The 72,089-nt window shown below is 38.5% G+C and overlaps 1 protein-coding gene and 1 non-coding gene across 2 annotated transcripts; both read right to left on the bottom strand.

Annotated features, from left to right (window-relative positions):
• Nucleotides 1-22,616: 22,616 nt before the first annotated feature.
• On the bottom strand, nt 22,617-57,105 carry LOC140854369 (uncharacterized). Its single transcript, XM_073250258.1, has 4 exons — nt 57,001-57,105; nt 55,736-55,797; nt 52,035-52,200; nt 22,617-22,628 (listed from the first exon to the last, which is right to left on the bottom strand). Exons 1-4 carry the CDS (start codon nt 57,103-57,105, stop codon nt 22,617-22,619), a joined length of 345 nt encoding a protein of 114 aa, XP_073106359.1.
• Nucleotides 29,073-29,179, bottom strand: LOC140854401 (small nucleolar RNA R71). The gene has a single exon (XR_012137616.1). It is a non-coding gene; the product is annotated as a small nucleolar RNA R71 (small nucleolar RNA).
• Nucleotides 57,106-72,089: the final 14,984 nt, after the last annotated feature.

The raw sequence follows: 72,089 nt of genomic DNA, 5'->3' as shown, positions 1-72,089 counted from the left end.
TTGACGGTTGAGCAACTAAGTATTGTAATTGATTTGTTAATAAATAAAATATATTTGGCATCTTCATCATAAGCTTTCATCTTCTAATGAACTCCGTTGTTATGATGAAGTCCTTAGGACTATTTAAGTTCGATAAAGAGAGGATTTATCGATTAGTCCTTAAAACTGTTCACGATCAAATGATAAGCTGTTAATAAGGACGACAGCTTCTATCGAGCATAGGTCGCTGTAGGCCATATGGGTTGGTTGTCCTCTTAACCAAGGAGTGTGGAGATACTGGTATGGCATACAGGTGAGATGTAAGGGTACATCGTCATTGAACGCGACCAACTCCAGAGTATTCTGCTGTCGAGAATGTCTCTGATGGGATATAGGTATAAGTGTCCCTTAGACTTGAGATCGCCTCAGTGACTTGCAAGCAACTCACTGTGCTTTGGTACTGGACTAACTGAATTTCTAATTCAGGGACGGAAGGCTTCTGGGCACAGTCAAGTACTTGCGAAGTCAGAGTGTGATCGAGATGGGATTGACCACTCCAAGAGTTGGAGAAGAATGAGTCACTGTATTTCAATTTAGCAAAACCTTGACCAGGGTAATCCATCAGATGGATTTGATATTTTGAAATACCATGTGGACAACCTGATCAGAGTTGACAGTTGAACTCTGGAGTGTCCTATGATCATTTTGGTCAAGGGGATGAATTATATGAAAACTATATCCGCATGGGTTCTAAGGATGTTGTTCTACACATTCGACCTATCCGGTCGTCGGGTACCATTGCTAGACGGTCACATCGATTGGTACAAAAATTTATTTCTGTGCTACCAGCTTAGGTTTGGACCTATGAGGTCACACACATTAGAGTTCATGATCCGATCGGATGGTTGATCAACGATTAAGAATCGTTCTAGGGTTAAATGATCAATACGATTGACATTTAACCCAGTGCAAGTATTGCAGGAGGATCGATTAGTAATTCGATTGCTAATTGGCTTAATTTGATTAAGCCAATGGGCTAAGATTAAGTCTAATTAAATATTATTTAATTAGATTTGGTTTGGGCTTGATTGGATCAAGTCCAATTGGTTTGTTGGATAAGCCAAGTGCAAGGAAAAACTAGTCCTAGTTCAACTAGGACTTGGGTCAATCTAATTTCTAATTTGATTAGAAAATTAAATCAGATTTAAATATAATTTAATTTAATTAAATTAAGTTCTTAATTGGGTTAAGACCTATTTTAATTAGGTTGATCTAATTTTGGTTTGATTTAGTTTGGGAAACCAAATTAAAACAAGTCATAAGATAGAATCCTAGTAAGACTTGGATTCCTCCTTGCACCACATAAGCCTTCTCCACGCCCTCTCTCTTATTCAATGCCAATCTCCACTTATTTTGTGTGAAAAAAGCCCTCTCCCAGGTCTCTCCCACGTTCACAAAAGGTTTCCTCTCTTCTTTCTTACATGGAAGGTGGTTTGGATCAAATCAAAAAGGAATAAGTTTGGATTTCGAATTCTATGAGATAGAGTTTTAGAAATCCAAAACTCTTTCAATTTTGCACCGAATTTATCCAAATTTTTTTTAAAATTTTTATGGCTTTTAGGGTACACATTGTGTACCATTTTTTGATAATCCATGCACGAAAATATGGAGGAGGTGCTCAAGAGTTGGGCGCCCCTTGACTTGCCATGTTTGGATAAGCCTTGACTAGGTATTTGACCTAGATAAGGACTCTATCATATCTCTCAATATAAAATGAGTTTTTTCATAAAATTTTAGGAGAAGATAAATATTTGAGATACCTTTGTGCCATCCAAAACTTAGTAAGAAATACCTTTGGGTCATGGAGATATAAAAGATTCAAGTTAGGGTGTCTAGAGAGAAAAACGTGAAGAAGAAGAGGGTCTTCTTCTAGGGTTTTTTGTTTTCATATCTTTCCTCCCACCATCTTGAGTTTCCTGAGAGTGTCTCAAATCTAAAACTCCTCCTTTTACTTTCCATCTTTGGAAGAGTCCAAATCAAGAAGAAGGAGGCACCTGATCAACCATCAAAGATGGATCAGCGCAGTATTAGCATACTGTGCTGATTTTCTGAAGCAGGACTTCTGATCGAGATTCGTGGGCTCGTGTGGATGACTCTTAGAGGCCGGATGCATGTGCGGCTTGCAACATCATCCTTAAGCCCGGATCAGCGAGGTTAGAGCATCTAACTTGCAAGGTAATAGATCTGATCTATTGTTTAATACATACATTAGATGTGGTATAGAAACATGTTGATATGATCAACATGTAGTTCATGCTATATTTATATATTTTAATTTTTGATTTAATGCTATGTAATAATCATGTAATAAGATCTTAGATCTAGAGATTCTCTGATTTTAAAAAAATAAATTTTGATTTATTTTAGTCTTCCGCTGTATGATCTTGAAAAAGTTTCAAGATCTAACCCTGAAACCCTTGATCTGGTTCCTACACATGAAGCCCAGGAACTTTCCCGAGGTTACCCCGAAAGCACATTTAGCTGGGTTCAGCTTCATTCTATATTTTCAGAGAGCGTCGAAGGTCTCCTCGAGGTCGGTGACGTGATCTCTGGAAGATTTGCTTTTTACGAGCATATCGTCCATGTAGACCTCCATGTTACAGCCGATCTGCTCCTTGAAGATTTTGTTCACCAACCGTTGGTAGGTTGCGCCTGTATTTTTGAGGCCGAAAGGCATGACCCTGTAACAGTAAAGGCCACGATTAGTGATGAAAGCGGTCTTTTCTTCATCTTTCGATGCCATTCTGATTTGATTGTAGCTGGAGAATGCATCCATGAAGGTGAGGAGCTCATGGCCCGAGGTCGTGTCCACCAGTTGATCGATTCTGGAAAGGAGGTAGCTATCCTTTGGACAGACCTTATTCAGCTTTTTGAAGTCTATGCACATCCTCCACTTGCCATTTGCTTTTTTGACTAGGACAATGTTGGAAATCCAATCAGGATAATTGACTTCCTTAATGAATCCGGCTTTAAGGAGCTTGTGCACTTCTTCGGCTATCGCCTTCTGCCTCTCCGGTGCATGACCTCAGATTTTTTCTTTCGTCGGTCGATGCTTTGGATCGACGGCCAGGCGATGCTCCACGACTTCCATGTCAATCCCTGGCATGTCTGCTGGAATCCAAGTGAAAACGTCCGCATTCCTTCGTAGAAAATCAATGAGACGCGTCCGCACCTCCTCCTCCAGGTTGGAGCCGATCATCGTTACATGCTCTGCGTTCCCATCGTTCAAAGGGATTGGTACCAGATCTTTAATTGGGGTGCCCCTCTCTTCGGTGAGGTCATCACGTGCATCCAATCCATCAATGGGACAGGGGTCAGATTGGTCGCTTCCTTGCAAGGCTATGCTGTAGCAGTGCCTGGCCAGGGCTTGGTCTCCCCGGACCTCTCCGATCCCCTGGCTGGTGGGGAATTTTAACTTCAAATGGTAGGTTGACACGACGGCTTAGAGAGCATTGAGGCCAGGTCGGCCGAGGATTGCATTGTAGGCTGACGGCGCCTTCACCACCAAGAAATTCACCAGATCCCTGGATTGCCTTGGATATCGACCTGCGACCATAGTCAAAGTTATCATTCCTTCCGTCAGGATAGCGTCGTCGGTAAACCCTACCAGAGGGGAGCTAATCGGTCACAAATAGCCGTCAAGGATGGACATTCTTGAAAAGGCGTCGTAGAACAAGATGTCGGCCGAGCTTCCATTATCGACGAGAATGCGACGAACATCGTAATTTGCTATATTCATGAAAACTACGACCGTGTCGTTATGAGGGAATTGGACTCCCTAGGCATCTTCTTCAGTGAAGGTCATGGGCTCTTCAGTCTTTTGCCGCTTGGGGGGTACGGGCGGTACGTTGGTTGCTTCCTGCCAGGATCCTCCCGAGACGGTGTTGGCAAAATCCATCGAAGGCCGATTGTCTGGCCACTCTATGCCGGCGACCATCGCCGGAGGATGCAGGGCCCGGGAAACCAGAGGCGGGATCGGGGCCTGAGATATGGCTGCGAAGATCGTGGGTAGCTGTGCGGATGCTTCGCGAGAAGACATCAGGTGAGGACCCAGTGGGGGAAAGGAGGAGCGGGTGTCGGAGAAGATGATCGGAGGTGGTCCCGTTGAGCGCTTCTTTAAGAACAAGGGTACCGTGAAGGTTCAGCTGCCCCCCTCCCTCTAGCGCCAATCCTGTTGGTGCAAAAATCTGCTTGCACCGGAGAAGCTGGAGTCGAGGGAGTCGCAGTCGCCGTCGAGACCTACAAAAGAAGTCTCAACCGGAGGTGGGGTTGCTCCGGCAAGACCCTCCGACGCTCAAGTCAGTTCTCTGCCTCAACAAGAATGGAGTGCTCGAACGAAAATTTTAGCAGAGTTTCTAGGTAAAAATGAGAGCTTATAGAATAACGTATCTGGGGTTCCCCTTTTATAGACGGAGGGGGCAATAAATTGATAGTGAAGCCTGTAACCGTATGGTCATGGGCCGCCCAGAGTCAGGAGGAATTTATTGCGGAGGGTAGTGGAGCGGGATCGTGGCTATCACCGTGGCTCGCCATGTGGAATCAGTTATGGGGAGTGGAGCGGCGTCCACTGTCGTGACTCGTCAGGGAGTGGTGGAGCCGCACAGAATCTGCCGCAGGGAGTGGAGCAGAATCGTGGCCGTTAATACGGCCTGTCAGGGAATAATAGAGCTACGCAGGGTCCGCCGCAAGGAGTGGAGTAGTGTTGTCCGTTACTATGGCGTGCCAGGGGGTCCAGACTTGTCGGCCGAAGTTTGGTTGGAGTCGGTAGCGAGGTCCGCTACCCATAGGAGTTTGGGCGAGGTCTTCCCGCAGTCAGAATAGAAGACGGAGTCTAACTCTCGTAGAGGTCCGGATGCAGTCTACTTGCAGTTGGGGTCGTAGGTGGAGTCCGGCTCCCGTGGGAGTCCGGACGGAGTCTTCCTGCAATTGAAATCAGATGCGAAGTCTGGCTCCCGTAGGAGTCCGGATGGAGCTTACCAGCAGTTGAAGTTAGTGACAGAGCCCGGCCCCCGTAGGAGTCCGGGCGGAGTCTTCCTTTCAGTAGAAGTTAGGTGCGAAGTCTGGCTCCCGTAGGAGTCCGGACGGAGCTTACCAGCAGTTGAAGTTGGTGACGGAGCCCGGCCCCCGTAGGAGTCCGGGCGGAGTCTTCCTTGCAGTAGAAGTTGTGGACGGAGCCCAATTCCCGTAGGAGTCCGGGCGGAGCCTTCCTGTAATTGAAATCAAAGGTGAAGTTCGACTCCCGTAAGAGTCCGAATAAGGCTTACCAGCAGTTGGAGTTGGTGACGGAGCCCGGCTCCCATAGGAGTCCGGGTGGAGTCTTCCTTGCAGCAGAAGTCAGGTGCGAAGTCCGGCTCCCGTAGGAGTCCAGATGGAGCTTACCAGCAGTTGAAGTTGGTGATGGAGCCCAGCTCCCGTAGAAGTCCGGGCGGAGTCTTCCTTGCAGTAGAAGTCATGGACGGAGCTCGGCTCCCATAGGAGTCCGGGCGGAGCCTTCCTGCAATTGAAATCAAAGGCGAAGTTCGGCTCCCGTAGGAGTCCGAACAAGGCTTACCAGCAGTTGGAGTTGGTGATGGAGCCCAGCTCCCATAGGAGTCCGGGCGGAGTCTTCCTTGCAGCAGAAGTCAGGTGCAAAGTCCGGCTCCCGTAGGAGTCCGGACGGAGCTTACCAGCAGTTGAAGTTGGTGATGGAGCCCGGCTCCCGTAGGAGTCCGGGCGGAGTCTTCCTTGCAGCAGAAGTCAGGTGCGAAGTCCGGCTCCCATAGGAGTCTGGATGGAGCTTACCAGCAGTTGAAGTTGGTGACGGAGCCCGGCTCCCATAGGAGTTCGGGCGGAGTCTTCCTTGCAGCAAAAGTCAGGTGCGAAGTTCGGCTCCCGTGGGAGTCCGGACGGAGCTTACTAGCAGTTGAAGTTGGTGACGGAGCCCGGCTCCCATAGGAGTCCGGGCGGAGTCTTTCTTGCAGCAGAAGTCAGGTGCGAAGTCTGGCTCTCGTGGGAGTCCGGACGGAGCTTACCAGTAGTTGAAGTTGGTGACGGAGCCTGGCTCCCATAGGAGTTCGGGCGGAGTCTTCCTTGCAGTAGAAGTTGTGGACGGAGCCCGGCTCCCGTAGGAGTCCGGGCGGAGCCTTTCAGCAGTTGAAGTTGGTGACGGAGCTCGGTCCCTGTAGGAGTCCGGGCGGAGCGATGGGAGTTCACCAACAGTAGTCGAAAATCGGAAGAGACTTGCGAGGGTCGATCCCGCCAAGAACTTCGATCGAGGGTATTTTATACCCAACAGTTTCGTTAGCTTACCTAGCCAATTCAATTGGTGTCTAAGGCAAGCAACCGGGGGACCCCCACGACCCCACCTCTTACCTGGCTAGTGGAAGGAAGTGAAAATAAACCTAATTTATATCTAAGCTAAGCCACTCTACATTAAACTATTAGGTCTAAGAAATCCGTAGGTATCTAGGTTTAATTATTTGCTAACTTGATTACAATTAACACTCAACCATAACTAATTCTTCTCATCTTTCTTTTTTAGGTCTAGGTTTTTCTTAAGGATCTCACCTTTAGAACTTTTATCCTTCTTTCTCTTCTCTTTTCTTTCTCCTTCTTCTTTAAAAAAAAAAAAACTCAATCACATATTAGGGTTTGCACTGATACATGCATGGTATAATTTTTTTATTCTGATCTAGTTAAATCCAATTCTGGAATTGAACGGCTGATCCATGTTACACCTAATAATCAATTGGCTAGAAATCCTGAGAACCACCTAGGCAGATAAGGAAATATTTTATTCCTTCCATCTATAAACCATCGATGTTTTCATCATTCTATGGGATCAAACATTCAAATTCTAGTCCAAAGGCTGATTTGAACCTGTTAGCCCAAAAATTAGATAAAGTCGACCTTCTTATAGATAAATGCCTAGTCCTAGGTCTACAATCTCCTGCGCAATACACACCACCTTCCAATTATCAGAAGATTTGTTCTATCTGTGCTAGCCCAGCCCATCATGTTAGTGAATGTCCTATAGCTACACAGTTTTTATCTTTCATCCAAGAATAAGTTCAAGCTGCTTAAGGTTACTCCAATCCTGTCAATGATCCATTCTTAAATGCATATAACCAAGATTGGAGGAACCATCCTAATTTTTTTTGGAGACCCCAATAGACTCAGGCTAAGACCCAAATTTTTTCTGTGCAGAACTTTCAGAATAGGCCCCAATACCAAAATTATGCTTATAATAGAGGTCAGCCTAGTCAGCCTACTCAACCATCCTATTACAATCAACCGTCATACCCATCTCCTCAACAGACTAATCTAGCTGACGATAAGTTCAACCAACTTCAACAAATGATAATGATCTAACAGCAATCCCTCGTTAGGCTAGAAGCACAAATAGATCAATTAACTAAATCTACCATGAGAAGAGAACTAGATCAATTGCCAAGTCAACCAATATCGAATTTCAAAAACAACCCACCCACCTACCAACCACCTGGACCTAGTCATCAATCTAATGTCCCACCTAAGAATCCTTAATTTGAAAATAATAAAGTAATCTCAAGCTTCAAAGTGGGAGGATTCTTAAGGACCCATGTCATGATCAGGTGAAAGAAGCTAGTACTGATGCTAGCCAAGAAGAGAACTTGGAAGAAGAGGTTAGTACTGAGACTAACCCAATAGAAGAACCTGAGCCCAGTACTAATACTGATCTAAGTGATAAAGAGAAGAGAGTGAATGAGTTACCCGAGATATATTTACCAAGAGTCTCATTTTTTTTAGTCTTAGAAGTCGGTTCTTCCACTTTAGAATCATCACCTCCTCTAGAATTGAAATCGCCCTGGATCACACCTGAGTATGCATGTGAATCAAGTATACCCTTTCAGCACCCATTGCTTCAAACTCAACTTCTAACCCAAAAACTCAATTCATGAGCATTTTAGAAGAACAAATAGGAGAAATTCTCAACAAACAAGGGTCTGTGAGTAGGTTTGTGAATAATCTTACTACAATTAAGAACGACGATGTAAAATACTTTCTAAAGATTTGCAATAAAATATTAAAATTTATTATAGACCATCTTTATAAGAGTGGCAATCCAAAACTATTGAAATTTGTCAATCTAATATTTGACACGGGGTAGGTGAGAGAATCAGTATGAACTAACTGAAGACGGTAAACTTAGTGTTTCCTGGGAGGCAACTCAGTTTTTAATTTTTAGCTTTTACTTTTTATTATTTTTCATATTTTATTTAGGTTAATTGAGTCTTACCTAGAGTCTTTTGTAGGGATCTGAAGATACTATTGGCTAAGTTGGAGGGAGAATCAAGTTTGAAAAGATTTCTGGATCAGGTAACATCTCTTCTTTTCTTTCTCTTTGCATGCACCCTTCATTTTTCCTACTCCATTGAGGACAATGTCGATTAAGTTGGGAGAGAGAATAATAAAAATTTTTAAAATTTTAAAGTCCTCAAGTAAGTTAGCATTTAGCATTTAAGCACCTGATTACACTTAAGAATCGAGTTAAACCAAGTATTTTTAAAAGAAAATTGATGTACATAATAGAGAGTTTGTAAGATATTGAGGGATCAAGTATTAAGAAAACTCAATAAAGAGTTAAGTTTAAAACTTAAACAGTTTGCTTTGAGCATTTCTAAATTTTTTTTACCAGCATCAAAAAAGAGTTTACTTCTTATGAACTTGTGTAGGGTAACTATATGTTTCTTCATATATATATATATTAAAAAAAAAGTTTTCAAGTACTTCATGCTGAGTAATCAGGCCTCTTTGCCTAAGCAAGCAATGAGTTTCGCATCAAAAGGTATGAAGGACAAAGAAGCTTTATTTTAAAGCTAGTTTTAACTCGTAGCCTGTTTGATTCGAGCAAGTAGGTCCAAGGGGTACTCTATACCTAGTGCCCTAAATATTGGGAATAGTGTCCCAAAGCCAATCGTCAGCCTGTTGATGGTTGTGCTCCTTTTTGTATTAGTACATGAATTATAAATAAATAAAAGTTATTTTGGTATCTTTTCATCACAAATATTTCATCTTCTAATGAACTCCTGTGTTGTGGTGAAGTCCTTAGGACTATTTAGACTCGACAAAGGAGGATTTGTCGCTTAGTCCTTAAACATGTTTGCGACCAAATGATACGTTATTACCAAGGATGACAACGTTTATCGAGCATAGGTCATTGTGTGCCATATGGGTTGGTTGTCCTCATAACCAAAGAGTGTGGAGACACTGGTATGGCATACAGGTGAGATGTAATGGTACATCTGCACTGAACGTGACCAACTCTGGAGCTATTTCTGCTGTCAAGATTTGCTCCGATGGGATATGGGTATAAATGTCCCTCTGACCTGAGACCGCCACGGTGACTTGCAAGCAACTCACTGCACTTAGGCACTGGACTACCTGAATTTCTAATTCAGTGACGGAAGGTTGCTGGGTGTAGTCAAGTACTTGACTTGTCGGTGCGTGTGTCAAGATGGGATTGACCACTCCAGTTTAGGAGCTGTGTACAGTCGTGTTTTAATTTAGCAAAACCTTGACCAGGGTAGTCCTAGTGAGGAGTCACAGGACTAATTGGGTTGAGCACGATTCGGATGATATCATCAGGGTTGACAGTTTAACCCTGAGTCATCCTAAACACAAGGGTCAAAAGGGATGAATTATATGGTAACCATATTCACGTAGGTTCTGAATGTTGCGATTGTGATTATTCGACCTATCCGATCATCGGGTACCATTGCTAGATGGTCACTTCGATTAGTACAGGAATTGGTTCCTGTGCTACCGGTTTAGGTTCGAACCTGCGGGGTCACACACATTAGAGGTTCCTTTCTGATCTGATGGCTGATTATGAGTCTTATCTATCTGGAACTCTATGATTGAGAATTAGGATTCTCTAATCATGAGTTTCACACATTTTGGGTACCGAGGTCAAAATTTTGAATTTCAAATTTTAAATTTGAAATTTGAACTCTTTGATCAGGGTTTCATATCGATGGTCTCTGATGCATGATTGCCCATCGAATTTAGACTCAATATTTATGAGAGGTTTAATTAGTGATTTAATCACTAATTAACTCAATTTAATTGAGTAATTATTTTTGGATCAAGTCTAATTGAATTGGATTCAGTTTGGATTGACCCGATTAGGTTAAATGTTGACCTAATCGCTAAGGTGGTTTAGTCCCTGATTTGATCAGGAGTTAGGTTTAGTTAATTGCTAATTTGATTAGGATTTTATTGAACCTAATTAAGCCTAATTATGTTGGGTTTAATCTGGTCTAATTGTGCTTGACCTATTTTAAACTAGGTTGGCTCAATTTGAATCAAACTACCTTGTTTTAAATTCCCTGTGACACCCAACTTCCTTGCACCCATTTGAATTCATGAGAAGAAACTTCTCGTGAAATTTTTCTCATGCAAAACCCTTCCCCACACCCTCATTTGTGCGCCATATGGATGGATAAAATAATTAGTTAGCCATTCAAATTCAAAGCATGTTTGAATTTGAATGGATAACTTATCACTTGCCCTTTCATCCTTATCCATTTTGTGCGCCACATTACTTACACGAGAAAAGGTTTCTCATGAAATATTTTCCATGCACAAAGAGCCATGCCCCTTCTCTTCTCACGTCCAAAAGGATAGGGATAAGTTGGTTTTCATTTGAATTCAAATGTGTAACCTCTTGTCTTTATCCTCTCATGCAGATAAGACACGTTCGACATTGTTTTAAAAAGAGGAGAAAGGTGGGACGTGTGTAGAAATTTTAGGAGAGAAACTTTGGGGTGTGAGGAAGGCTTCTGCGCAAGGTGAAGGTCCAAAACCTTTCGAGAGAAAAAGAAAGAAAAGAGAGAAAATTGAGCGCATGTTTTTTGGTGTGTACCCTAGGGTTTCTACCTAGGGTTCGGGAAGTGAGATTGGTGTGCCATGAGTGTCGTGAGTCCACCAAATTTCAGGGAGAGATTCATCAGCCTCTCAAGCAACTGTGTAGATGATCCAGAGTATCTGAGAAGTCAGCACACATCGATCGAAGGAGTTCGATCAACATCTGCCATCAAAAGGGTGAAATCATGAACTAGCATTCGTGAGGAGCTGATCAGACGGAAGCTTCGTGTGGATGATACACAGAGGTCAGATATTTGTGTGGCTGCGATGTGACGATCAGAGCCCCCCGACGGTGATCAGATTGCGGTGATCGACTACCCGCAAAAGGTGATATGTTCTGAACACAGTACTGTAAAACGTTTACTGATTCAAATTTGAATTTCAAATTTAAATGCATACTGTTGTATCATATTTAGATCCTAGTGTAGGGTTAATTAGTATTAATTAATGAGATTAATTAATAATTCCGTTGTAAAATAGTAATTTTGAAAAAGTTTTAAAATTATCATTTTGCCCCTGCACTAAATTTTCGCTTCAAATGGTATCAGAGCCAGGTTCTAGAATATGATATACATATGCATGCGTAGATTAAGGTGTAATCTATAAGTTTAAATTTGAAATTCAAAATTCAAAATTCAAAAAGATTTGACATTTGAAATTTGAAATTTGTTAGAAGTTTCAAATTTGAAATTCAAAATTTGAAATTTGAAATTTGGTTGAAATCTCAAATTTAAAATTTGAAATTCGAAATTTAAAATTTGAAATTTAAAATTTAAAATTTGAAATTTGAAATTTGAAATTCAAAATTTGAAATTTGAAATTCAAAATTCAAAATTTAAAATTCAAAGATTGGAAATTCAAAATTTGAAATTTGGTTGAAATCTCAAATTTGAAATTTGAAATTTGAAATTTGAAATTTGAAATTCAAAATTTAAATTTTGAAATTGGTATATTTAGATATACTTGATCCAAGTAGCAAGTAATCTAATTGGGTTGGTTGCCATGGCCGTCCGGTCATAGGAGAAAAGTAGGGTTTAAAGGCCCTCTCTTCCCATTCGATGGGGTCTCCTATGGCGGTAGGGGTGCCGATGTAATTATATCCCATGCCGATGAAGCAGCGAAAGGACTTAATTAAAAAATTTATCATGAATGTGTTAGATTAGATCTAAAAGAAAATTTATGATTTATTTTGAGTTATTTTTTGTTATGAAATGAGCAATAGAATTGCTGTTTATGAAATGTGCTGACCCGTTTGTGAAATGAGTTAACACATTTGGTGAACAGAAAATAAAATCTTTCAAATTTGAAAATTATTTTCAAAATGCTAAACCCTGACCCATCAGCCCAAGTACTTAATTAAAAGAATTAAGTGTTGTCTAGTAGGTCTAGAATTGTGAATTAAGACCTAAGACAATTGTATAAACTTGTGGGTCAATGGGTTAGATGAATTAGGTCCATAATTGGGTTAGACCTAAGGTTAGTTTAAAAAATGGACTAAATGGAGTAATTGATCAAATCTAATCAAAAGTTGAATTAGATTAGGTCAAGGATACTCTAGACTCAACTTCAATAGTTGTAGTTGAATGGGTCCATGTCTTTAACTAGACCAAGATGGACTTAATTCATGGCTACGCGGTGGAGCCCTATTTACTAAGTTGATCAAAATTAAAACTAATAAACCGGTTGGTGTCTAAGGTAAGTTCGGCAGTTTTGACCAGTGGTTCTTAAGCGGGAGCTACTCGCATTGATTCGATCATTGATGAGTTAATGGCAAATCCCCACCACTGATCTCACTTACCTAGCCAATCTGGTAAGTTAGATTTTGATTAGATCACTTGGTGATTAGAGCTCACCCATGTCATTAGGTAAATCAGTGTGACTGATTTAGGTGCTCCTAATGCCAGCTTTAATTAAATCTTTTTTTTAATCTGACTTGGTGAAGTCAGTGGGAGGATTGAAATTGGCTGGATGATTTCTTCTCTACTATTCTTTAATAAAATCCTCAAAATTATTAGGTCCCTAAAATGATTAAGTTATAATGATAACTAAGTCATAGCCTCCCATTAAGTGAGTGATAATGAGTCCATTAGTTCAATGATCATTGGAGGCCCAAAGGCCTGGTGCTCATTGGCTAATGGAATTATTATTCATAATATGATAATTTGATTGAGTCTTTCTGATGGTGGTTAGGTTGGCCGGCCAAAGTCGGGCCTGATCATTTATTGATCCGATCCACTAAATTAAGTCATGTTAATGGTTGGACCTAACCAGATCTTTTCAGTGGAGGCCAAAGCCTACTGATTAGGTTCTGGGGCAAAATCAATTACTAGAAGTTATTTAGAGAAACAACTGGTTAAGAACCTACCCATAGATGCACATGGGTTGACCAACCAAAGTTGGGCTCGTGTGTAGTCTGTGTGGATTCTAGTACCCATTAAAGAATTAAAGTAATTCTTTGAATTGGAGGATGAGGCTACCAGTTCGTAAAAATATTGGGAAAAACTTTAGACTAAAATCCAAGTCTTTAGTATTAATTTATGTACTAATAGAGGTCTCATTTTCCTTTAAGCAGCTATGGCCACTACCCTGTCGCTCCGGTCATTATTAGATAATGACAAGCTCATGGGATCCAATTTCGATAGCTGGTATCGAAAATTAAAAATCGTCCTTGAGCATGAGCGGATCCTTTATGTAGTAACGGATCCAGCACCTGAGGAGCCAGCTCCGAACGCTAGTAAGGCGATCCGAGACACTTACTTGAAGTGGCTCAATGACCGCACCACCGTTCGATGTATTATGCTGGCAGCAATGAATGATGAGTTCAGCCGAAGGTTTGAGAACGCCCAGCCACAGGAGATGCTTCAAATGTTGAACGACTCCTTTGGCACGCTTGACGACGTTGAAAGGCACAAAACTAGTTGTGCCATTTTCAATGCTCGGATGAGGGATGGGGCCTCAGTCACTGATCATGTACTGTACATGATCGAGATGATTGAGCGCCTAAGCAAATTGGGCTTTCCTCTGCACGAGCAGCTCGGTAAAGATGCGATCCTTAATTCCTTGCCCAAGTTCTTCCTCCCATTCCTTACTCATTTTTGAATGACAAAGCCTGCAGTACACTACCACGGATTGTTGGGGTTGCTGCAGAACTTTGAGAAGGATCACCAACTCCATAAGGAGTCGGTGAATGTAGTGGGAAAGTCTTCTTCTCGTCGTCAACCCTTTGGGAAAGGGAAGAAGAACAAGAAGAAGAAAAAATAAGAAGGTACAATCTCATGCTGGGACAGTAGCACGGGGTCAGACCAAGAAGCACAAGCACAACCAGAGCCAGGCAGAGTGCTTCTTTTGCAAGAAGCACGGACATTGGAAGAGGAACTGTCCTCAATACATTGCCTCCCTGGACCCGAACAGGCCAAAGAAGAAGCAAGGTAATTATATGATAACTCCTTGCAACTTTTCGATTTGTGATACTACTGCCTGGGTATTGGATACCGGAAGCCCTTATCATATTTGTAATTCGATGCAGGGTCTGTAGGTCAGTAGGAGATTTGAGGAAGGCGAGAGGTTCCTGAATGTTGGAGATGGAAGCAAAGTTCCAGTTCTAGCTTTAGGAATCATGAGTCTTGTAATCAATTCTCGTAATGTAATTCTGAGTGAATATCACTATTGTCCAAGTTTTTTATTAAATATTATTTCTGTAGGCCTTTTGGCCATGTACGGTTATGATTTTTTAATAAAAGGAAATATTTGCAATATCATTTTGAATGGTGTTACAATATTTGTTGGACAATTAAATAATAGAATTTACTTACTATCACAGCCTGTTAATGTGGTTCAAAAATTCGGTAAACGCTCTAGAATAGATAATGTGTCAGAAGTCTACCTTTGGCACTGTAGGCTAGGTCATATCAATAAGAACAGGATAAACAGGTTGGCTCAAGAAGGAATTCTTGAAGTTAGTGATTGTGAATCACTTCCAACCTGTGAGTCCTGTCTTCTTGGAAAGATGACCAAGTCTCCTTTTACTGGAAAAGATGAGCGAGCCAGTGAACTCTTAGGTCTGGTACATTCTGATGTATGTGGACCCATGAGCTCAAGTGCAAGAGGTGGATTTTTCTACTTCATAACCTTCACAGATGACCTATCTAGGTATGGGTATGTCTATTTAATGAAGCATAAGTCGGAATCATTTGAAATGTTCAAACTATTTCGAAATGAGGTAGAAAAATAAACTGGAAAGTGTATTAAAACTCTTCGATCTGATCGAGGAGGTGAATACCTTTTCAATGAGTTTCTGACGTATCTAGGAGAGAATGGGATTCTCTCTCAGTGGACTCCTCCTGAAACACCACAACATAATGGTGTGTCTGAAAGGAGGAATCGGACCCTGTTAGACATGGTTCGATCCATGATGGGGTTTGCTGGTCTGCCGATCTCCCTCTGGGGATATGTGCTCGAATCGGCTTGTTACCTTCTAAATAGAGTTTCGAGTAAGTCTGTAGCCAAAACGCCATATGAGATATGGATAAGACGTAAGCCAGTACTCTCGCACCTTAGGGTTTGGGGGTGTCCAGCTTATGTTAAACGTTTAATTACAGACAAGCTTGGACCTAGGTCTGACAAGTGTAATTTTATAGGGTACCCAAAAGAGACCAAAGGGTATTATTTCTACCTTGCTGATGAGCAAAAGGTGTTTGTCAGCCTTAAGGCAATCTTTTTAGAAAAGGAGTTCCTTAGTGAAGGAACTGTTGCCTCTAAAGTCGAACTTGACGAAGTTCGACAGGTGGAAAAACCGACACATATTACTGAACCTGAACCGGATTTGATTAGATCAGATCCGGAGCCCATTGATTATGCACCCTTAAGGCGGTCTGGTAGAGTACCACATCAATCGGACAGATACTATGGTTTCTTGGTCCGGGATGGTGATCCTGTCGAACTTGATGAAAATGATGAGGATCCGATCACCTACATGGATGCAATACAGAGATCTGACTCTGAGAAATGGCTAGAGGCCATAAAATCCAAAATGGAGTCCATGAAGGTCAACGATGTGTGGACATTGGTTGACCCACCCGAAGGAGTAAAACCCATAGGGTGTAAGTGGGTCTTCAAAAGGAAGAGGGGCGCAGACGAAAAGGTGGAGACCTATAAAGCCCATCTGGTTGCCAAGGGATATCGTCAACGTTATGGTATAGACTATGATGAGACGTTTTCTCCTGTGGCAATGCTCAAATCCATTCGGATTATGCTTGCGATAGCTACCCATCTGGACTATGAAATCTGGCAGATGGATGTGAAGACAGCTTTCCTAAACGGAGAGCTGGACGAAGAGGTGTATATGATACAACCTGAAGGGTTCACATCCACAGATGAGTCTAAGGTGTGCAAGCTACAGAAGTCCATTTATGGACTTAAGCAGGCATCTCGGAGTTGGAACATACGTTTTGATAGGACGATCAAAACGTATGGCTTCGTTAAGAACGGAGAAGAGCCCTGCATTTATAAGTGGGCTAATGGTCCAGTAGTAGTATTTCTTGTATTGTATGTAGATGATATTCTCTTAATCGGGAATGATGTCCCTGCATTACAGGGAATAAAGATTTGGCTATCGTCACAGTTCTCCATGAAGGATCTGGGAGAAGCTTCCTACATCCTAGGGATGAGGATCTATAGGGATAGATCCAAAAAGTTGCTTGGCTTATCCCAGTCCACGTACATTGATACTATGCTGAAAAGGTTCAGCATGGAAAATTCCAAGAAAGGCTATCTACCGATAGGCCATGGAATTTCTCTCTCGAAGAGGGATTGTCCGACAACACCTCAAGAGAGAGAGCGTATGGGTAGGATTCCATATGCTTCGGCAGTGGGATCTATCATGTATGCCATGACATGTACACGACCAGATGTGGCATACTCACTAGGGGTAGTGAGTAGATACCAATCTGATCCAGGAGAGAATCACTGGAAGGTTGTTAAAACCATCCTGAAGTATTTAAGAAATACTAAGGACCAGTGGCTTATATATGGTGAATCGGACTTGAGACTTATAGGGTTTACAGACTCTAGTTTCCAGTCTAATCGCGATGATAGTAAGAGTGTGTCAGGATTTATTTTTACCCTTAATGGTGGGGCTGTCTGCTGGAAGAGTTCCAAGCAGCACACTGTGGCTGATTCAGTATGCGAGGCGGAGTATATTGCTGCATCAGATGCTACCAAAGAAGCGATGTGGCTGAGGAAATTCATCACTGAGCTCGGAGTAGCACCCTCCCTTGTTGGTCCAGTTCTGCTCTACTGCGACAGCTCTGGAGCCATTGCTCAGGTGAAGGAACCAAAGGCACACCAGCAGACGAAGCATATTCTGCACCGCTACCATCTCATCTGGGAGATCGTGGATCGAGGTGACGTCGACCTTCAGAAGATCGACGGGAAGGAGAACCTGGCCAACCCATTCACTAAAGCCATTGTGGTGAAGGAGTTCAACGACTACAAGTCGAAGATGGGTATTAGATACTGCACCGATAGGCTTTAGGCCAAGTGGGAGATTGTTGGGAATAGTATCCCAAAGCTAATCGTCAGCCTGTTGACGGTTGTGCTTCTTTTTGTATTAGTACATGAATTATAAATAAATAAAAGTTATTTTGGTATTTTTTCATCACAAATGTTTCATCTTCTAATGAACTCCTGTGTTGTAGTGAAGTCCTTAGGACTATTTAGACTCGACAAAGGAGGATTTATCGCTTAGTCCTTAAATATGTTCGCGACCAAATGATACGTTATTACCAAGGATGACAACGTTTATCGAGCATAGGTCGTTGTGTGCCATATGGGTTGGTTGTCCTCATAACCAAAGAGTGTGGAGACACTGGTATGGTATACAGGTGAGATATAATGGTACATCTGCACTGAACGTGACCAACTCCGGAGCTATTTCTGCTGTCAAGATTTGCTCCGATGGGATATGGGTATAAATATCCCTCCGACCTGAGACCGTCACGGTGACTTGCAAGCAACTCACTGCACTTAGGCACTGGACTACCTGAATTTCTAATTCAGTGACGGAAGGTTGCTGGGTGTAGTCAAGTACTTGACTTGTCGGTGCATGTGTCAAGATGGGATTGACCACTCCAGTTTAGGAGCTGTGTACAGTCATATTTCAATTTAGCAAAACCTTGGCCAGGGTAGTCCTAGTGAGGAGTCACAGGACTAATTGAGTTGAGCACGATTCGGATGATATCATCAGGGTTGACAGTTTAACCCTGAGTCGTCCTAAACACAGGGGTCAAAAGGGATGAATTATATGGTAACCATATTCACGTAGGTTTTGAATGTTGCGATTGTGATTATTCGACCTATCCAGTCATCGGGTACCATTGCTAGATGGTCACTTCGATTAGTACAGGAATTGATTCCTGTGCTACCAGTTTAGGTTCGAACCTGCGGGATCACACACATTAGAGGTTCCTTTCTGATCTGATGGCTGATTATGAGTCTTATCTATCTGGGACTCTATGATTGAGAATTAGGATTCTCTAATCATTAGTTCCACATATTTTGGGTACCGGGGTCAGAATTTTGAATTTCAAATTTTGAATTTGAAATTTGAACTCTTTGATTAGGGTTTCATATCGATGGTCTCTGATGCCTGATTGCCCATCGAATTTGGACTCAATATTTATGAGAGATTTAATTAGTGATTTAATCACTAATTAACTCAATTTGATTGAGTAATTATTTTTGGATCAAGTCCAATTTAATTAGATTCAGTTTGAATTGACCCGATTAGGTTAAATGTTGACCTAATCGCTAAGGTGGTTTAGTCCCTGATTTGATCAGAGGTTAGGTTTAGTTAATTCCTGATTTGATTAGGATTTTATTGAGCCTAATTAAGCCTAATTATGTTGAGTTTAATCTGGTCTAATTGTGCTTGACCTATTTTAAACTAGGTTGGCTCAATTTGAATCAAACCACCTTGTTTTAAATTCCCTGTGACACCCAACTTCCTTGCACCCATTTGAATTCATGAGAAGAAACTTCTCATGAAATTTTTCTCATGCAAAACCCTTCCCCACGCCCTCATTTACGCGCCATATGGATGGATAAAATAATTAGTTAGCCATTCAAATTCAAAGCATGTTTGAATTTGAATGGATAACTTATCACTTTCCCTTTCATCCTTATCCATTTTGTGTGCCACATTACTTACACGAGAAAAGGTTTCTCATGAAACATTTTCCACGCACAAAGAGCCACGCCCCTTCTCTTCTCATGCCCAAAAGGATAGGGATAAGTTGGTTTTCGTTTGAATTCAAATGTGTAACCTCTTGTCTTTATCCTCTCACGCAGATAAGACACGTTCGATGTTGTTTTAAAAAGAGGAGAAAGGTGGGACGTGCGTAGAAATTTTAGGAGAGAAACTTTGGGGCGTGAGGAAGGTTTCTGCTCAAGGTGAAGGTCCAAAACCTTCCGAGAGAAAAAGAAAGAAAAGAGAGAAAATTGGGCGCAGGGTTTTTGGTGGTACCCTAGGGTTTCTACCTAGGGTTCGGGAAGTGAGATTGGTGTGCCACGAGTGTTGTGAGTCCACCAAATTTCAAGGAGAGATCCATCAGCCTCTCAAGCAATTGTGCAGATGATCCAGAGTGTCCGAGAAGTCAGTACACATCGATCGAAGGAGTTCGATCAACATCTACCATCAAAAGGGTGAAATCACGAACTAGCATTCGTGAGGAGCTGATCAGACGGGAGCTTCGTGTGGATGATCCGCAGAGGTCAGATATTTGTGTGGCTGCGACATGACGATCAGAGCCCCCCGACGGTGATCAGATTGTGGTGATCGACTACCCGCAAAAGGTGATGTGTTCTGAACACAGTACTGTAAAATATTTACTGATTCAAATTTGAATTTCAAATTTAAATGCATGCTGTTGTATCATATTTAGATCCTAGTGTAGGATTAATTAGTATTAATTAATGAGATTAATTAATAATTCTACTGTAAAATAGTAATTTTGAAAAAGTTTTAAAATTATCATTTTGCCCCTGCACTAAATTTTCGCTTCACTAAAGCCATCTGGTTCGGGAGTCACTGGTTGAAAATTTGCTACATAAGTTAAACAGAAAGCTTAAGGGGTTAAGACATTCAATAGTGGTACAATATTAAAAAAAAGAGAAAAAAAAATCAATAAATGAAGGATGAAAGTAACAATATACTTGTCCATATGAAAGTTAATGATTTGAAGATAAAGGTAGGGATAATTTAGAAAAATTCAGAAAATATTTAGTATTCTCAGTTTAACTCTCATATTGATTAGTATTAATACTCCAATGACATACCTCATTTATGCTTTACTAGACATCAGTGACTCTTTTTGAAAATTATTTGGTGAAATTCAAAACTTTAAGTTAAATGGTACTTAATTCTAAATTCTTTCTTTACTTGAGGATGAGTAAAGTTTAAGTTGGGGGGGGGGTGTGATAATTGACATATTTTTATATTTATTTTAGATATTTTTGATAATTTATGGTGCTAACATCTTTCAAAAAACCTAATTTCATGAATAAATTAGATTTTCTTATAAAAATAAAAAAATTTAAAAAAAAATAAAATTAGAATATATTTATAAAAAATAGATGTTGATCTAATTGAGCAATTTAAGCACCAAAATAATAAAAAAAATTTGAAAAATTTAATACATATTTTTTTTAAATTTTTTAGATAAAAATTAGAGCAAAAATTGAGTGAAAGTATCCTTAAAAATAATTTTTATTACCTTCAGTGCATGGTGGATCAACTGCTCGATCCATAATGTCAGGGCGCGATCCACAGAACAGTTTCACAGTCCACAGGTGTGACTCACAGTGGGTTGAGATAATTTTGCATGATCCAACGATCCACAATCATCCCAACTCAAATCCAACGGCTGTTGTTCATTGCTGGTTGATAAGAGGAAGCTTTTGCATGATCCGACGGTCGAAACTTAATCCATCACGCAATCAGACGGTCAGCATCATTTCCGACTTTGATAAGGAGTTAAACTGCACAATCCGATGGCCCAAAATAAATTCGAGCCCAGATCGAACGACTGTGGTTGAATCCAACATTGACAAGGATTAAAACTGTGATTTTTGGACAGATCTGAGCAGTCCAAAGCTGATCCGATAGTCAAAAAAATTCCTATAGATAAAATATATTTTCTAAGGGTTTTAGGACTCCTTTTCCTACCAAAAAAAGATAAAAAATTTATCTATAAATAGGAGGTCCAGAAATAAGTCTTGAGAGTAGAAAAATTGAGTGGAAAGTTAGAAAAAAATAGAGAAAAAAAATTAGAGCTTTAGGGACCCAAAGAGAAGAAGGAGAAAAGTCGGTTCACTCTGCGGAGTGCAACAAAAGAAGGAGAGATCATCAACCATCCTTTCGATGAGGCTGAGTTGATCCACTTCATATATTTGTTACAGTTTTATTTTTATTTTATTATTTTTTTAAAATTTTTTGCACTTGAATTTCAATTTCAATTAATGCAAAATTTATTTTTTTGCACTTTAAATTGTTGTCTTTTATTTTTTTGTAATTAGACGCTAGGATCCAATTAGTAGATCTTAGTATCAATTTATTTTATGCTTTTTAAATTTTTATTATTTATTTTTATTACAAGTAAATGCTAGAATCTAGTTAATAGATCTTAGTATCAGATTTATTTTTTATACTTTTAATTTTTATTTTTTGACTTAAATTATTTTCTTTAAAATTTTATTTTTTTGTAAAAATCAAAGATTTTAAATCAAAATCCTGCCTTCTTTGTGGATTCGACCTGACTCGTTATTTTTTATATATTTTTAGTTTTTATTAAAGTCAGAATTAGATTGATAATCATGGTGTCCTAACAACAACATCGCAATCGTATCAAAGGTATACTCCAAACTTATGACTTATACTACAAACGTAGGTAATAAAGACTGTAGAGAGGACTACCTTTGGCATCTAAGTTGGGTATCCATCTCAGACTTAAAGTTTCAGATCCACTTATATTAAGTCTCCTAAGATAGATATTTTTTCTTGACTGCTTACTAGAATCATACTGTTAAGTCTCCTAAAATAAGTGTCTTTTCTTGATCTCTTTTTACTAACTCTTTTCACCCTTAGAATTGTTATCACGAAATGGTAGCAAAGATCACTAACATCTTTTAGGTATTGAGTCCTTTACCAATTCCTTCCTTTTTAGGTGTTCTTTTATATTTAAGTCTTTTATGTATTTTTCCATACTAACAAGAGTCTAACATCCTGTAGAATCTAACATATAAGTGTTTTCTTTTTCTTATACATTCTTTATTCTTCCATTCTTTTTGGACTAACTTTATAGAATTTTATTCTTTTATACCTAAACTGCTAAGGTAGCTAGGTATCTAACCCCTTAATAATGGATAAATATAACCCATTAAATCTCATAAAAGATAGATATTTAGGTCAACCTGAAAGAAACTCCAATAACTCAAGCTCCTACAATAAACCTTTAACCACTTTCATTAATAAAGATAAATGTAATTGCCCAAATAAGAAAATAGAAATATACTGGAAACAAGGCATTGACAGAATAGTAAAATATCTTTGCCTGTGTCTACAAAAAAAAATCTAATCCAGGAGAAGAATCCTCTTGAAGAAATTCACTCTTCAAAAGAATATAATCCTGAAAACACTACTCAAACACCTAAAAACATTAAAACTTTAAAACCATTAGAATACGAAATTCAAGAAGAAGATAACAAAGACATCTATATGATAACAAAAGAACAACATCCAGATCCTTCCTCTAGTCCTTACAAGATGAATTTAAATTCAAAGGAAATACAACCTCTTCACTTTGAATCAGATGATGGTAGTGAAAGTTGGGATTACTTTCCCCAAGATGGCCCAATCCTAGACCCTAAAGCAAACTCTCAAATTAACACTAAGTTCATTATAGATGAAAACCTGCTTAGGCAAGATTTTTACTCTGACTATAATAAAATAAAAAGACAACAATTCTTCAATTTCTATAGTAGAACTCCAATAGAAAAAATTTTACTTCGCTACTATACCTTTATGAACTTAATCAAAAGTCATATTCGATTCTTTGATTGGTTTGAAAGGTATTGTTGGGTACAAAATACCCCCCGATCGAAGTTTGTAAAAGACCGACCCTTTCGGACTTTTCCGACAATGAGCTTCTCCATCCATCTATCGTGCCGCTCCAAAGGCTCTCTAGGCCTCACTGTCAGCCGACCTTCTACAATGACCAACTATTCTCTGAACTCCTTTCGAAATTTGTCAATATCTGAGCTTCTTCGACAACGAGGTTTCTACAGAAATCAGACTGCATCCGAGTTTCTACAGCGGTCGACCTCCTTCAAGATTCTAACCGGGCTCTTGTGAGAGCCAAATTTCTACTACGGGCGGTCTACTCCGAACTTCTACTACAGGCGATCTACTCCGAACTTCTACTACGAGCAGTTTACTCCGAACTTCTACTATGAGCAGTCTACTCTGAACTCCTACGGCGGGCGGTCTACTCCGAACTCCTACAGCGGGCGATCTACTCTGGATATCTACTATAAGCAAATTTCATTCGAGCCTCTGTTGTAAATAAATTTCTTCCGAACTTCCATTACAGGTAGACTTCAGTCGAGCTTCTTCATAGCCGGATCCCAGATGGCTTCTACCATGGGGCGGGATCCACCGGCCAAGTCGTTACTCCGAGCTCCCATGACAACCGATCTTCGACCGAGCTCCAACAATAAGTGGCCTCCTTTCGGCCTCCCATAAGAACCGGACTCCGTCCGAGCCTCCACAGTGGATGGATTTCAGACGAGCTTTCGCAACGGATGGACTTCGACAGTTGGATTCTTACAATGACCAATCACCTCCGACGTCTGTCGAACCTCCCCAGTGCCATCCGAAGTCCATCGCCGATCGACCCCCCGTCAGATCCTTCATGAAATCGAACTTCTCCGATGGATCATCTTCGAACGAGCTTCCACATCAGGAGAATCCCAGACGGACTTCTCTAGCAATCAGATTCCTATCGGGCTTCACCAACGGAAAGTCTCCATCCGAGCTTCTACAGCAAATGACTCCCACCTGTAGTATCAGCGCCTAAGGTATCCGACAACAGTAGACTCGTTAGCAGCCTCAGAGACATCCGAGCTTCTCCCAGATCGACGGGATAGAGAGCCATCCCACTCCATCAGATGTTCCAACCAAGCTCCAGCCGACAGATCCGAACTCTCTGGTAAGTCATGACAATGGCCACTACCCTGCTCCACTCTCTGCAATGGATTCTGTGTGGCTCCACTACTCTCTGGCAAGTCACGATAACGGACACCACTCTACTCTCTGTAACAAACTCCATGTGGCTCTGAACGACCCCTGATGCCACTACTCTCCATAACAAACTCTGGATGGCTCTGAATAGCCCACTACCAGGCGGTTACAGATGTCGCTGTCAATTAGTTACGCACTCCGTCTATAAAAAGAGACCCCCAGATACGTTCTTCTCTAAGCTCAAAAATTCTATCTCAAAACTCTGCTAAATTTCTCACTCGAGCACTCCATTTCTGTTGAAGCAAAGTCCTGACTTGAGCATCGGAGGGTCTTATCGGAGCACCCCCAACTCTGGTTTAGACTTTCCTTACAGGTCCCGATGGCGGCCGCGATCATCTCGACTCCAGCAACTCCGGCTTCAGCAGAATTCTATACCAACAGAATTGATGCTAGAGGAAGGAGCCTGTGTCTTCACAGTACCCTTGTTCTTAAAGAAATGTTCAATGGGACTGTCTCCGGTCATCTTCTCCAACATCCTCTTCTTCTTTCCCTGCTAGATCTCCACCTGATGCCTCCCTGAATGGCATCCACCAGGTGATCCATGGCCTCTGCAGTCAGATCTCAGCGATCTCCACAAGACCTAGCCTCGTCTCCAGCTTCTCAGGCTCCTCCTCCTCTGGTAATGGCGGTCGACAGATTCGTCTGATGTCGGCCTGAAGGTAGAAAGGATCGATCGAGAGCTCTGCCACAGTAGGAGCCGTCAAGGAGGGAAGAACAGCCTGGAGATTGGCCTCCAATCGGGATCGTAAACACCATCTTTGGAGGATCCCGGAGGGGAGCGGCCAGTGGATCGGTCGGGCCGCCCAAGTGGCAAAAAATTGAAAGATCTATAACCTTTACTGAAGAAGACGCCCAGGGGATCTAGTTTCCCCATAATGATGCGGTTGTAGTTTCTTTAAATATCGCTGATTATGATGTACGCCATATTCTTGTTGACAGTGGAAGCTCGACCGATATTCTATTTTACGATGCATTCTCAAAAATATCCATCCCTGATGGTCGGTTAGGGCCGATTAGCTCCCCATTGGTAGAGTTTACTGACGATGCTGTGCCAGTGGAGGGAGTAATAACTTTGACTGTAGTTGTAGGTCAGTATCCAAAGCAATCCAAAGCACCGGTGGATTTCCTGGTGGTGAGGGTGCTGTCTGCCTACAACGTAATTCTCGACCGACCCAACCTCAACGCCCTCTGAGCTGTAGTATCGACCTACCATCTGAAATTGAAATTTTCTACCAGCCAGGGGGTCGGAGAAGTTAGGGGAGATCAAACCCTGGTAAGGCATTGCTATAATATAGCCCTGCAAAGAAGTGGTCAGCTTGACCCCTGTCTAGTTGATGGATTGGACACCCATGATGACCTGACTGAAGAACGAGGTGGGCCAATGGAAGATCTTGTCTCAATTCCTTTGAATGATGGGAACGAAGAGCATATGGTGAAGATCGGCTCCAGCTTGAGGAAAGAGGTGCGGACACAACTTAGTAATTTCCTATAAAAGAATGTGGATGTTTTTGCTTGGGTTTCGATGGATATGCCAGGGATCGATGCCAAGGTCATGGAACACCGTCTGGCTGTTGATCCCAAACACCGATGATTTATGTCACAAATTGACATAAAAAGTATCAATTAATATCTAAATTATCTAACTTTATTAGGAAATTGATACTTATTATTATATTTTGCAGAAGAAGAGGTCATCAATAGAAAGAACAAGGAAAGAGAATTCCAACGGTGCAAATTTTATGCAAAACGGAGTTAAATTAACCCAGGAATTGAAGAATGAAGAAAGAAGACTAAATTGGGTCAAACCCGAGTCAAACAGGTCAAAATTGGTCAAAAATCAACTGATTTGATGATCTGGTTAGCCGCCTGGTCCGCAGCAACAGGCGCCAGACCATGGACCCATCGGCGCACCATAAACCAGCCAATCAGCGAGTCTCGGCTCACCGCAATGCATCGCGAGCCCGATCCACGCGCGCGGTCCAGGGCTCATGAGGAGAGAGAAGAAGGTCCGAAGGGCAACCTGGTAACTTCACATCACTCGATGGTCCGATCTTCTCTGATCAAGATCCAACGCTCCACATTTTTGTGCCATCAGACGGCCACCATCACAGTCAGTCAAGATCTAACCGTAATCAAGGCAATTGCAAGAATCAATAAACACTAGGACAACATGGGATCCTTCTACAGCGCGATCCAATGGACGAAATCTTCCAGCACCTTGATTGGACGGTCCGAGATGCATCCGACCTGATCCCATCTCTGCAGCGCGATCCAACGACAGCGCTTCACCCAGATCGTGATCCGACGGCCCAGAATCGCTTCCGGCTTGATTTATTAGATGAATTGGGTCCTTTAGATGAAGATCGGACGGCTGAAACAATTTCTAGAGTTTCTTGATGGATTTAAGTGCTTTTTGAGCGAGATTTGAGCCCCTAAACCCCCCTAACAACCCTCTAAAATCTCTTAGTCTCACGTCTAAAGTTTTGAAAATCTTATAACCCCCAAATGCCTATAAAAAGCCCCCAAAGGCCCTTGTTTTAAGGGATTCTGGCCTTCCGATCAAGCTTGTAACCCTAGATAGTAGGGTTTTTAGCTTTCTTCTCAAGTCTCGAGCTTTGAGATTTTTGTAATAATTTTTTTTTATATAAAATCTTATTTTTATATAATTTTATCTCTTTACATTATGCAATTTATTTTTCTTGCAATTAGGATAGTTTAATTTATGCAATTTAATTTTATGCAATTAGGTTGGTTTAAATTATGCAGTTTAAATTTATGCAATTAGGATAGTTTAATTTATGAAATTAGGGTAGTTTATTTTTCTGCATTTAAATTTTGCAAGTAGATTTAGATCATGTCTAGCTAAGCATCCCTTCTAGGGTTTGCGATGAAGCTAGATCATGAGTAGGGGTTTTACATAGGGTTCTTTTTTTTTCTTAGTGTTTCCTTTTCTTCCTCTTTTGCCAAGAATTTTTGATGAACTACAGTTGGGTCAGAGTCCCTTCATAGTTCATGCTTGATTCAGTGCATAGGAGGAGAAAATCCTAAGGGATCCTAGTTACTACTCCCCTATAAAGAATCTTGATGGGTTATCGTTGAGCCTTAGTCCCTTCATAATCTATGCTTGGGAAAGACAAGAGGAGTAGCCGTTAGGATCAATAAGAAAAATTCTAGGTAGAATTCCCTAATCTGGATCTAGTGAATTCAAAAACCCTAGATCCTTAGTCTTATTGTCTTTAGCAAACAACTTTTGATTTTCGATTTTCGTTAAAGCTCGCTTGAGCATAGATTTGAAAATCATTTTTAAACCAAGTCTCTGTGGGATCGACCCGTACTCGCTGGTCGTGCTACTCTGCACACTGTGTGCTTGCGATTTTATTTATAAATTTTAAGATTTGCACATCAAGTTTTTGGCACCGTTGTCGGGGATTTGGCGTTTTAAATTATTTTCAAATATTTATTCTTCATGCTTTATAACTCTCTTTCTTTTTTCTTTAGGTTTCTAGATTTAGTTGGTGATTGCTGAAAAACTTAGGTACGCTTCTAATTTCTCTTTTATTATTTTTAGTTAATTATTTTTTCTTTTAGACCTAATCATTTGAATTTACTTAATCAAAAAAAAATAATAAAATAAAACAAAACAAAAGACATTTCATAATCATGAAGTAAAATATCAAAATAAAAAAAAAATTCTAAATTAAAATCTTTTACATTCTTGGTCATCTTGTTTATTTGCATTTGCATTTTCATAATTAATCTAAGGGCATCAACCCATTAACAAGATAAGGTGGGGATTTCATTACCCTTCCTTAGCCCAAAAACCATCTCCATCATATTGTATTACCTAGACCTTTAATCTTAAAATTAATTAGACGTCAACCTTAAAGAATTCGAGCTCAATAGGACAAGGAACCCTAAGAGTTCTACCAAGTTTGAGTTGGTTGATTAGTTGGTGTCTAGGCAAGTCCCTGAGGGTGGTTTGTTAAATTGGTTCAGTTGCTGGCCTGGCCAACTCGTTTGGTGTCTAGAAAGGCAACGATGAGTAAACCTCCCACCTCTTATACTTACCTGGCTAACTAGTTGATCAATCTCCACTTGGAAGGCTTGAAGGGTCATCTTGGAACAGTTAGGAGCTGTCTAGATTTAGGTTAACCCTAGGATAGATTGAGTTTAATTTATTGTTTCACTTGTTTGAAAAAATAAAAAAAAATTTATTAAAATTTAAATTAATTTGGTTACTTTTCTTTAGATTTAGGACTCCTTAGGATCTTTTCTTTAGAACTTTTTCTCTTTTCTTTCTTTTTCTTATACATAAAAATTTTATAAAAAAAAAAATTGTATAAACATCGAGAACCGTACACCTCATGTGTGGAGAAGAGTGTCGGGCCGTCTAGTTAGAATTGAGTCAATTCCTGTTGTTCCAATGGCTGAACCAATCCAACCCATGACCCTTAAGGATTTGTGTTATCCAGTTGGCTCCATCCAACCATCTTGTATTAGGTTGCCACAACCCACAGCTAACAATTTTGAAATCAAACCTCAAATCATAAATATGCTTCCAAAATTCACAGGATTAGAGGATGCTTATATATTTATTAGAGAATTTGAGGAGGTATGTGCAACCATGAAACTGCAATTAACAAAGGATGAGGTCAAACTTAGATTAATCAACTTTGCCCTTAAGGATAATGCTAAGAAGTGGCTTTATAGTCTGCCAAACCATTCTATCACTACTTGGGAGGGCTTTGTGAGAATATTTTTAAAAAAGTATTTCCCCCATCATAAAACAGCTAGAATTAGGAATGAAATAAATCAATTTTACCAACTAGCTGGTGAATCATTTTGGAAGTACTTTGATCGTTTCAAGAATCTTTTGACCCAATGCCCACACCATGGAATAGAAACTTGGAGACTATGCCAGATCATCTATGAGGGGTTAGATTCAAACTCAAGAACCATGCTAGAGTCCATGTGCCAAGGCCAATTTATGGACAAAGAAACTACTGAAGCTTGGCAATTCTTAGAAGACCTAGCCGAGAAAAATTTACAGTGAGAAACAACTAGGGAACCTGATAAAGCTACACCTTCAAGAGGAGGAATGCATCAAATTCAACCAACCCTAGCATCAGAGGCCAAGATTGCAACCTTAACACATAGATTGGAAGCCTTAGAATTACAGAGACCAGCCAATGTAAATCAAATATCTGCACCCATGTGTAAAGGGTGCAATACACCAGACCATGTCTTAGAAGAATGTTCCTACTCGAATGAGTGTGCACAGGTGAATGCCACCTATCAAGGACCATTGAACAATCCTTATGCACCCACATATAACCCAGGTTGGAGGAATCACCCGAATTTCTCATGGTCCCAGAATCCTAATGTAGGCAATCCAAATTTCAATCAGCAAAATCTAAGGTCCATCCCAGTGATGAACAACCCGCCAGGCTTCCATGATAATGACAAGAAAATTACCTCTTTAGAGAAAAGCCTAGAAGCCATGATGAAGACACATACCAGCTTTATGCAAACCACGGGTCAACTCATAAATAATAACACCCAAGCTATAGCCCGTCTGGAAATGCAAGTAAGTCAGCTGGCTTCGACCATTAGTGAACGAGAACATGGTAGATTACCTAGCCAACCTGAGCCAAATCCTAGGAACCAAAATGGTCCACGACCCCAACAAGGAAACCAAGTTAATGGTGTAAATGCCATTCATACCTTAAGATCGGGAAAACAAATAGACAATAAGGTAGTTGCACTTGATGATATAGAGGACTCATCTGCTGAGTCACCTTCTAAAACTACTACCTTTCAATCTCAAGCACCAGAAATTGAAAATTCACCTGGTCCAGTACTTAAAAGTCCTAGAGCTCCTTTTCCAAATAAACTGAAATCCAATAAATCTGAACATTTAGACAAAATTTTAGAGGTATTTAAACAAGTCCAAGTTAATATTCCTCTTTTAGATATAATCCATCAGGTTCCAACTTATGCCAAATTTTTAAAAGATCTTTGCACTAGGAAAAGGACCACTAATGTACCAAAAAAAGCATTTTTGGCTGCAAGTGTCAGTTCATACCTATCTAGCCATGTGCCAATTAAATATAAGGACCCTGGAGCTCCAACATTTCTTGTGTTATTGGAGAAACCAATATAAAAAAGGTCTTGCTAGATCTAGGAGCTAGTGTGAATATCCTTCCATATTCGGTGTATGAGCAACTAGGATTAGAAAAACTTCAACCTACTGGGATCACATTACAGTTAGCCGATAGATCTCTCAAGATCCCTAAGGGAATGGTCGAGGATGTTCTGATAAAGGTTGAAAATTTCATTTTCCCTGTAGATTTTATTGTTTTAGAGACTGAGCCAGTTGCGAATCCTAAAGGACATATACCTGTCATTTTAGGAAGACCATTCTTAGCTACGGCCAATGCTGAAATCAATTGTCGAAATGGTCTAATGAAGTTATCCTTTGGGAATATGACCATTGAGCTTAATGTTTTTAACTTAGAACAGGAATCCTCTTCTCATGCTGATGTCAATGTAGTCCAAGATGGTATTTATGAATCCATTGACATTAGTGATGATGAAGTCGACCTAGAGTCTAACCCCTGGTTAATCCATGAGTCTGAGGATGTCAATGAAATACTTAAAGAAAATCAGATTAATCAGAAATCGATACTTCCTACTGAACCAATTATTGAGATGGTGAAATCATCACCTAAACCATCGATAGAGGAAGCACCCATTTTAGAACTGAAACCCCTCCCAGAACATCTCAAGTATGCATATCTAGGACCCAAAGAAACTTTGCCTGTAATTATTGCATCAGACCTAGATCCCAAGCAAGAGGAGGAGTTAGTGTCAGTTCTAAAAGCAAATCAAGAAGCAATAGGTTGGACCATAGCAAATATCAAAGGAATAAGCCCTTCTATAGTTCAACATAGAATATACTTAGAGGAAGAGGCTAAACCAACAAGAGAAGCCCAAAGAAGGCTTAATCTAGCTATGAAGGATGTAGTTAAAAAGGAGATTCTGAAACTCCTAGATAGTGAAATAATTTATCCTATTTCTGATAGCTCTTGGGTAAGCCCAGTTCAAGTAGTACCCAAGAAATCTAGGGTAACAGTGGTCCAAAATGATGCAAACGAACTTATCCCAACTAGGACCCAAACGGGATGGAGAGTCTGTATAGACTATAGAAAGTTGAATGCTGCGACAAGGAAAGATCACTTTCCTTTGCCATTTATTGATCAAATGTTGGAAAGACTAGCCAGACAAGAGTTTTACTGTTTTCTTGATGGATACTCCGGTTACAACCAGATCCCCATAGCCGCTGAAGATCAAGAAAAGACTACATTCATCTGTCCATTTGGTACTTTTGCCTATAGACGAATGCCCTTTGGACTATGTAATGCACCAGCAACCTTCCAGAGATACATGATTAGCATGTTTTCAGATATGATAGAACGATTTCTAAAAATTTTTATGGATAACTTTTCTGTTTTTGGCCTAACCTTCTCCGAGTATCTGAATCACCTACAATTAGTTCTAGAACGATGTAAGGAGAAGCACTTAGTTCTCAACTGGGAAAAATGTCAGTTTATAGTCAAACAGGGAATAGTTCTTGGCCATGTCATTTCTAAAAAGGAGATTGAAGTAGACAAGGCCAAAATAGATCTAATTGCAAGTCTTCCACCACCTAAATCTGTGAAAGAAATACGTTCATTTTTAGGTCATGCTGGATTCTATAGAAGGTTTATTGCCAACTTTAGTAAAGTAGCACGTCCACTGACTAATCTTTTGGCAAAGGATACCAAATTTGAATTTACTCATAAGTGCTTAAAATCTTTTGAATTTTTAAAAAAAGTACTTGTATCAGCTCCAATCATTCATCCTCCTGTCTGGTCTGAACCATTTGAATTAATGTGTGATGCGTCCCACCATGTTGTGGGCGCAATCTTAGGTCAACAGATAAATAAGCTGCCTAGAGTGATATATTATGCAAGTAAAACCTTAAATGATGCGCAGCTTAACTACACCACAACTGAGAAAAAGTTTCTTGCCGTTGTCTTTGCTTTAGAGAAATTTAGATCTTATTTGGTTGGGACCCACACCATTGTTTACACCGATCACTCAGCCATTAGACATCTCCTAGCAAAGAAGGATGCCAAGGCACGCTTAATCAGATGGATTTTGCTCCTTCAAGAATTTGACCTAGAAATTAGGGACAAGAAAGGCACTGAGAACGTTGTAGCAGATCATTTGTCCCAAATTCCAGTCGCACCATCTAGTGAACCACCCATCAATGAATCTTTCCCAGATGAGCAACTCATGTCTGTGTCTACTGAACCTTGGTTTGCTGATATTGTAAATTATTTAGCCATAGGTAAGATACCTTCTCATTGGACTAAGCAGGATAAATATAAATTCTTTGCCCAAGTGAAGTATTTCATTTGGGATGATCTTATCTTTTTAAACAATGTCCTGATCAAATTATTAGGTGTATCCCAGATAATGAAGTCATGAATATTTTATCTTTTTGTCATGATCAAGCATGTGGGGGTCACTCGCGTCTAAGAAAATTGCTGCTAAGGTTCTCCAATGTGGTTTTTATTGGCCCAATTTGTTTAAGGATGCTCATGAATATTATAAAAGTTGTGCTCAATGTCAGAAAATGGGTCGAATCATCAAGCGACACATGATGCCACTCAACCCAATCTTGGTAGTTGAAGTTTTTGATGTTTGGGGGATCGATTTCATGGGACCATTTCCAAATTTCTTTGGAAATGAATATATTCTAGTAGCAGTTGATTATATTTCAAAATGGGTAGAAGCAATTGCATGTAGAACACCCGATAGCAAAATGGTCATTAAGTTTCTTAAAGAAAATATTCTCTCCCGTTTCAGTATTCCTAGGGCAATCATTAGTGATCGGGGAACCCATTTTTGTAACCGACCTTTTGCAACATTGATGAAAAAGTATAATGTCACCCACAAATTGGCCACACCATATCATCCTCAAACTAGTGGGCAAGTTGAAGTGTCAAACTGATAAATCAAACAGATCCTGGAAAAAACTGTTAGTGCCAATAGAAAGGATTGGTCTTTGAAATTAATTGATGCACTTTGGGCATATCGAACCGCTTTCAAGACCAATCTAGGAATGTCTCCTTATAGGATTGTGTTTGGTAAACCATGTCACTTGCCTATTGAGATAGAATACAAAGTCATGTGGGCTATCAAACAACTAAATATAAATTTGAACGACGCTGGAAACCATAGGAAGCTTCAGTTGAATGAATTAGAAGAACTTAGAAATGAAGCCTATGAAAATGCAAGGATATACAAGGAACGAACCAAAGCATTTCATGATCAATCAATTATGAGAAAAACTTTCAATATCGGATAAAAGGTGCTCTTATATAACTCTAGATTACATCTGTTTTCAGGAAAGCTTAGGTCTAGATGGACAGGATCATTTTTAGTAAAGGAAGTCTTTTCACACGGAGCTGTTGAGATAGAAAACCCAAGTAATGGTGTTATCTTTAAAGTTAATGGTCAACGTTTAAAACCATTCTTGGAATTATCTGTCGAGACTGTTGAAGATGCCATGGTTCTTTATGAACCAACTTATTCTGATTAAATTGCTTCGAGGTTTGGTCTGGCTGAAGACATAAAACATAGCGCTTCTGGGAGGCAACCCAGCTTATTTAATTTCTAATGTTTTTTTTATTTTCAGTTTGCTTAGGACAAATAAATTAGATAAACTCCATTGGGGATAATGTCGGTCAAGTTGGGGGGAGAGCTTGAACAAAATCAGGTGTTATCATTTCCTTTTCCTTCCACTATGAGTTATTTCTTGCATTTAATATATTAAAAAAAATTTTGAAATAAATTAATCTAAAAAAGAAATAAGAGTAAGTTAGAAAGTATTTGCTAATAAATGTAGTGAGTCACGGAGAAGATTAGCTGGTTAGACTCTTGGTGGCCTAGGTCATTTAAAGACTATTAGCACTTCCAATTGCACATGCACACTAACAAGGTAAAGTAGGTGTTAATTGTAAGGTCAATTAAGGATTTGAGTATTATTTAAATTAGATAATTTTCTCTACACCCCAATTGAAAAAATTTGAATTTAAGGAAAGAGCTACCTGCCTGAAATAAAATGCAAAACACAGAGTAAATGTGGATTGCCCTAAGCCTAGTAACCTGGTCTCTTCACCTAAGTCAAGTGTTGAGATTCGCATCAAACGGTGATGGGAAGGCCAGGATGCTCAGCAAAAAAAAAAAAAAAAAAAAAAAAGTGTGAAAGCTACCTTAGTTCTTTGTTTAATCTGGGGTGTATAGAAAATTAATCGAACTAAGTTATGAAAAATGATACAATTGGCCTGTACAAGTTAATACTAAAATACTAAGTTAGTTATCACTCACACAAGTGCTATAAAACTTTAAGTGTACTCTAAAAAAGCTCTTAAGTAGACTGACTACCGATTCTAATTCGAAGCTCATTACTTAGTAATACTAGAAAACTTCTTGAATTTCGATCTTAAATTAATTTGCAAAGGAAGGATCTTTTTGGAATATGATCTTATTTTGGTACATTGCTAAGGGACTAGCAATGATTAAGTTGGGGGGTATGATTTATGTCACAAATTGACATAAAAAGTATCAATTAATATCTAAATTATCTAACTTTATTAGGAAATTGATACTTGTTATTATATTATGCAGAAGAAGAGATCATGAATAGAAAGAACAAGGAAAGAGGATTCTAACAGCATAAATTTTATGCAAAACGGAGTTAAATTGACCTAGGAATTGAAGAATGAAGAAAGAAGACTCAATTGGGTCAAACCCGAGTCAAATCAGGTCAAAATTGGTCAAAAATCAACTGATTTGGTGATCTGGTTAGCCGCCTGGTCCACAGCAACAAGCGCTTGGACCATGGACCCATCGACGCACCATAAACCAGCCAATCAGCGAGTCTTGGCTCACCGCAACGCATCGCGAGCCCGATCCACGCGTGCGGTCCAGGGCTCATGAGCTGAGAGAAGAAGGTCCGAAGGGCAACCTGATAACTTCACATCACTCGATGGTCCGATCTTCTCTGATCAAGATCCAACGCTCTACATTTTTGCGCCATCGGACGGCCACCATCGCAGCCGATCAAGATCCAACCGTAATCAAGGCAATTGCAAGAATCAATAAACACTAGGACAACACGGGATCCTTCTGCAGTGCGATCCAACGGACGAAATCTTCCAACGCCTTGATCGGACGGTCCGCGATGCATCCGACCTGATCCCATCTCTGCAGCGCGATCCAATGGCAGCGCTTCACCCAGATCGTGATCCGACGGCCCAGAATCGCTTCCAACTTGATTTATTAGATGAATTGGGTCCTTTAGATGAAGATCGGACGGCTGAAATAATTTTTAGGGTTTTTTGATGGATTTAAGTGCTTTTTGAGCGAGATTTGAGCCCCTAAACCCCCCTAACAGCCCTCTAAAACCTCTTAGTCCCACATCTAAAGTTTTGAAAACCTTATAACCCCCAAATGCCTATAAAAAGCCCCCAAAGGCCTTTGTTTTAAGGGATTCTGGCCTTCCGATCAAGCTTGCAACCCTAGATAGTGGGGTTTTTAGCTTTCTTCTCAAGCCTCGAGCTTTGAGATTTTTGTAATAATTTTTTTTTATATAAAATTTTATTTTTATGCAATTTTATCTCTTTACATTATGTAATTTATTTTTCTTGCAATTAGGATAGTTTAATTTATGCAATTTAATTTTATGCAATTAGGTTAGTTTAAATTATGCAGTTTAAATTTATGCAATTAGGATAGTTTAATTTATGAAATTAGGGTAGTTTATTTTTCTGTATTTAAATTTTGCAAGTAGATTTAGATCATGTCTAGCTAAGCATCCCTTCTAGGGTTTGCGATGAAGCTAGATCATGAGTAGGGGTTTTACATAGGGTTCTTTCTTTTTATTAGGATTTCTTTTTCTTCCTCTTTTGCCAAGAATTTTTGATGAACTACAGTTGGGTCAGAGTCCCTTCATAGTTCATGCTTGATTCAGTGCATAGGAGGAGAAAACCCTAAGGGATCCTAGTTACTACTCCCCTGTAAAGAATCTTGATGGGTTATCGTTGGGCCTTAGTCCCTTCATAATCTATGCTTGGGAAAGACAAGAGGAGTAGTCGTTAGGATCAATAAGAAAAATTCTAGGTAGAATTCCCTAATCTAGATCTAATGGATTCAAAAACCCTAGATCCTTAGTCTTATTGTCTTTAGCAAATAACTTTCGATTTTCGATTTTCGTTAAAGCTCGCTTGAGCATAGATTTGAAAATCATTTTTAAACCAAGTCTCTGTGGGATCGACCCGTACTTGCTGGTCGTGCTACTCTGCACACTGTGTGCTTGCGATTTTATTTACAAATTTTAAGATTTGCACATCAATCGGCCAACGAAGGAAAAAGTTTGAAGTCATGCACCAGAAAGACAGATGGCAATAGCTGAGGAAGTTGATAAACTCCTGAAAGCCGGGTTCATCGGAGAGGTCAATTATCCGAGCTGGGTTTCCAAAGTGATCCTGGTTAAGAAGATGAATGGTAAATGGAGGATGTGCATAGACTTCAAAAAGTTGAATAAAGCCTGCCCGAAGGACAGTTACCCTCTGCCCAGAATCGACCAATTGGTGGATGCGACCTCAAGCCACGAGCTTCTCACCTTCATGGATGCGTTCTCCAGCTACAATCAAATTCGGATGGCGCCAGAGGATGAAGAAAAAACTGCTTTTATTACTAACCGTGGCCTTTATTGTTACAGGGTCATGCCTTTTGGCCTCAAAAATGCAGGGGCGACATATCAGCGGCTGGTGAACAAGATTTTCAAAGAGCAGATCGGCCGCAACATGGAGGTCTACGTGGATGACATGCTCATAAAAAGTAAATCCTCGATGAACCACGTCGCTGACCTTGAGGAGACCTTTAGCGCCCTCCAAAAATACAAGATGAAGCTGAACCGGGCCAAGTGCGCCTTTGGAGTAACCTCAGGAAAATTCCTGGGCTTTATGGTACCGGGGCGTGGGATCGAAGCAAATCCAAAAAAGATTCGCACCATCCAGAAAATGACCGTCCCGAGGTCAATAAAGAAAGTTCAACGCCTTACTGGGAGAGTGGCGGCCCTAAATCGCTTTATCTCAAGATCGACCGAGGATGCCTGCCTTTCTTTCAGACTCTTAAGCAGCCGAAGAACTTCTGTTGGACCCTAGGATGTCAGCAAGCATTCGAGGAGTTAAAGAACTACCTCGGCTCATCTCCACTATTGGCAAAGCCCAAGCCTAGAGAGAAGTTGTTCCTGTACCTGATGGTCTCCCCTGTGGCCCTTGTAGCAGTCTGATTAAGGAAGAAGCAAAAATTCAATGGTCGATCTATTACATAAGTCGAGTATTGAGAGACGCCGAAACCAGGTATACTAAGTTAAAAAAACTAACTTACGCCTTATTGATTGTAGCTCGGAGGCTCCGACCTTACTTTCAGGGACACACCATAATACTGCTCACCGACCAGCTGATTAAGACAGTTTTGCATCGAGTGGATGCTTCTGGGAGGATGGCGAAGTGGGCAGTCGAGCTCATGGAGTTCGACATCGACTATCGACCTCGACCAGCAATAAAAGCCCAGATACTAGCAGACTTTGTGGTGGAATGCACTATCCCAGAGGAGGGCGAGCTTGGACGAGATGGAGCCGATGACTCGGGGCTCCGGTCGAGCTCTCCTGAAAAAAAAGCTGATCTCCCTGATGGTTTTTGGGCCCTCTACATGGACGGTTCCTCCAACATGTTAGGCGCGGGCGCGGGCCTGATCTTGGTCAATCCTGACGGAATTATCGCGGAGTATGTACTGCACTTTGAGTTCCCTACGATAAATAACAGAGCAGAATATGAAGCTCTGATTGCAGGACTAAAGGTCACCAAAGTATTGGAAGTTGATCGGCTCCAAGCCTACAGTGACTCTCAATTAGTAGTGGGACAGGTCAACGAAAATTATGAAGCTTAGGAGGACAGTATGGCCAAGTATCTCAAAAAAGTAAAGGAGATCATCCCTACCTTCGGTAGCTTCGACATTAAGGAGATCCCAAGAGCAGAAAACATCAGGGCCGACCTTCTCTCCAAGCTGGCTACACTAGCTCTGGCTGAACTACCTAAGGAAGTCTTCTTCGAAGTTCTGAGATGCCCAAGCATGGAAGAATCACAGCCTGTGATGGAGATTGGCCATGAACCCAGTTGGATCGACCCACTGGTTGCATACCTCAAGGACGAGGTCCTTCCTCCTGATGCAAAAGAAGCTCGTAAGCTTAAGAACCAAGCCTCCCGATATATCCTTTACGAAGGCAAGCTATACAAGAGGTCGTTCTCCTTGCCCCTCCTGAAATATCTCCAACCTTCTGAAGCCGACTTCACCTTGAGAGAGGTACATGAGTGTTGCCCAGCTATGCAACCCAAGAGGGGGGGGGTGAATTGGGTTTCTAAAAATTTTAAGCCCAACTGATTACTTATGAAGAATAAAATAAAGACTTTAAATCAATATTAATTACCTAAAGCAGTATTGCAAGAATATAATGAAGAAATAAGATAAAGCGATAAAGCACACTACAAACACAAGAATTTATAGTGGTTCGGTGCTAACCCTGCACCTACATCCACTCCCCAAGATCCTACTTGGGAATTTCAATCCACTATCCTTTGTATTCAACCCGAATACAAAACGTCGAAAACTCCGACACTAGCTATCTCAAGCTAGATCACTTGTTTTTCGGGTACAAGTAAACCCAAAATACTCCGATTTCAGGTTCGGATCAACCTTTCCTTGTTTTGGAAATCCTCCAAAAATAAGAACAAAAACTCACAAAGAGTAAGAAAATTTTGAGCACAGATTAATACAATAACAGCTCCTTAAATGAGCGAATATAACAATAAAAGCTTTACTCAAATGAAGAACCCCTTTTTCGGATTTTCTCAAAGTGGATGAATGCTTGAATGCTTGAGAAGAGGTTGATTGTTGATTGAAGATCTCTTGAAAGCTTTGAACGATCTCTAGATCAAGGTTGAAACAATAGGCGTGAAGAATTCTTTCCTTGAAAGATCTTGCTTTTCTCTTTCACAATCTCTCTGGTATATTGTGGATCCTCTCTCTTTTTCTTTTTGGATTTTTCGTTGATCTCAGGCTTTTTCTTGCAAATTTCGGATCCTTTCTTCTGTTCTTCTCTCTTTTTGATTTCACGTTTGATCCGCTATTTAATCTGCAATTTCTTTCACCATTTAAAGCATTTTGTAGCATTAGAAGCAAGAGAAAATAATTTAGGTAGATAAAGAGCCGTTAGAGGATTTTTAGGAAGCATAAATGGCAATTAAAATAGACAAAAAAATAGCCGTTGCTGATATTTTTCGTCGCAGGGGTCGACTCATGAGTCGACTCATGCTTCAGGGGTCGACTCATGAGTCGACCTCTGTTGCAAAAATCAGAGAATGCGTTTCTGGAAATTCTTGGCTCAAATTAGCAGGGGTCGACTCATGAGTCGACTCATGCCTTATGGGTCAACTCATGAGTCGACTCACAGGTCGTGCCAAGCCAGAAAACTAGCGTGCCAAGGAGAATTTTTGCGTGCCAATCAGCTCACAGTGCCATGAGTTGACTCATGAGTCGACTCATGCACTTCAAACCTTCATAACTTCAAAAATATAAGTCCAAACACAATGAAATTTTCACCAATAGATTTCAAATCATTTGTTCTACCAAATGGTACTATCAAATCAGGATTTTAGTGAAATTACGATTTTGCCCTTGAAGAGCATAAGGACTTTTTCATTTTAAAATTATTTGTATCCCTTCAATCTGCTTTGTAATCATCAAAATCAATCTAGGAGCAACAATCTCCCCCTTTTTGATGATGACAAAACATTTGAACAAAAATATTTATGTTAATGCATTAATTTCAAAAGAATCCATTATAGGTGTATATGCTTGAAAAGAGTATGATTCTTTTGGCATGTAATATAAATGCAAAAATAGTTTGTCCATTTTCTTAAAGATTTGAAAAGGGTATTAGATCATTTTGAGTTCAAGATATATCAGAGCAAGACAAGAGAAATAAATTTTGCAATGTATCAGAGCAAGAAAAATAATTTTTTTTTTTTTTTACAATGTTATCAGAAAAGATTTTACAATGTATCAGAGCAAAAAAAATTTATAATATATCAGAGAAAATTTCACACTGTATTAGAGCAAATGTCAGAAAAAATTTTACACTGTATCAGAGCAAATGTTATAATATATCAGAGAAACTTTCTCACTGTATCAGATCAAATGTTATAATTTATCAGAGAAACCTTCACACTGTATCGGATTAAATTTTATCATGTATCAGAGCAAGTTAAAAGAAATTGTAGGGTGTATCAGAGTAAAACAAATTTCTTAAGATGTATCAAGGTGAATAAAATTTCAAAAGATGTATCAGAGCAAGTTTGAATTTTGAAATATATCAGAGCATATAAAAAAAATACTTATTTGCATTGTACTTATGATTTTGCTTTTGATGGATGACTTTTTGTTTAAGTTCTGTCTGATACCAAATTTTGATACCAAATTTCTTAAAGTTTTGTTTAATCTTTCAATCCTTATTTTTGTTTAATTTCTCCAATATTTATTTAATTTCTCCAATATTTGTTTAATTTCTCCAATATTTGTTTTAATCTTCCAATCTTTGTTTTTGTTTAATTTCTCCCCCTTTTTCTCATAATTTAGGGTTTTGCTTTTTATCTAATTTCAATTTTTGTTTTTGTTTAATTTCTCCCCCTTTTTGACATCATCAAACATAGTTAACTCTTCCTTTTTTTTTTCTGAAATATTCTTTAATTTCTTCCTTTTTAGAGTTTTTCACAGATGTTTGCTCCCCCTTAATATAGCAATTATCAACAGCAAACAACAACAAGGAGAAGACAATATTTCAACAAGAAGAAAATATATAACCAAAATATGATCATTACAAAGAGGTAGAAATATAGGTAAAAGATGATTCCATTAATATCATAATTATTTCAATACATAGTTCTTAAAAATAAAATTCAACCAGCTAATTGTCAATACATGGCCCCAAGATATAGATCCTAGAACAAGATACTAACTCCTAGAACCTAGTAAAGATCAAGATAAGTCAATGATCAGAGTCATCAGATATAGGGTGAGAAGATGATGGATCAGAAGTGCGTCCTCTACCCCGTCTGCCTCTGCCATGAGTAGGAGAGCGAGATGAACTGGGTGGCTGAGAATGCTGAGATGCTAGGGCTGATACCATGAGTCTGAAAGAATCAAGTACGTTCAGTGCTCTGGAAACAGATTGAAGTAGAGCAGTGAACTGGGTGGTAGCATGCTCACTCGATCCTCGGATCTCTTTCCTCAGTAATTCATATCCACCTTCTAGTGCTCCTCTGAGCCTGCCAGCCTCTGCAGTGAGGTCTGTGACCTCAATAGTAGACTCCTGTGGCTGGGGATGGGCCAATGCAAGGACTTGCCCCTGTAAGTCAAGAACTCTGCCAGTAAGTCTTCAGACTGTGTCCTCAAGCTGCTGTATCCTGACGGACTGATCTGAAATCATCTGAAATACAGTGGAGATGTGGGGAGTAATGGTCTGATCAGAAGAGGTAGCTCCAGGTGCAAAAGACGTACTACTCCACTGGTTAGACAGCAAAGAAGCCACACGCTGAGATATATGCTCGATTTGATCATCAACCAGTCTGAACTCTGAATGAGGTGCTCTGCTCTCTGGCTGATACACTGGTGTGGGCATCCTAGTAAACTCAGAAGGGCCAGCCTCAGTATCAGGAATGAACTGGGTATCTGGTGAAGCTGCCCTGAAATCATGTACAGGAGAAGATGGACCTTCTTCTTCTACTCTACCTTCAGTTCTGTCTTCAGCTCTTTCCTCAACTCTCTCCTCAGTTCTTTCTTCAGAGCCCTTGATCCAACCACCAACAGTCTTTGTAATTCCCATTCGGTGCAGGCTGTGTTGGTTGAAAGTGTCCACATGTGAGAGCTTGGTAGGTGTCTCCCCCTCACAGCTAACTCCAAACCTCCTAAATACTCTAGTAAGGGCCATACCATAAGGCAAGTGTGCCTTGGATCTATTCAAAGTTTCTCTCATGGCCTCTATCATAAGTGCAGGGAGGTTTAGGGGGGTCTGAGTGATGATATGAAACATGACACATACATCTCTGCCAGATAGTAAGTCATGTCTACCACTCCTAGGAAAGAATAGCTTTGTTACCATCTGATGCAGGACCCTCATCTCAATGGATAATAGCTTTGCTTCCAATTTGTTTAAACTTCCTGAAAAAACTTCTCCTAAGATAATTCTGATCCCTTCTTCTTTAATTGGGAGTTCCATATATGAGTATCCTTCACTAGGCAACTGAAGTATTTCTCCCAATATCCTAGAATCCAAGCATATGTCAATCCCCTTGACTGTTGAAGTTACTGACCCGTTTCCATAATGTAGGTTCTGGTAGAACTCTCTAACTAGATCAACATAGGTGACTTCCTTAAGAGAGCAATAAAGTTCCCATCCGTGATTTTTGATCTTGGTAGCAAAAGTAAAGCCTTCTTTCTCAAAGAACCGAAAATCTATATTTTTCTCGGTTTCTACTTTTCTATCAGAAAGAGGATTTACACTGGGGCTTATGGAGGATTGAGAGAGACCTTGAGCAGGTACTGAAACTGGAGTGGGAGCAGTTGAAGACTGAGCATGCCTTTTTTTTCGGATAATATCTTCAGGCTCACGGATTGATTTTCTTCTTTGAGGAAGCTTCATCTTTGGAGCCATATCCAATAAAGTAGCAGACAAGAAGACTTGAATTGAGAGGAGAAGGGATCACAAGAGAGTAAAAAGGAATTTTAGTGGAGAAAGGAAGTGGATTTTGGAAGTTTGGTGAAGTGTTAGGGCACGTTCCAACCGCGCCAAGCAAAGCGAGAAAGCACAGAAAATCCTTTTAAAGGAGGTGATTTTTGGTGGAGAGTAGGAGGGAGAATTGCCTCAGAATTGATCCTTGGATTTGGAGCAAGAAGAGTTGGAGAAGAACGGCTTTCGGAAGGAAGACGATGAGAAGATGAGTCGTCTCACAAACAGTAACCCTTATAAAAACAATGAACCCGTGGGAAGTTTGTGGGATTTACAAGTTTGCCATTGAGTCGACTCATGGGGGTCGACTCATGAAGTTCAGAAATTCAGGAAAAATGAAATAAATTCCAGAAAAATTCGAAATTTTGGGAGAAGGAATTTTGCTCAATGATAAATTTTTAGAGTGATAAATCTGAGCTTTTGGGACTAGGATAGTTGTTGGAAATTGAGCTCTAAGAATCAATTCTTGGAAATTGAGAAATTTTAGGCAAATGGATCTAGAATTCCTAGATTTCTCCTAATTTCACAGAATCTATCCTCACTAAGGGCCTTTGTAAAGATATCGGCTAATTGATTTTCAGTGCAAACATATTCAAGAATTATATTTTTGTTTTGAACATGTTCTCTTATGAAATGATGTCTTATTTCAATATGTTTAGATCTTGAGTGTTGAATTGGATTTTTAGATAGATTTATGGCACTTGTATTATCACATTTTATTGGTGTTTCATTAAGTTTGATTCCAAAATCTTCGAGTTGTTGCTTAATCCACAAGATTTGAGCACAACAACTTCCGGCTGCAATGTATTCGGCCTCAGCCGTAGACAGTGTCACCGAATTTTGTTTCTTGCTAAACCATGAGATTAGGTTTACTCCAAGAAATTGGCAAGTTCCACTTGTGCTTTTTCTATCTAATTTACATCCAACAAAATCAGCATCAGAATATCCTAACAAATTAATTTGTGAGTCCTTAGAGTACCATAACCCTATAGTTTGTGTACCATTTAAGTATCTAAGGATTCTTTTAACAGCATTCAAATGAGATTCCTTAGGATTAGATTGATATCTTGCACATAAGCAAACACTAAACATGATATCAGGCCTACTTGCAGTTAAATACAATAATGAACCAATTATACCTCTGTAGTATTTTAAGTCTACGCTTTTACCTTCATCATCCTTGTCAAGCTTACTTGAGGGACTCATTGGTGTGCCAATTGGTTTGCAGTTCTCCATTCCAAATCTTTTGAGTAGTTCCTTGGTGTACTTGCTTTGGATGATGGAGATTCCCTCTTTTGATTGTTTGATTTGGAGTCCGAGGAAGAAGGTGAGTTCTCCCATCATGCTCATCTCGAACTCTCCCTGCATAAGCTTAGCAAAGTCTTGACAAAGGGATTCATTAGTAGACCCAAAAATTATGTCATCAACATAAATTTGTATAATTAGCATATCATTTTGGTTTCTTTTAATAAATAGGGTTGTATCTACATTGCCTCTTGAGAAACCATTATTTAGTAGAAATTTGCTTAGCCTTTCATACCATGCTCTAGGTGCTTGTTTTAGACCATATAAAGCTTTATTTAATCTAAAGACATGATTGGGAAAAGCATGATTTTCAAATCCAGGGGGTTGTTCTACATATACTTCTTCAGAAATATATCCATTTAAAAATGCACTTTTAACATCCATTTGAAATAGTTTGAATTTCATAAAGCAAGCATAAGCAAGTAGAAGTCTAATGGCTTCTAATCTAGCAACAGATGCAAAGGTTTCATCAAAATCAATTCCTTCTTCTTGATTATATCCCTTAGCAACCAGTCTTGCTTTATTTCTAATTACATTTCCATGCTCATCTAATTTATTTCTAAAGACCCATTTTGTGCCAATTATTGAATAATCTTTAGGTCTTGTTACTAAGGTCCAAACATTATTTCTTTCAAATTGATTATGTTCTTCTTGCATAGCATTAATCCAGTTATGATCATTTTCAGCTTCTTCAAAAGTTTTAGGTTCAAGTTGAGATACAAATGCACAATGATTAAGTACATCTCTAAGTGAAGAACGAGTTTTTACCCCATGCATAGGATCACCAATTATTAACTCCTTAGGGTGGTTGTGAACATACCTCCATTCCTTGGGTAAGTCATTTGTACCTTGAGGTTGTTCTTGAATTTCTTCACCTTTCTCATTTTGTTTGACTTCTTGATCCTTGTCTTCTGGAGTTGCTGAATCTTTCAGAGTGATCTCCTTCATACCTTCTATTAGTGGATCTGCATCATCAACACCCTCATTCTTCCTTGAAGGAAGATCGTTAGATTCATCAAAGACAACATGTATGGACTCCTCAACTACTAAAGTTCTTTTGTTGAAAACTCTAAATGCTTTACTAGTGGAGGAGTAACCTAGAAGGATTGCTTCATCTGATTTTGCATCAAATTTACCAAGTTTTTCTTTGCCATTATTTAATACAAAACATCGGCAACCAAAAACATGAAAATATGCAATATTTGGTTTTCTTCCTTTCCAAAGTTCATAGGGGGTTTTCTTTAAAAATTGTCTAATTAAAACACGATTTAAAATGTAACATGCTGTGTTAATAGCTTCTGCCCAAAAATATCTTGGAAGGTTGCTTTCACAAAGCATGGTACGGGCCATTTCTTCTAAGATTCTGTTTTTCCTTTCTACTACCCCATTCTGTTGGGGTGTCCTAGGAGCAGAGAAGTTATGGCCAATTCCATTTTCATCACAAAAATGTTCAAAGTCATGATTTTCAAATTCTGTTCCATGATCACTTCTAATATTTTGAATTGAAAACCCTTTTTCATTAGTGACTTTTCGATGAAATTTAGTAAAAATTTGAAAAGTTTCATTTTTGTGAGCTAAAAAGAAAACCCAAGTAAAACGAGAGTAATCATCAATTATTACAAATCCATATCATTTTCCTCCTAGACTAGTGGTTCTAGTTGGTCCAAATAAATCCATATGTAAGAGCTCTAAAGGTCTAGAAGTTGAAACAGTATTTTTGGATTTAAATGATACTCTAGTTTGTTTACCTAATTGGCATGCATCACAAATTTTATCCTTTTCAAAATTCAGTTTTGGCAAACCGAGAACTAAATCCTTTTTAATTAATTTTGAGAGAGAATGCATGCTAATGTGTGCAAGTCTACGATGCCACAGCCAACTAGTCTCATTTATTTTAGCACTTAAGGAAACTAGGCATTGCATGTCTAATTTAGTTAAATCATTCAAGTCTATCATATAAACATTGCCATGCCTATGTCCTATAAATTTAATGCCATCGTTAATAGGACTCGTCACAATGCAAACAGATGATTCAAAACTTACTTTATATCCTTTATCACAGAATTGAGTAATGCTAAGTAAGTTATGCTTTAAACCTTTAACTAATAAAACATTCTCAATGTATTTGGAGGGAGTGATACCAATGTTACCTATCCCGATGATCTTTCCTTTGCCATTATCTCCAAAGGTGACCATCCCTCCATCCTTAGCATCAAGCGTGATGAATTGTGATTCATCACCAGTCATGTGTCTCGAGCATCCGCTGTCAAGATACCATTTCCTGTTTCCTTCTTGGGATGCTAGACACACCTCATTTTCATGTGCCATCAGGCACAGATTGGCTTGTTCTGTTGAGGTTTCTTCGTCGAAGCTTGAGTCATCACTCGTACTCCAGGTCGCCATCATTGCCTTCTTTTTGAACTTCTTTGGACCTTTCTTCAATTGTGGACATTCGGATCTGAAATGTCCCGGCTTCTTGCACTCGTAGCATATAGGGGGTTGATCTTTCTCCTTTTCTTTGCTTTGATCCCCTTTTGTGAATTTCTTTCTCATCCCCTATTTCCTTTTTCTTAGAAACTTCTTAAATTTCCGGGTGATGAGAGCCATCTCTTCATCCTGATCTTCATCTTCAGAGTCATCCGTTTCATAATCAGGCGAAGTTGTGGATTTGAGGGCAATGGTTCTTTTCTTTTTGACTTCATCCTCTTGATGTTGCTTCATGCTAAGTTCATGAGTCATCAAGGATCCAAGAAGCTCTTCTAGAGGTAGAGTGTTCAAGTCCTTTGCTTCTTGGATGGCAGTCACCTTGGCTTCCCAAGTTCTTGGCAGTGACCTGAGAATCTTCCTTACAAGTTCACTGTTAGTATAAGATTTGCCAAGACTCTTTAAACCATTGATTATATCAGTAAAACGAGTAAACATAGCAGTTATGGACTCATCATGCTCTATTTTGAACAATTCATATTTATGTACAAGCATGTTTATTTTAGACTCTTTTACTTGATTTGTTCCCTCATGGGTGACTTCTAACCTATTCCATATTTCTTTAGCAGATGCACAAGTAGAAATGCGATTAAATTCACTTGCATCTAGTGCACAATAAAGAACATTCATGGCTTTGGCATTTAATTGTGTCAATTTCTTGTCAACCTCATCCCATTCTTTCTCGAATTTGGTTGACTCCTCACCATCTATAATCTTGGTGGGTGTGTGAGGACCATTCACTATGATACTCCACATATCATAGTCGAGTGCTTGTATGAAAATCTTCATCCGAGCTTTCCAATAGGTGTAATTAGACCCATTGAAAAGTGGAGGTCGGTTTGTTGATTGCCCCTCGGCTAGAGAAATACCGACATGGGTTGCCATAGATCTTTGGCTCTTTGATTATTAGATCAAAGAAGGGTTAGAGCATCGGCTCTGATACCACTTGTTGCCCAGCTATGCAACCCAAGAGGGGGGGGTGAATTGGGTTTCTAAAAATTTTAAGCCCAACTGATTACTTATGAAGAACAAAACAAAGACTTTAAATCAATATTAATTACCTAAAGCAGTATTGCAAGAATATAATGAAAAAATAAGATAAAGCGATAAAGCACACCACAAACACAAGAATTTATAGTGGTTCGGTGCTAACCCTGCACCTACATCCACTCCCCAAGATCCTACTTGGGAATTTCAATCCACTATCCTTTGTATTCAACCTGAATACAAAACGTCGGAAACTCCGACACTAGCTATCCCAAGCTAGATCACTTATTTCCCGGGTACAAGTAAACCCAAAATACTCCGATTTCAGGTTCGGATCAACCTTTCCTTATTTTGGAAATCCTCCAAAAACAAGAACAAAAACTCACAAAGAGTAAGAAAATTTTGAGCACAGATTAATACAATAACAGCTCCTTAAATGAGCGAATATAACAATAAAAGCTTTACTCAAATGAAGAACCCCTTTTTCGGATTTTCTCAAAGTGGATGAACGCTTGAATGCTTGAGAAGAGGTTGATTGTTGATTGTTGATTGAAGATCTCTTGAAAGCTTTGAACGATCTCTAGATCAAGGTTGAAACAATAGGTGTGAAGAATTCTTTCCTTGAAAGATCTTGCTTTTCTCTTTCACAATCTCTCTAGTATATTGTGGATCCTCTCTCTTTTTCTTTTTGGATTTTTCGTTGATCTCAGGCTTTTTCTTGCAAATTTCGGATCCTTTCTTCTGTTCTTCTCTCTTTTTGATTTCACGTTTGATCCGCTATTTAATCTGCAATTTCTTTCACCATTTAAAGCATTTTGTAGCATTAGAAGCAAGAGAAAACAATTTAGGTAGATAAAGAGCCGTTAGAGGATTTTTAGGAAGCATAAATAGCAATTAAAACGGACAAAAAAATAGTCATTGCTGACATTTCCCGTCGCAGGGGTTGACTCATGAGTCGACTCATGCTTCAGGGGTCGACTCATGAGTCGACCTCTGTTGCAAAAACCAGAGAATGCGTTTCTGGAAATTCTTGGCTCAAATTAGCAGGGGTCGACTCATGAGTCGACTCACAGGTCGTGCCAAGCCAGAAAACTAGCATGCCAAGGAGAATTTTTGCGTGACAATCAGCTCACAGTGCCATGAGTTGACTCATGAGTCGACTCATGCACTTCAAACCTTCATAACTTCAAAAATATAAGTCCAAACACAATGAAATTTTCACCAATAGATTTCAAATCATTTGTTCTACCAAATGGTACTATCAAATCAGGATTTTAGTGAAATTATAATTTTGCCCTTGAAGAGCATAAGGATTTTTTCATTTTAAAATTATTTGTATCCCTTCAATCTGCTTTGTAATCATCAAAATCAATCTAGGAGCAACAATGAGGGAGTCTGTGGAAGTCACCTGGTGGCCAGATCTTTATCCAAGCTGCTCCGTCAAGGCTATTACTGGCCTACCATGTACCACGACTCCATCGAATATGTCAGAAGATGTGACCGGTGTCAGAGGTATGCAAGTGTACAAAGGCAACCTGCCTCCGAACTGACACCATTGAGTGCCCCATGACCGTTTGCGCAATGGGGGATGGATATCCTCGGACCTTTTCCCATGGCATCCGGACAGCGAAAGTTCCTCCTGGTGGCAATAGACTATTTCACCAAGTGGGTCAAAGCTGAACCTTTGGCAAAAATCACAGAAGCTAAAGTGCAGGACTTCATCCAGAAGTCAATTGTTTGTAGGTTCGACTTACCCAGAACCCTCATTACTGATAATGGGCAGCAATTTGCTGGGGCAAAGTTTGCCGAATTTTGTGAGGACCTGAATATCTCCCATAACTTCACTTCGATAGCCCATCTGCAGGCAAACGATGAGGCCGAAGTGACTAACAGGACTCTGTTGCAAGGTATCAAGGCGAGACTTGAAAAGGCAAAGGGAACTTGGGCAGACGAGCTTTATCATGTGTTATAGGCATACCGAACTACTCAGAGATTGTCCACAGGGGAGACCCCCTTCGTCTTATCCTTCGGGACAGAAGCCGTGATCCCGATTGAACTCAAGCTTCTATCGGTGCGAGTTGTGGCATTCGATGAGCGGCACAACCCGCAGGATCTCAAGGCCAACCTCGACTTGTTAGAAAAAAAGCAAAAAATAGCTCAAGTTTGGATGGCGGCCTACAAGCAGAAAGTAGCCCGCTACTACAATTCCTGGGTCAAAAGCAAAGTCTTCAGAGTGGGGGACCTGGTACTACGATGAGCCGCTATCTCACAACCTCAGAATCAAGGAAAACTTGCCCCAAACTGAGAAGGCCCGTATGAAGTTAAGGAGGTGGTCCGGCCCGGAACATACTACCTAAAAAAGCTCGGAGGAGTAGAGCTTTCACGACCATGGAATTTAGAAAATCTGCGAATGTATTATCAATAGCTTTGCCTTAAATAAAAGTTTCATACTTGCATATTTTTCTTTTGGCATAAGCTTATAACGACAGGAAGTAACTCCCCCATACAAACAAAATTAAGCATGTTAGGAACAGGAGGAGAACCTCGTCCTAACATGAGCGAAGACGAAGGCCCGATTTCTTAAAGATCGGATGGGGGAGAGGCCCTTGCAACGGCCCTTATGTGCCCCCACAGCCTTGTTAGGAACAGGAGGAGAACCTCGTCCTAACATGAGCAAAGATGAAGGCCCAATTTCTTAAAAATCGGATGGGGGGAGAGGCCCTTGCAACGGCCTTTATGTGCCCCCACAGCCTTGTTAGGAACAGGAGGAGAACCTCGTCCTAACATGAGCAAAGACGAAGGTCCGGTTTCTTAAAGATCGGATGGGGGAGAGGCCCTTGCAACGGCCCTTATGTGCCCCCACAGCCTTGTTAGGAACAGGAGGAGAACCTCGTCCTAACATGAGCAAAGACGAAGGCCCAGATTCTTAAAGATCAGATGGGGGGAGAGGCCCTTGCAACGGCCCTTATGTGCCCCCACAGCCTTGTTAGGAACAGGAGGAGAACCTCATCCTAACATGAGCAAAGTCGAAGGCCCGGTTACTTAAAGACTGGATGGGGGAGAGGCCCTTGCAGCGGCCCTCGCGTGCCCCCACAACCCTGTTAGGAACAGAAGGAGAACCTCATCCTAACATGAGCTGAAACTGACTGTCAAAATAAGAGGAGAACCTTATCCTGACACAAACAAAGGCTCGATCGATCAAGACCAGACAAGAGGAAAGCCTCCTCAACAACCTCTCTACACTCTCATAACCCCGTCAAGAGCAGAGAGAAGACCCTCACTCGAGCACAGAAGAAAAGGGGAGATGAAAGGAGAAAGTGATGAACTACGCCAGCGATAAGTGAAAATGAACTACATCAAAGGCACAAGGGACCTTGTCTCAACGAGGAAGAAAACCCTTGTCAAAAATCTCCAGTCCCTAAGGGCGAATCAGCATAGCGATGACCTGGAATCTTTGAACAACGTCGACATCGAACAGGATGAAAGACAAAAGAAGTTCGGTAAACGATAACTCAATATCAAAGATTCCTTTTCATTTTATTAGTAAAGTGTGCATTATGAAGCCTTTGAAGGTCGAGACTCAAGGAACCTCGTCTCAACGAGAAAGAAAGCCCTTGTCAAAAATCTCAGTCCCTAAGGGCGAATTAGCACAGTGACGATCGGGAACCTTCAAATAATGCCGACATCGAGCAAGATGGAAGACAAAAGGAGTTCGGTAAATGAGACTCGAAGCAAGAACAGACGAGGAATTATAAATTACGCCGACGCCAAATGAGGTAGAAGACAAAGGAAGTTCGTAAACAACCATTTAATATCAGAATGGACAAGGTGATAGACAATTTTATTTTCATTTTATTAGTAAAGTACACATTACAAAGCTTTGAAGGCCAAAAATAAAAAGAGAAATGACCAGAAAAAAAAAGAGAAGAAGAGAAGAGGAGAAAAGTTCTAAGGAAGCTGGCTTCATCAGACTTCGAACTCTCGATTCTGGCCATCGTCGAGGATTACTTTAAGTACCTGACATCTTCTTCCAGCCCCCTTTTCGACAATTACTCCAGCATTATCTTCAAAGTACATGTAGACGCCATCTTTTCTATGCCATGGGTCCCGCTGCCTCACGATGATGGCAGACATGACCTTCTTTCTGAGGTCAGGTTTCCCCTCGCAGTGATGTGGGCATGACCTTTTTCAGAGGCAGATTTCCCACACAATGATGCACACCGGAAAGCACTCCGGTCGAAGGTGTGCCTAAGCATGGCCCCTGGACGATCAGGGCGAAATATGACAGATCTGTCTCTTCTACCCTCCCTTCTTCGTCGATCCGAAAGTTGCAGGCCTTTCCGCTCGTGGGCTCTGAGATTCTGGGCCAACATCCGAGCCGCATCCGCACCCATATCTGCAATGGAGGACGATCGGCACAGTCTGTGAACGGGGCCGCGGAAGGAGAGAAAGTTCTGAGGCTAACCTAGGCTGATGTGAGGATGCAGGGATGCAGAGATGAGGATGACTCAAAGGATGCCTAAGGCCAAGAGGAAAGGACCGAAGAAACTCCCATGCGAAGTGAAACCCCCGAAGGGGGAGATGGGTTTAAATAGGCGACGGAGTCTGGAGCAATAATGATTGTGGGACTCCTCTGGCCAGTCTGTGACCGCCGCATGGCACTTGCTGTGGCAAGTGGCTGAAGGTGGCCAACAATTAGTAAAATCATTATTGCATCGTACTTGAGGTAGCGCTCCGGTGGGAATTCCAAAAAGAAAAATCTTTTTGAAAAGGCTCTAGTACCAATGTGCCGAGCATCAAAGTATCTGGCAACCTCCGAGTACGGCAATCGAGAGGGACAACTTCGATCGTGAGAATTTTTTGTACTTTCTTCATCGAAACCCGAACTCGAAAGTAGGAGGACTGATGTTGGGTACAAAATATCCCCGATCGAAGTTTGTAAAAGACCGACCCTTCCAGACTTCTCCGACAATGAGCTTCTCCATCCATCTACCATGCTGCTCCAAAGGCTCTCTTGGCCTCACTGTCAGCCGACCTTCTACAATGATCAACTATTCTCCGAACTCCTTCCAATATCCGAGCTTCTTTGACAACGAGGTTTCTATAGAAATCGGACTCTATTCGAGTTTCTACGGTGGTCGACCGCATTCAAGATTCTAACCAGACTCTTGTGAGAGCCGAACTTCTACTACGGATGGTCTACTCCGAACTTCTACTATAGACGGTCTACTCTGAACTTCTACTACGAGCAGTCTACTCCGAATTTCTACTACGAGCAGCCTACTCCAACTCCTACAGCGAGCGGTCTACTCCGAACTCCTACGGCGGGCAATCTACTCTGGATATCTACTGTAAGCAAATTCCATTTGAGCCTCTACTGTAAACAAATTTCTTTTGAACTTTCATTACAAGTAGACTTCAGCCGAGCTTCTTCGTAACCGGATCCCAGACGAGCTTCTACCATGGGCGGGATCCACCAGCCAGGTCGTTACTCCGAGCTCCCACGATAATCGATCGAGCTCCAACAATAAGCGGCCTCCTTTCATCCTCCCACAAGAATCAGACTCCGTCCGAGCCTCCACAGCGGATGGATTTCGAACGAGCTTTCACAACGGATGGACTCCGACAGCTGGATTCTTACAACGATCGATCACCTCCGACGTCTGTCAAACCTCCCCAGCGCCATCCGAAGTCCATCGTCGGCCGACCCCCTGCTAGATCCTTCATGAAACCAAACTTCTCCGACAGATCATCTTCAAACGAGCTTCCACATCAGGCGAATCCCAGATGGACTTCTCTAGCAATCAGATTTCTATCGGGTTTCACCAACGAAAAGTCTCCATCCGAGCTTCTACAGTAGATGACTCCCACCTGTAGTATCAGTGCCTAAGGTATCCGACAATAGTAGACTCGTTAGCAGCCTCGAAGACATCCGAGCTTCTCCCAGATCGATGGGATAGAGAGCCATCCCGCTCCATCAGATGTTCCAGCTGAGCTCCAGCCAACAGATCCGAACTCTCTGGCAAGTCACGACAATGGCCACGACCCTGCTCCACTCTCTGCAATGGATTCCACGTGGCTCCACTACTCTCTGGCAAGTCACGACAATGGACACCACTCTACTCTCCGTAACAAACTCCACGTGGCTCTGAATGACTCTTGACGCCACTACTCTCTGTAACAAACTCTGGGTGGCTCTGAACAGCCCACTACCAGGCGGTTATAGACGTCGTTGTCAATTAGTTACGCACTCCGTCTATAAAAAGGGACCCCCAGATACGTTCTTCTCTAAGCTCAAAAACTCTATCTCAAAACTCTGTTAAATTTTCTACTAGAGCACTCCATTTCTGTTGAAGCAGAGTACTGACTTGAGCATCAGAGGATCTTGCTGGAGCATCCCCAACTCCGATTTAGACTTTCCTTGCAGGTCCCGACGGCGGCCACGGTCATCTCGACTCCAGCAACTCCGGCTTCGGCGGAATTCTGCACCAACAGGTATGATCAACCAGAGATAGTTGAATTAAGAAAAGATGATAAACATAACATCTTAAAAAGTAAAGGCAAAATTATAAAATACTTCTGCCCAAACCTAACAAAAAAACAACAATGGTCTTCCTTATACAAAATTACAAAAGCACTGGCCAAAAATATGGAAAATACCAAAACATCTGAAAAATTCATTAAAAATCTTACCCCTTATGAACCTTAGAAATCTTTAGATAATATTACGAAATCATATCCAACCATTAGGGAATAGACCTGAAGATGAAAAACCTACCAAAAAATTAGAAAGACTTTCTAGAATGCCTAAGAAGATGAATCCTTTACCCCTTAAAGAACTTGAAAACCTAAAGATGGATAAAGGAAAAGAAATTCTTTTAGATGAAACTTCAATATTCTCTAAAATAGAAATCACCTTATTAATAAGCAACTTTAGAATAGATACTCTAGCCTTAATCGATCCTAAAATAGACTCAAACTTTATTCATGAAGAATTAATTCCTATAAATCTTCTTCAAAAAATAAAAATAAATCTAGCCTCTACTAGTAACCAGGATCTAGAATACAAGGTAATAAATATACTAATTTACAATAACAATATATGTCTTAAAACTCCTTTTATTCTAGCTAAGTATCTTAATCAACCAGTAATTTTAGGAAAACCATTTCTTGACCTCTTAGAATCTTTCCATATTGACCAAGATGGAACTAAAACAAAACTCCTAGGACAAAACTTAAAATTCAATTTCATTAATCTTCACTCCAAAACAAGTATAATTAAATACAACCAACAAAAACAAATGAGGGGAACTCAACTCCCTATTAAACAATTGAGAGTTAACTTCTAGTACAAAATATGCGAAATATTACCTTATGAACTTCATGGTATTATTCTTGAAAAAATCTTCCAACCTAATGAGATTAAAGAAATATTTCAAACTCTTAGCAAATATCTCATAATAGATTGGTGTTGGCCAAAGCTTAGTATTCCTAATATAAATATAAATCCCTCTAATATTACGATTAGAGCCTTACATAAGGGATTAATCAAACTAGCCTCCGTAGATTGTAACCATTCATTTGATATGTTTCTAAAAGTAGTTTCAGTAATCTTAGAACAACTCAAAGAAAATAAGGAAAAAATAGACATAGTTATTTATAGTGGAATAGAAGAAAGAAAAATAAGTGAAATTATTTATCCTTTTCAGATCTATCACCTCACCCAATTCCCTGAAAGAGATTGGGATCCATTTACAGCCAATTCTGTGAGAAATGATCCCTTCAAATTCATAGAAGAATATGATGAAAAGGAATACAAAATTGCTAACCATTTAGATATTTTTTGTGAAGCAAGGATGTTAGAACACCAAAAATGTTGGAGTAATGGTAGAATATAGGTAACAACAGATTTGGTTCCACTAGATCAAACCATAGATGAGAAATGGAAAAAACTTTTAGATTTAAGAAATTATCCATATGAGGTACAAGAAAGAATTAGGAATCCTTTTAGAACTTTCAGAATCTAAAAATAGTCTTACAAAATTCTGGATAATACCATATTTGAAAATCTTTCAAAACTTTTGATTTTACCATTTTTGCAAAACATGCATGAAAGCACAACATCTTGCACACCATCTGACTCACTTGCAAATTCCTACAAGAAATCCTCCTGAAAAAGCTTGAATCCTAAAATCTTTTATCTTACTAGCTCCTTCCTTTGCTTCCATGGCCTCCAAAAACCAAATAGATGCTTTACGCAAATATTTGGAAAACTTAGCCACTGAACCTTCATACAAGATAGTTGCACCATAAGAGGAAAAGAGAGAATCCCCTCCTATTCCACTACTTCAAACCCAAACTGAATCATCTTCATCAGCAAATTCTCAAACTGAATCCCCTCATTTTAAATAGTTTTTAAAATAGTATTTTTGTAATCATGCAGATGCAGATGCAAGTGAATGATGGAATGTGGAAGGAAGGAGTACGAAGAAATATGCAAATAGTATTTTTACTATGCAAATAGTATTTTGTGAAATAGTAATTTCGCAATAGTTATGAATAGTAATGAATAGTAACTATATGAATGCAGGATGTATGCAATGATAAAGAAGATGAAGGTAAACAGTATTTAAAATAATAAAATAATATAAAGTAAATAGAAATAAAGGAATAAAGTAACTAAGACTTCATTAAAACAAACTGATGCATGGATATGTACAGATGGAAACACACGAACATAAAGAACTTACAGGATGAAGAAACAAAAGGGCGAACAATATTTACATAGATAAGAGATAGCTTACAGAAGCTTGCTTCTCTCCGACTACAGGACTCTGAAAGTACACTTATATACAGGACTCTTGAACACACACAAGAATGAGACTGTACAAGGACTCAAGAAAAAGATATATACAAGGGTACAAGATAGGAGAAAGAAGAGAAACTATTTCATGGAACACCCTTACTAGATTGTAACTTCTACCTGGCATATGATCTTCAATAAGCTTTTCAGGAAAGCCACTGGCTTCTGGATTGCTCGTGAAATGCTACCAAGACTTATGTCAAGGCTTGGCTTCAATGCTGGCATCTGGGGTCTTCTTATAGAAGCTAAAGGTGAACATCTTGCTTGGCAGTGAAGCAACTTGGAGCTAAAGTAACTTGGTGGCCAGTCAACTTTGTCGGTGAAGAAGTAACTTGTTGATAAAGCATCTTTTGCTGGTGATGTGACAACTTTATTGGTAGTGAGATGACTTGTTGGTGAAGAAATAACTTTCTTTGGGAAACATCTTGCTTGGGTTTGAAGTAGCTAACTTTCTTGGTGGTAAAGCAACTTTGTCGGTGATGAGGTGACTTGAAATAATTTTGCTAGAGAAGCATCTGGCTAGTCTTCTTGTTGATGATTTGTTATCTTGTCGATGGAACACTTTGTCGGTGGAGCATCTGGTCGGTGAAGCTCTTCTGTCGATGAAGAAACATCTGGCTCATCTTTTGAAAGCATCTTTCTTGGTGAGGTAGTGACTGTTGATGGTGAAGTATTTTGGATGGAACATCTGTTGGTCTGGAAGGAGAAAGTGGTTTGGCTTTTGTAGTAGTTGAAGATTAGTCAGTGGATGAGTCTTTTGGAATGCCTTGTAAATACTTTTATTGTTTTGGAAGGATTAGCATAGTCTTTTTTCCCTTCCTCTTCTTTGTTCTTTTAATTGGAAGGATTAGCATAGTCCTTTTTTCCTTCTTCTTCTTCTTCTAATTCTAACAGTAATTTTTGGTGAAGATTTTTGTATTTTGATTTTGACTTTGTAGCAGTAAGACTTGTATTAATATCTAGTGGTTGCTGGAAGGTTTCTGTAGTTTCAAGAGTGAGAGGTACTTGCAGACAATTTTGGGATATCCACTAAATAATTTTTGGTTTAGTGGCATGCTCATATTTAGATTGAACCCACCACCTTGTTTTGAATAGCCTCCCAAGTGATAGAGGATAAATAGGAGTGTCTATGAAGGTATATTTTCATGCAATAATCCATGAGAGTGCAAACCAAGAATAGAATTCAAGGAGGATTGGAAACTTTAGGTTTCTGTATGGGACAATGGCTTTATTCTAGAAAAGGTTGAAACTATCAAGAACTGGTGAAGGTAGAATTTGAGAAGTTGGACCAAAATAATCCCACCATATTTTGAACCAATATGGGAATTGGTATCTTATTTCTGGTTTAAAATAAAACATCCAAGAATGGGTATGTTATGGATTCTGGTAAAAGAAGGTATTGGACCATGCTGCAATATAATCCCAGTAATTAAAATATTGGGGGTCATAATCTCGTGAGAATTTTTTGAAGTCACAAGGATTATTTGCCCATGCAATAGGTGTTAAAATAGAAAAGATTTATATTGTTGAATGTGTATAAGTATCTATGTTTTGAAATTTGTAGTGCTTAACAGCTATAGATTTTGTTTCTATCAAAATATCTTCATAAAATTTTTGGGTTTTCCTAATATCACTAGGTGGGAATTGCCAATTTAAAGGAAGGATTTTTTCTGCCACCAATCTGGGTTCTTTTTCTAAATATTCATCTTCAATCATTATTATGAATTGAAGAAGATTTTTATTAAAATATGAGTAGGTGGCTGTTTGAAGAGGTTGGGAGTTTGGCACTAGGTCAGAAATCTCAATCATCGACAAAATTGTCGCCTTACCAAAATACTTCATCAACATATGCTGCGCTACCAACAAAGTTATTAGTCAGATGCTTCTCCAGTAAAAGTTTGTTTCTTCACCGACAAAGCTACTAGCTCAAAAGATGTGGTCCACCAACAAAGCGCTTCACCGACTAGATGCTCCACCGATAAATCATCAATAAAATTATTAGCCAGATGCTTCTCCAACAAAAGTTGTTTCCTTACCAACAAGTTACTTTGCCTTTAAAAAGGAAGACCATCTCATTAATAAAGTCACCACCTCATAAGCAGAGATACCCCACCAATAAGGCCACTTCACCGACAAAGTTGATCCATCATCAAGATACTTTAATAAAGTTGATTCTTCACCAAGTTACTTCATCTTCAAGCAAAGATGACCACTGACAGAATAACTACTTTATTTCACCAGCAAATAGACAAGCCAACAAAAGTTGATTACCTCAGCACCAAGTTGCTTCATCCTCAAGCAAGATGTTCACCCTCAGCTTCTATAAGAAGGCCCTCAATGCGACCATTAGAGAATAAGCCTTGGCAAGCCTTGACATAAGTCTTGGTAGTGCTTCATGAGCAATCCAGAAGCCAGTGGCTTCTCCGAAAAGCTTATTGAAGATCATATACCAGGTAGAAGTTACAAGCTAGTAAGAGAGTGTTCCACTAAATAGTTTCTCTTCTTCCTCTTGTCTTGTACCTTTGTATATATCCTTCTCTTGAGTCCTTGTACAGTCCCATCCTCTTGTGTATTCAAGAGTCCTATACATAAATGTGCTTTCAGAGTCTTGTAGTCGGAGAGAAGCAAGCTTCTGTAAGCTATCTCCCACCTGTGTAAATACTATTCATCCTTTTATTTCTTCATCCTGTAAATTCTTAATGTTCATATGTTTCCATCTGTACATATCCATGCATAAGTTTGTTTTAATTAAGTCTTAGTTACTTCATTCCTTTGTTTGTGTTTACTTTGTGTTATTTTATTATTTTAAATACTGTTTACCTTCATCTTCTTCATCGTTGTATGCATCCTATATTCATATAGTTACTATTTATTACTATTCAAAACTATTTGCATAATTACTATTTCGCAAAATACTATTTGCATAATAGAAGTACTATTTGCATATTCTTTCATACTTCTTCCTTCCACATTCCATCATTCACTTGCATCTGCATCTGCATGATTTCAAAAATACTATTTTAAAAATTATTTACATTCAATTTTAAAAAATAATAATAAAAAAAATATAAAATATAAAAAATATAAAAAATTATAGTACATAGGTAACTTGCATATAGTAAGTAGGAACTTGCATATTCATATTAAAAATATATAAAAACTAAAAAACTAAAAATATATAAAAATATAAAAAATTAAAAGCCACACAAAAAAAAAAATCAAAAATCAAAAAATAACTAACCTATAGGTAACATAACTAGAAAGTCACCATAGGTAACTAGTAACTAACCTTAGGAAAGATCTAACCAATAGGTTTCTGTAGGAAACCTTAGTGTGTTGCCACCTTAGAGTCACCCTCAAGTAACCCATAGTGAAACCATAGGTTCCATAACCCATAAGCAACCTTAAGGACAACCTGTAGAATGTTCACCTTGTTCATCCCATAATAGTGTCCACCTTGTGTCCAGCCAGTCCAACCTTAGTGTTGTCCAACCAAGTATCCAACCCATAGGTATTGTCCATAGTGTTTGAGTCTAGAGACCAACCTTAGGTACCACCAGTCCAACTGATTCTATTAGTCCAACCTTAGGTCCAACCTTTAGGAAACCCATTGTCCCGTGTCCACCCTGTAGAATGTCCACCCTGACCATTAGGAGAGTCTTGACTAGAGTCCACTTACCCTCAGTCTAGAAGACCTTTAGGCTAATACTAACCTTTAGAGTATCTTAAAGAGTCAGTTCTAACCATTAGTGTGAAAGTCCACTAACCCTTAGTGAGTCTTAGAGTCTTAGAGTCTAAGTCTAGAGTTTGATTGCACTGAACTGTGTACTATATCTATATCATAGGAGACTTCTAGCTGTGACGGTTTACACACCTGAGCTATAGTCTTTGATAGTATTAGTGTATAGTTTATAGTTAGTCTGTAATCTATTAGTGGTATCTTGATGGGCCTTACTCTCTATTACCTTAGAGTAAGCAGGATATTACTTATAGGTTCCAGCACATAAACCTTAAGTTTAGAGTCAAGTATAGGTATATAGGTACCCTAGAAAGGTTTAACCTATAATCTATTGGTAGTGTCTTGACGGACCTCACTCTGTGAGTAAGATTCTACTCTTAGATTTTATTTTATAAATCCTAGGTTAGGAGTCAAGCCATAGGATAACTCTAATTTGTGGTCTGTTTAGTGATATCTTGGCGAGCCTCACTCTCTAAGTGAGCAAGATCCTGCTTATAGATCTTATTATATAAATCTTATTGGTTAGATATACTATGGTTCTTTCCTTAATCAGGAAGCTCCCTCAGAGTCGGTCCTTGGGTGCCCACGATACTTGTGTGGTCATTGATACTTTCGAGTTTGTATCACGGTGCACATGGTATCAGAGCCTATGAAGGCCTTGATATTGTGGTGCTAGGTGGTGTCGTAGTGCACATGTATCAAGTATCAGACCTCCCTCCTGGGGCTCTTCAGACGGCCTAGGTATCTTTTCTTGACTGCTTATTGATATCAGAGCCCGGGGAGGGAGGTCCTTTTCCCCTAACGGTTCATTCAGAGCGCAGAGAGGGAGATGTAGTATAAGTCATAAGTTTTTAATTTTTTATTGAGTTAGATCCTTTTCTCTCCCATAGGTTGATAACAGAGCCTGAGGAGAGAGAAGTAGTTCAGAAAGATCAAGGTTTGATGAGCAGTAAGGGCATCAAACAAGATTACTTAGGCTTGATCTGAGGAGCAGTATCAAAAAACCTAAGCTTGGTCTAGAAAGAGAGAAGCTAGGCATTTTGGTAAGAATAGGGATTGATAAGAAATAGAGGCATCAATCAAGATTACTTAGGCTTGGTCTGAGGAGCATAAGGGTTATATAATTGGCAGATGGTTTGATGACGGAGACTCGGATGTACCCTCGGATGTAGGACTACTTCAAGACATGCCGTTGTCGATGAAGGTTAGAGAGAGCCACTACAGATGCAGGCAGTAAAGACCGCAGAGAGGACTACCTTTGGCACCTAAGTTGGGTATCCGTCTAAGATCTGAAGTTTCAGATCCTCTTGTGTTAAGTCTCCTAAGATAGGTATCTTTTCTTGACTGCTTACTGGAACCATACTGTTAAGTCTCCTAAGATAAGTGTCTTTTCTTGATCTTTCTTTACAAACTCTTTCCACTCTTGGAATTGTTATCACAATATGGTAGCAAGGATCACTAACATCCTTTAAAGAGCCTTTTAGGTATTAAGTCTTTTACTAATTCTTTTCTTTTTTAGGCATTCTCTTATACTTAAGTCTTTTAGGTATTTTTCCATACTAACATATAAGTGTTTTTTTTTCTTATACAATATTCTTTCATATCTAGACTACCAAGGTAGCTAGGTATCTAACCTTTCTTTAGATAATAATTTTTTGTAAAGATAATAAATAAACTAACATACCTCAACCATTCCTGAGAATTCTGCTAATCATCTTCCTTATAAATATTAGACTTCCCAGTCATTTTCCAAGTCTTTCCTAAATCTCCTGGTCACTTTCCCTATTAAAAATGGATTCATATCCTGATTTGTATCTAGATGATATTTTAGATTATCAAAATGATGATCAAAATGACATCCAATCTCTCTATTCTGAATCTGATAATGAGAATGAAAGTCAAGATTATTATCCTCAACATCTGTCATTCTCATATCCTGAATCTAAGATAAGTCCTATGCCAATCTCCAAAATTCAACCCAATCCATTAAACCTAAAGCCAAATTCTCAAAGCAAATCCTTATCCCACTCTATTAAAGATGATTTTGATTGCAAAGAATTATTTAATGAAGACTTTTTTTGCTAGGCATAATGAACATAAAAGACAACAGTTTCTTAGGATTTACAGCATAACCCAAACTCTAGAAATCCAATCTAGATACTTTATCTTTATAAAAATAAATAAAACTGCTATCAAATTCTTTAATTGGTTTGAAAAATATGATTTAGGTCAACCTAGAATTAATGATAAACCAAATTTAAGATCAAATTCTCAAAACAAACATAACTCTGACATTATAACAGATAATAATTGTAACTGTATAAATAAGAAAATAACAATCTATTTAGAAAAAGGCAAAAGAGTTATTGAATATCTTTGTTCATGCCTTCAGAATAATAATAAAAATGAAAATCCTCAACTTAAGGATTCTCCTTCAGAAATAAAAAAAAATAACTCATCAAGATCCTCAAAACCAACCTACTAATAAAAAAGAATATGAACTTGAAGAATCCTCAACCCATCCAAATTCCAAGACAACAACAGATCAACTAACTAAAGAAGAATTAATTGAAACTATAAAAGACTTACCGAAATAAGTAAAAATATCTAAAGATACTAAAACCCCTAAACCTAAAGATAAAATTCATTCTGATAACTCTAAAAACATTCAAATCATAAAAGTCCCAGAGCTTTTAGCAAAATCATTTCAGGAAGAAGATCATCTAGTGGAAATCAATTCTCTAGAAGATATTTGTCCTGAAACAAAAATCCAGAAAGAGGTTCCAAATCTAGTTCTTGGCAATAATCTTAAAACTTTATCAGACCCAGAAAATAATCAAGACAAACATCTCTCTGGATCTTTAAGTCAAAATATAGAATTATACCTAATTAAGACATATAATAAAAACCCACAAAAATTTTGGACTAACTTACCATGGAAAATACCAAGAAATGTAAAAATCTTAATAAAACTACATTTGGATCTTAGAACTTCCAAGTTAGGATCACATAAACTTGTTATATCTCAAAACCTGCTTACCTTCCGTTCTAAACTACCCCCTTTTTTCAATATCTGTAACAAAATAAGAAAATCTAATAAACCTTTAAAATTCTTCCCACTTAAAGAAAGTAATAAGAAAACTCTTGATTACTATCCTAACCAAAACCCCTTAGTAAAAGAAAGAATTGAGTTTGCAGTCAGAATCCAATCTTTAAATAGATTTTTGTGGAAACCTCAATCATTAATTAGACCTTTGAAAAAATATAAAAGAGAAAATTTAGTATTAAGGCATAAAAATCTTTGGCTTGTAAGGTATAAAAGTCTTTTGTTCATTTTAAATCCCCTTAATATCCTTCAAAAGAAAATTAGTTATAAGACACCCATACTTCCTTATCCAAGTACTTTGGCATTAGAATGTAAACAAAATTCTATGCCAAAGGAAAATTATCCAAAAAATACCAGATCTAGACTTCCAGTTAAGCCTTTATTGCGACCCTCTTGGAAATTCAAAAAAAAAAAGAAAAAATTCTTACTTTCATAATCCCTTTAAAACCAAACTATATCTAAATATGAATAAGAGAAATAAACTATCCAAGAGGAAGAGAATTTAAATTTCTTTAAAGAAATAGAAGTCAATCTTCACACAAGTAATCATAGATTAGATATCCTAACCCTAATTAATTCTGAAACAAATTATATCCCTAAGAAATTAATTCCTATAAATAATCTAACAACTGTATGTAGTTCAAGTTTTAAATATACATTAATTCATGATAAAAATGTTCTAGATGAAAAACTCCATCAATAAACAAGTAACCTTAAACCTCTAACCTTATTCAATTCTAGACTTAGTTCTACAGATGATAGTAGTTCAAACCATAAACAAATAACTTATCACTCTATTAAGCAACAAAGATTAGATATTTGGAACAAAGTATAAAGAATATTACCTTTTGAAATTTTAAATATTATTTTTGATAAAAAATTTTAACCTAATGAATTCAAAGAAATATTTGAAAATCTCAGTAAATTTATTATAGTAGATTGGTGTTGGCCGAAACTTTGCATTCCAAAAATAAATATTAATCCTTCTAATATAGTTATTAGAGCAATTTATAAAGGATTAGTTAAACTAGCTACAGTTGATTGCAAGTACCCATTGGAAATATTTCCAAGTGTTCTCTTTAGTTCTAAAACAATTAGCAAAAACTAGGATACAAATAAAGATAATAATTTATAGTGGAATTGAAGAAAGAAAGTTTGGTAGAACTATTTATCCTTTTCATATTTATTATCTTACCCATATTCAAAGAACTAATATTCAAAGAACCAATCAAAATAAATCTATAAAGAATATAGAGAATTTTGATATAGAAGAATATATTTTAATCAACTATATTGATGTCTTTTGAGAAGCCAAAAAATTTCAAGATTACAAGTGCTGGACAGATAGTAGAATATGGGTGGTAACAGATTTGGTAAGCCAATCTAGTATCCTATCAGAAAAAGAAGGAAACTGAGATATTCTTCTAGATCCAAAGAATTATCCTAGTAAACTTTAAGATAAATTATAAAAAATCTTCAGAAAGGCAAAATTAATATACAAACTTACTAAGTTTTTCCTCACCCACTGAGTCTTATATGAAAAAGCTCTTCAAAACCCTCTTTTTATTATTTAAATTTCATCCACATACTATTCATTCTGATAATTTTAGAAACTTTATAAATCTCTTTTTAGTTTTATTCAAAAATTTTAATTTTTCATAAACCTCCTTGCCATGTCTTCCCTTGAAAAGGAAGAGGAATATAAAAATTCCACATGAGAGTTTTCCAAACCCATTCACAAATTTTGACCAGAAGAACTTTCAAAAGAAGATATTATTCTATACAGGTATAAAATTTTTTACTTTTCCTCAAAGTAATATTTGAAGAAGGGAAAAAAGACTATGCTAAGTCCTTCTTCCAAATAAGAGAAGGGAAAAAAGACTACGCTAATCCTTCTCCAAGTTGATTACAATGCAACAAATAGTAAGTTTTTTAATCATACTGCCAACGAAAGTTGTCTCTCCAACAAATAGCAGAAATTTCATCCAAATCAATAGATGCTCCATCCAAAAAATTTCCAGCCCAATTATGTCTACAAGGCATTCTAAAAGACTCACCCACTAACTAATCTTCAGCTACTACAAAAACCAAACCACTCCTATTCAAAGATTCCTTCAACAAGAAAGCCTCTTCAGCCCCACCAAAACCTTGAAAAGATCCCTTCAAAATTACCATAGGTCAAAAGTTGATTCTACACCAGCAAAAGTAGTCTCTTCATCTGCAAGTCACCGACAAAATTGCAGCCTTACCAAAATACTTCACCAACCTATGCTGCCCTACCAACAAAGTTATCAGCTAGATGCTTCTTTGGCAAAAGTTGTTTCCTCACCAACAAGTTACTTTGCCTTCAAAAAAGAAGACCATCTCATTAACAAAGTTGCCACCTCATCAGCAAAGATACCCCACCAATAAGGTCACTTCACTGACAAAGTTGATTAATCATCAAGATACTTTAATAAAGTTGATTCTTCACCAAGTTACTTCATCTTCAAGCAAAGATGACCACTGACAAGATAACTACTTTATTTCACTAGCAAATGGACAAGCCAACAAAAGTTGATTACTTCAGCACCAAGTTGCTTCATCCTCAAGCAAGATGTTCACCCTCAGCTTCTATAAGTAGGCCCTAAATGCGACCATTGGAGAAGCCTTGGCAAGCCTTGACATAAGTCTTGGTAGCGCTTCACGAGCAATCCAGAAGCCAATGACTTCTCTGGAAAGCTTATTGAAGATCATATACTAGGTAGAAGTTACAAGCCAATGAGGGAGTGTTCCACTAAATAGTTTCTCTTCTTCCTCCTATCTTGTACCTTTGTATATATCTTTCCCTTGAGTCCTTGTAAAGTCCCATCCTTGTGTGTGTTCTTGAGTCCATACATAAGTGTGCTTTTAGAGTCCTATAGTCGAAGAGAAGCAAGCTTCTGTAAGCTATCTCCCACCTGGGTAAATACTGTTCATCCTTTTGTTTCTTCATCCTGTAAGTTTTTTATGTTCGTATGTTTCCATCTGTACATATCCATGCATAAGTTTGTTTTAATGAAGTCTTAGTTACTTCATTCCTTTGTTTGTGTTTAATTTATGTTATTTTATTATTTTAAATACTATTTACCTTCATCTTCTTCATCGTTGCATGCATCTTGCATTCATATAGTCACTATTCATTAATATTCATAACTGTTTACGGAATTACTATTTCACAAAATACTATTTGCATAGTCGAAGTACTATTTGTATATTCCTTCATACTCTTTCCTTCCACGTTCCATCATTCACTTGCATCTGCATCTGCGTGATTTCAAAAATACTATTTTAAAAATTATGTGCATACTATTTAAAAAAATAATAAAAAATAAAAATTATAAAAAACATAAAAAATCATAGTAATAGGTAACTTGCATATTGTAAGTGGAAACTTGCATATTCATATTAAAAATATATTAAAACTAAAAAACTAAAAATACATAAAAATAAAAAAAATTAAAAGCCAAATAAAAAATTTAAAATTTAAAATAAAAAAATAACTAACCTATAGGTAACTTAACTAGTAAGTCACCATAGGTAACTAGTAACTAACCTTAGGAAAGATCTAACCCATAAGTTCCCATAGGAAACCTTAGTGTGTTGCCACCTTAGAGTCACCCTCAGATAACCCATAGTGAAACCATAGGTTCCTTAACCCATAAGCTACCTTAAGGACAGCCTGTAGAATGTTTACCCTGTTCACCCCATAGTAGTGTCCACCTTGTCTCCAGCCAGTCCAACCTTAGCGTTGTCCAACCAAGTATCTAACCCATAGGTATTGTCCATAGTGTCTGAGTCTAGAGACCAACCTTAGATTCCACCAATCCAAATGATTCTATTAGTCCAACCTTAGGTCCAACCTTTAGAAAACCCATTGCCCTGTGTCCACCCTGACCATTAAGAGAGTCTAGACTAGAGTCCACTTACCCTTAGTCTAGAAAAACTTTAGGCTAATACTAACCTTTAGAATATCTTAAAGAGTCAGTTCTAACAGTTAGTGTGAAAGTCCACTAATCCTTAGTGAGTCTTAGAGAGCCTTAGAGTCTAGGTCTAGAATTTGATTGCACTGAACTGTGTACTATTTCTATATCATAGGAGACTTCTAGCTGTGAAGGTTTACACACCTGAGCTATAGTCTTTGATGGTATTAGTTTATAGTTTATAGTTAGTCTGTGATCTGTTTGTGATATCTCGACAGGCCTTACTCTCTGTTACCTTGAGTGAGCAAGATATTACTTATAGGTTCCATCACATAAACCTTAGATTTAAAGTCAAGTATAGATATATAGGTACCCTAGGAAGGTTTAATCTATAGTCTATTAGTAGTGTCTTGGAGGGCCTCACTCTTTGAGCAAGATTCTACTCTTAGATTTTACTTTATAAATCTTAGGTTAGGAGTCAAGCCATAGGATAACTCTGATTTGTGCTCTGTTAGTGGTGTCTTGATGGGCCTCACTCTCTGAGTGAGCAAGATCCTGCTCATAGATCTTATCATATAAATCCTATTGGTTAGAAATATTATGGTTCTTCCCTTAATCGGGAAGCTCCCTCAGAGTCGATCTTTGGGCACCCATGATACTCGTGTGATCATTGATACTTTCGAGTTGGTGTTGCAGTGCACTTGGTATCAGAGCCTACGATGACCTTGATATCATGGTGCTTGGTGGTGTCGTGGCGCACGCTGGTATCAGAGTCTGGGGAGGGAGATCCTTTCCCCTAATGGTTCATTCAGAGCCTGGGGAGGGAGATATAGTATGTCTCATAAGTTTTTAATTTTTTATTGGAGTCAGATCTTTTTCTCTACCATAGGTTGATAACAGAGTCCGAGAGGAGAGTAGTTTACAAAGATCGAGGTTTGATGAGCAGTAGGGGCATCAAACAAAATTACTTAGGCTTGGTCTGAGGAGCAATATCAAAAAACCTAGGCTTGGTCTAGAGAGAGAGAAGCTAGGTATTTTGGTAAGAACAGGGATTGATGAGCAATAGGGACATCCATCAAGATTACCTAGGCTTGGTTCGAGGAGTATAAGGGTTGTATAACTGGTGGATGGTTTGATGATGGAGACTCAGGTGTACCCTCGAATGTAGGACTGCTTCAGGATATGTCATGGTCGACAAAGGACAGGAAGAGCCGCTATAGATGCAGGCAGTAAAGACCATAGAGAGAACTATCTTTGGCACCTAAGTTGGGTATCCGTCTCAGACCTGAAGTTTCAGATCCTTTTGTGTTAAGCATCCTAAGATAGGTATCTTTTCTTGACTGCTTATTAGAATCATACTGTTAAGTCTCCTAAGATAAATATCTTTTCTTGATCTTCCTTTACTAACTCTTTCTCCCCTTGAAATTGTTATCATGAAGTGGTAGCAAGGATCATTAACATCCTTTAAAGAGTCTTTTAGGTATTGAGTACTTTACTAATTTTTTTCTTTTTTAGACGTTCTTTTATACTTGAGTCTTTTAAGTATTTATCCATTCTAATAAGAGTCTAACATCTTGTAAAATCTAACATATAAGTATTTTCTTTTTCTTATACAACATTCTTTTATTATTTGTCCCTAGCTGTGTAAACAACTAGGAACCTTATATATTCTTTCTATTCTTTGTAGTTGCGTAAGCAACTAGAAACTCATTCTTTATTCTATCATTCTTTTTGTAATTAAAACACTAATCATACAAAATATAGAAATTCTTTAATATCTAGACTATTAAGGTAGCTAGGTATCTAACCTCTAGGAATCTAACATAAGTAAATAAACTAACATACCTTAGTCATTCCTAAGAACTCCCAAACTTTTAATTATTCCTTCAGTCTTTCCATATAAAAGATGGATTCGTATCCCAATTTGTATCTAGAAGATGTTTTAGATGATGATCAAAATGACATCCAATCTCTCTATTCTGAATCAGATAAGGAGAATGAAAGCCAAGATTATTATCCTCAACATCTATCATTCTCATATCCTAAATCCAAGATACACCCTATGCCAATCTCCAAAATTAAACCCAATCTATTAAACCTAGAGCCAAATTTCCAAAGCAAATCCTTATCTCACTCTAGTAAAGATGATTCTCAATGCAAAAAAATATTTAATGAAGACTTTTTTGCTAAATATAATAAATATAAAAGGCAACAGTTTCTTATGATTTACAATATAACCCAAACTGTAGAAATCCAATCTAGATACTTTGCCTTTATAAAAACAAATAAGACTTCTATCAAATTCTTTAATTGGTTTGAAAAATATGATTCAGGTTAACTTAGAATTAATGATAAACCAATTTCCAAAACAAATATACCAAATTCTCGAAACAAACATAACTCTAACATTATAAGGGGTAATAATTGTAACTATATAAATAAGAAAATAACAATCTATTTAGAGAAAGGCAAAAGAGTTATTGAATATCTTTGTTCATACCTTTAGAATAATAATAAAAATAAAAATCCTCAACCTAAGGATTCTCCTTCGGAAATAGAAAACATAACCCATCTAAACTTCAAGACAATAACAGATCAACTAACTAAAGAAGAATTAATTGAAACTATAAAAGACTTACCAAAACAAGTAAAAATATCTGAAGATATTAAAATCCCTAAACCTAAAGATAAAATTCATCTTGAAGACATAAATACAACCTTAAGGATTAAAGATAACTCTAAAAACATTAAAACCTTAACATATCTAGAACTTTTAGATAATCTCCAAAAGGTTAAAAACATTCAAATCATAAAAGAACCAGAACTTCTAGCAAAATCATTTTAGGAAAAAGATCATCTAGAGGAAATCAGTTCTCTAGAAGATATTAGTCTTGAAACAAAAATCCAGAAAGAGGTTCCAAACCTGGTTCTAGGCAATAACCTTAAAACTTTACCAGAACCAGAAAATAATCAAGACAAACATCTTTCTAAATTAAAATCTTTAAGTCAAGATCTAGAATTATATACAATTAAAATCTATAATAAAAACCCACAAAAATTCTGGACTAACTTACGATGAAAAATATCAAAAAATTTAGAAATCTTAATAAAACTACCTTTAGATTTTAAAACCTCTAGGTTAGAATCACAAGAACTTGTTATATCTCAAAATCCGCCTACCTTCCATTCTAAGATACCTCCATTTTCCAATATCTATAATAAAATAAGAGAATCTAATAAACCTTTAAAACTTCTCCCATTTAAAGAAAGAAATAAGAAAGCTCTTGGATACCATTTTAACCAAAACCCCCTAAAAAAAGGAGTTAAGCTAGGAGTCAGAATCCAATCTTTAAACAAATTCTTATGGAAACCTCAATCACTAATTGAATCCTTGAAAAATTTTGAAAGAGAAAACTTAGTATTAAGACATAAAAACCTTTGGCCTATAAGGTATAAAAATCTTTTGTTAATTTTAAATCCTCTTAATATCCTTCAAAAGAAAATTAGTTACAAGTCAACCATACTTTCTTGTCCTCAAAATCTAAGAACTTTGGCATTAGAATGTAAACAAAATTCTACACCGAAGGAAAATTATTTAAAAAATACCAGATCTAGACTTCAAGTTAAACCTTTGTTGCGATCCTCTTGAAAATTCAAAAGAAAAAGGAAAAATTCTTACTTTCATAATCCCTTTAGATCCAAACCATATCTAAATATGGATAAGGAAAAAGAAACTATCCAAGAGGAAAAGACTTCAAATTTCTTTAAAGAAATAGAAGTCAATCTTCACACAAGTAATTATAGATTAGATATTCTAACCCTAATTAATTCTAGAACAAATTATATCCCTAAGAAATTAATTCCTATAAATAATCTAACAACTGTAAGTAGTTCGAGTTTTAAATATAAATTATCAAATACATTAATCCATGATAAAAATGTTCTAGATGAAAAACTCCACCAATCAACAAGTGACCTTAAATCTCTAGCCTTATTCAATTCTAGACTTAGTTCTACAGATGATAGTAGTTCAAACCCTAGACAAATGACTGATCACTCTATTAAGCAACAAAGATTAGAGATTTGAAACAAAATATAAAGAATATTATCTTCTAAAATCCAAAATATTACTTTTGATAAAATCTTTCAACCTAATGAATTCAAAGAAATATTTGAAAATCTCAATAAATTTATCATAGTAGGTTGGTGTTGGCTGAAACTTTGCATTCCAAAAATAAATATTAATCCTTCTAATATAGCTATTAGAGTAAGTTATAAAGGATTAGTTAAACTAGCTACAGTTGATTGCAAGTACCCATTGGAAATATTCTCAAGTGTTGTCTCTTCAATCCTAAAACAATTAGCAAAAACTAGGATAGAAATAAAGATAATAATTTATAGTAGAATTGAAGAAAGAAAGCTT

Source organism: Elaeis guineensis, chromosome 16, assembly GCF_000442705.2.
Source record: "Elaeis guineensis isolate ETL-2024a chromosome 16, EG11, whole genome shotgun sequence".
In the NCBI taxonomy this organism is placed as follows: domain Eukaryota; kingdom Viridiplantae; phylum Streptophyta; class Magnoliopsida; order Arecales; family Arecaceae; genus Elaeis; species Elaeis guineensis.
This window is presented reverse-complemented; position numbering and strand designations above follow the sequence as displayed.

Bases quoted from the DNA above. Each gene is read 5' to 3' on its own strand.
- LOC140854369 (XM_073250258.1), bottom strand. From the start codon at position 57,105: ATGCCAGCATTGAAGCCAAGCCTTGACATAAGTCTTGGTAGCATTTCA. The intron at 55,798-57,000 runs GTAGAAGTTACA...ATGAATTTGAAG, and splicing joins TATTGAAGATCATATGCCAG to GGATCATTTCTCACAGAATT. The intron at 52,201-55,735 runs GTGATAGATCTG...CCTCTGAAAAAG, and splicing joins CTTTCAGGGAATTGGGTGAG to GTCATGCCCACATCACTGCG.